General features: G+C 39.4%; 5 protein-coding genes across 7 annotated transcripts; 2 read left to right on the forward strand and 3 right to left on the reverse strand.

The window, feature by feature from the left end:
- Positions 1–7,526: 7,526 nt before the first annotated feature.
- mrpl22 (mitochondrial ribosomal protein L22) lies at positions 7,527–11,970 on the reverse strand. The gene is made up of 7 exons (XM_008428450.2): positions 11,841–11,970; positions 11,713–11,755; positions 10,454–10,589; positions 10,306–10,371; positions 9,871–9,948; positions 9,723–9,792; positions 7,527–7,828 (listed from the first exon to the last, which is right to left on the reverse strand). The coding sequence occupies exons 1-7, from the start codon at positions 11,863–11,865 to the stop codon at positions 7,620–7,622; spliced, it is 627 nt and encodes a 208-aa protein (XP_008426672.1). The 5' UTR covers positions 11,866–11,970; the 3' UTR covers positions 7,527–7,619.
- A 99-nt stretch (positions 11,971–12,069) lies between these two features.
- Positions 12,070–26,258, forward strand: gemin5 (gem (nuclear organelle) associated protein 5). 2 transcript variants are annotated; one of them, XM_008428452.2, is made up of 28 exons: positions 12,070–12,376; positions 13,550–13,704; positions 13,815–13,996; positions 14,718–14,869; positions 14,954–15,052; positions 15,263–15,395; positions 15,841–16,006; positions 16,525–16,737; positions 17,035–17,120; positions 17,353–17,435; positions 17,566–17,699; positions 17,845–17,918; positions 18,718–18,899; positions 19,667–19,806; positions 20,124–20,295; positions 20,369–20,560; positions 20,630–20,686; positions 20,835–20,954; positions 21,749–21,844; positions 21,934–22,071; positions 22,199–22,346; positions 23,148–23,267; positions 23,357–23,567; positions 23,647–23,913; positions 24,256–24,418; positions 25,120–25,534; positions 25,857–25,944; positions 26,024–26,258. In XM_008428452.2, exons 1-28 carry the CDS (start codon positions 12,235–12,237, stop codon positions 26,183–26,185), a joined length of 4,290 nt encoding a protein of 1,429 aa, XP_008426674.1. In that variant the 5' UTR covers positions 12,070–12,234; the 3' UTR covers positions 26,186–26,258. The 2 variants fall into 2 exon arrangements, with proteins under 2 accessions (XP_008426674.1, XP_008426675.1); XM_008428453.2 differs by having other exon boundaries at positions 20,633–20,686.
- A 132-nt stretch (positions 26,259–26,390) lies between these two features.
- On the reverse strand, positions 26,391–29,872 carry cnot8 (CCR4-NOT transcription complex, subunit 8). Its single transcript, XM_008428454.2, has 7 exons — positions 29,752–29,872; positions 28,639–28,849; positions 28,231–28,424; positions 27,954–28,115; positions 27,731–27,875; positions 27,537–27,647; positions 26,391–26,899 (listed from the first exon to the last, which is right to left on the reverse strand). The coding sequence occupies exons 2-7, from the start codon at positions 28,753–28,755 to the stop codon at positions 26,771–26,773; spliced, it is 858 nt and encodes a 285-aa protein (XP_008426676.1). The 5' UTR covers positions 28,756–28,849; positions 29,752–29,872; the 3' UTR covers positions 26,391–26,770.
- A 747-nt stretch (positions 29,873–30,619) lies between these two features.
- On the reverse strand, positions 30,620–37,141 carry fam114a2 (family with sequence similarity 114 member A2). Of its 2 annotated transcripts, none has more exons than XM_008428456.2 (14): positions 36,934–37,141; positions 35,855–36,106; positions 35,314–35,413; positions 34,397–34,498; positions 34,206–34,309; positions 33,989–34,123; positions 33,753–33,917; positions 33,127–33,250; positions 32,951–33,036; positions 32,447–32,533; positions 32,174–32,298; positions 32,018–32,090; positions 31,821–31,874; positions 30,620–31,082 (listed from the first exon to the last, which is right to left on the reverse strand). In XM_008428456.2, the coding sequence occupies exons 2-14, from the start codon at positions 36,089–36,091 to the stop codon at positions 30,981–30,983; spliced, it is 1,494 nt and encodes a 497-aa protein (XP_008426678.1). In that variant the 5' UTR covers positions 36,092–36,106; positions 36,934–37,141; the 3' UTR covers positions 30,620–30,980. The 2 variants fall into 2 exon arrangements, with proteins under 2 accessions (XP_008426678.1, XP_008426677.1); XM_008428455.2 differs by having other exon boundaries at positions 36,893–37,141.
- A 798-nt stretch (positions 37,142–37,939) lies between these two features.
- LOC103476251 (microfibril associated protein 3) lies at positions 37,940–41,064 on the forward strand. The gene is made up of 3 exons (XM_008428457.1): positions 37,940–38,095; positions 38,833–39,115; positions 39,627–41,064. The coding sequence occupies exons 2-3, from the start codon at positions 38,878–38,880 to the stop codon at positions 40,319–40,321; spliced, it is 933 nt and encodes a 310-aa protein (XP_008426679.1). The 5' UTR covers positions 37,940–38,095; positions 38,833–38,877; the 3' UTR covers positions 40,322–41,064.
- The last annotated feature ends 13,806 nt before the right edge of the window (positions 41,065–54,870 follow it).

Raw genomic sequence — 54,870 nt, forward strand, 5'->3', positions numbered from 1 at the left:
GGACTGGAGACTGCTCCAGCGAACGGACTGGAGACTGCTCCAGCCAAAAGGACTGGAGACTGCTCCAGCCAAAGCGAACTACAAACATGGGAGTCTATCGCTAGCGGGAGGAATTACTCAAAAATTTTCACCAAATACATAAGAGAAATCCTACAGCTACTAAAATTTGATGCTGCTCCATTTTCATTTACATTTCATGAAGAAGGAAGTTTCACTGAAGTGTCTTTGAAGATTTTCTTATCGCTTCCTTCAGTGGTTCTTGGTGCAGCGCCACCACAGGTGAGGGGGGGACAGATTGTTTGACACGGTCTGCCATGGACTAGCGACCTGTCCAGGGTGACCCGGCCTCTCGCCTTAAATGTCTCACTAGAGATGGTAACCAGCACTCCTTTTGACCCCATTAGGGACAGCAGTGGATGGATGGGTGAATGTTTGACACGGTGCAGTATGAAAGCTAACCCCACCAGCTGAAAATGCAACAAATATCAGAAATTTGGGCCCCAATACACCTGATCATCAGGTGCGAAAACAGCCTTAAACCTGTTTACCTGTTGCTGCTCCGGAACACCTAAAAACAACCAAAGGCAACTGAAGGGAAAAAAGAGTTTCAGTCACTTCTTCCTCAGAGAATGACTGACTCCTGTGTGGGAGCGGAGGTGAAGTGGAACAAGAGATGGAAAACTGTTTGCTTTATAAAGCTCCTTTCTGACTCTGCACAATGCCCTTTACTCTGATTCGGCTTAAGGTGGATTTGTGTTGAGAGGAAACCACGTGGGGTTCAAGCATCAGTGCAGATGCAGCCGTGCTTGTCGTTCAGAGCTGCACTTCTGCACATTTGATTACCTATTGTAAAGCTGTAATAAAATTCAAACCTGCAGTATAAGAATTACTGAAAGTTAATTTAACTGTTACAGTCTTTGAAGACGTGTTTTCTCTCAGTCTGCTGCCTCCCGAAGTACGCCGCTGCGTGCTGGGAGAGCTGCGGCGTGCGTGACAAATTGAAATATTGAAATTTCATCTCGAGGAATTCAAAGCCACACTGCGCTCAGACCCGGCAGGATTGTGTTAGATTTGTCTCTGGTTTCATGTAGGATGTGATCCTTCTGAGAGATCTGCGGGAAAGTAAAGTGGAGCTGGTTTCTATCCTCCACTGAAAGACGATTTCCTGCAGGATTCAGGAATGATGCAACAATGACATCCAGAGGAAGGAAACATATTTACTTCATGGTGGAAATTACATTTCTAAATCTTTTCCGGTTTAAATTCACCGTTCTTTTAATGAACATCATCAGTCAGTGAGAACTTTAGAGCCAGATGGGGAGAAAAAGATTTTATTTGGATGAATCTTCCACAAATTTCCCAGCCACATTGACTCCTGCCATCTGGCTCCAGGTTCTAAATGTTATTTGCTTCAGCTGCTTTCGCTGAAGCAACAACTACATTTCCCCAAAGTCGATCAATGATGCTTCACTGTTCTGCTCTCAAATGTTGTTTTTACACCTAATCTTACATACAAATCACTTTTATGCAGCAACATGCTGAACACAGAGGAAATAAAGAAAAGAAAAAAAAACACTTAGACACTTGGACACTGACTTGGACAAAACAGGGTGCTAATAATATCGTTTTATTAGAGTAGCTTATTCTCATTTAGAAATTTCATTCTGAGTATTATTCAATGGGGAAAAAACATTCACCATAGAAACATGATTAGGACTGTAAACTTTAAAATAAGAAAAGTTGCAATGGAAGTTCAACCAGTAGATGCGTTTCTAAAGAAGACTGTAGAACCACTGGAGGGATTCTTCATCAAATCAAGAGGATTATCTAATTCAGTTCAAAAATACTTTCATTAAAAAATATTGAATTGAATTGAGTATCTTTTTCATGACACTGTTATACAACATAATGTATTCAGTCAGAGTCAGAGATGCTTCCTGCCCACTGCCATCAGCATCAACAACAATGGTTTGAAGAACCCTTGATTATATATCAGCCACAACAATATTTAATTTCTCTTTGGGATTAAAAACATTTTTGAATTGAACTGAATTCCCACAGCACCGCAAATTATCTACTTTGAAAGGGGGAAATAGTTCTCTTCAATCTATAAAAAGTGATTTCATACACATAAATTAATTGAAAAAATGAAGGGAAAGAATAAAATGTGACATAAATGAACCATATTTAAAAATCAGTAAAGAGAAAGCATTCAGGATCACAAAACTGCTAAAATATAAACATTTTCTGTCCCTGGCTTCAGCTATCAAATAATTTTTATGAAATATTTCAGATTTATATTGCTTGGATATTATTTTAAAGCAAATCTCAAAAAGATAAAACATTGAGGTTTTCTTTAGCAGAAAATCTGGGGAGTGTATTCTCTGTGGAGGCAGTCCAAAGAACAAACAAAGTGTAGCATGTCTGGATTTGTTTCTCAAGGGCAAAGCTCCCACCGTCGGCCAACAGACAGTCAGCTCTGTGCTGTTTCTGCCAAAAGATTTCATTTGGGAGTTAAAACTCTTATTCTGCTACTGTCGTTCTTTGCACACCATCACCACCACAGAGATGGAGAGAGAAAGAGAAGGTTGGGTGGGGGGGGAACACATAAAATGGAAAAGTTAAAAGGAAATGAATAATACCCCGAGGCGCTGCTGGCACAACTGGCTTCTGATTTCTATTAGTTTCTCAGTCTGAGCCTCCATCGGGCCGAGCCGTGCGTTGACCAACAACCGACATTAAAGACAAATGAATGGAAGCATCGTGGCATCCGGGTTTTTCATCAAGGTGTGTGTGTGTGTGTGTGGGGGGGGTTGCATATAGTGTATTTTCAATGCACAATTTCACTTGTCATGAATAATATAATCCTAAAGACTATTTGACTTGTTCTTCCAGTTAATTCCCAACGCCGACAGCACATTTTCTTGTCTTATTGCTGGATGAGCTCATGCTTGGAAAGAGACGATACATAATTTACTTCATATAACCACTGAACTCCACCATGGCCTCCCTGTGGAGGTATGTTGGGGCCACAGAGATGGTTGGGAGAACAATTTCTTAATTCTTTTTAATCATTTATTTATGTAAATTCTGAAGCGTTACATTTGTCAAGAAACCAACAATTTGGCTTAAGACTTCTCATTCTGGAAACTATGAGTATATTCTCTATTGTGCAGCTCAGTTAAGGAAACTTGATGAAAACACATCACATTCAAAGATTCATTTTGAGAGCCAGGTCACACAACATGGTTTCTTCTAATTTTGTTTCTTGTTTTATTTTGTATTGTAGAAGCTGTTTGGACTTTTTAAATTTTCTTTCTTGTCCAGTGTTTTATTAAGCAATCCTCAGGATAGTGATTACAACATGGATTTCAAAATGAAGCTTCATTATAGAAAATTCCCACCTCCAATGTTCAACTTTGTCTGCTACTATCTACTTGTTTTACAGGTTGAAGAAAATCAGGCAATCTTTAGTGCATAATGAAAATGAGATTCCTCCAAAATGAGGAATCTTATTATTTATTATGGGTCAGGGTTAGTTAACTAACTAGCTAACTAGTTTTTCTTCTTAGGAAAAACTACATAAGTGTTGGTTGTGGCACTTGTTGATATCTTGACATAAAGTCTGGTGAGAACATAAAACTATTTAAAAAAAAAAAAAGACTTGAATGTCAAAGTAAAAAAAATCAACTAACGGAAAATTTGAAAAGAAAACTTAGCAGGTAGAAATTGAACCAATGAATGTTTTTCGTAACACCTGAGGGGTAAAAACCGGTTCAGTACAGTTAGTATAAGGTGGAGTATTAACCTGCACCTTATACTAACAATAACAACAACTTCTCTCATACTTCAGACCTATTGGATTAGGCCAATACAAAAATAAATGTTTCTGTCTGGTATTGAAAGTGGGCTCAGCAAAAACATCCCCAACAGATTAAATGTGCAAAGTCAGCATTTTGTAGAACAACAAATGAACAACTTTGATTTTAGGTTAGCTATTATAGAGTTTACGTTTTTAAAGATTTTATGCTTATGATACAGATATCTTTAATCTTATCATTACTACTGTATAATGTGTGTTGCTATCACTGTTGCTGTTCTAAAAATAAATTATTCTATTCTATATTTTACTGTTATATCTTTGCATTTCCATTCTAGTACATTAATTAATAATGATAAATGATAATAAGTTATTAATTTAATAGTTTTTCTAGTTGAAATAACATTTCTGTGTTCTGTAATTTTTGCATGAGAATAAATGGATGCTAAATATGTGCATTAGAGTATGTTGATGCCCCTATTTGTGGATAATCTCAGAGAAATGAAGCGGCCAGGTAGAAAAGTTGTGCTGATAAAAAGAGGATGAGGAAGAGGATGAGTGGAAGAAGATGAAGCCGCCTGCTCTTTTCAGAACTCTGCGGTGTTTTGTGCGGAGGGACCAAGGCGGCCTCCAACCTGAGATTGGGGGCACTTGTCTGCTGAAATTGGGGCCAGCAGATGGCATTTCATTTGAAAATGCACTCAAAGCTGCTCAGAGCTGACAAGAGCTTTGGATGGACGCGGTGAAAGGCGGACACACAAACCGGACCGGTCACATCAGGAGCAGGAAACTAAAGGCCAATTAGGATCAGCAGAGAGTGAAGCTCTAGGCCTGGAAAACAATGAGACACTGTGACCTTTTAGAAAACACACATTTCCAAAGAAGGCATGCTTTCAGGTCTGGAGTTTGTTCTCTGAGAGCTGTTTCCTTTTCCTTTCAATTCAATTTGTTAGCAGCATAACATCTAGTGAAGTTGAGAATGAAGCAGACAAATTCAAGGGAAAGCCTTTTAATAAACAGATAAGATCCCAAAAGGCTCCACATTTTACAGATAACTTTAGATGCAAGGGCAGTGAAATCAGAAAACGTGAAGAAATAAACAAATGTCAAAAGCATTTATTTAATCTGAGAACTGACATGAATATTAGTATACTTTAAAACCGAAAACCCAGAAAGTAAACTAGAAAAATATAAGATGCATAAAGAAATAGTGAACTGATAATAATTACAAAAAATAAAATAAGATTAAAAGAAACAGAAATCACAAAATAATCAAGATAAGCTTGTCCTTGTTTTATCTACTTCTTTTAAGTTTCTCTCTTGGACTAAATTATTAGAAAACTTGACTTTTGTGAGTTGAGATGTGAAGGGAAGTAGATTAGTTTCCTTTCTACTAGTTTTATTTTTAATTGAATTGATTTTCTTATTTTTTTTCTATGTTTTTCTTTTGTTAAAAACAAACCTGAAAACTAGGGCACTGTATTGTATTATTTGCTGCACCATTTTGTCAGTATTACATCATCAAATGTGTTAATATATATTCAGTAAGACATATTGTAATCTGATTGATTGGGTTTAATAAAAATATTTTGAAAAAAATAAACAGAAAATGAAGATGATTAATGAAACTTTTCTCTTGATGTTTGTTCTTTTTGTTTTATTCATACAATAGCGATCAGACAATAAAGGATTTGTATTAGATATAATTTTTCCTTGATAAATGTAAATTCTAATTGAATATTTGAAATATTTTTAACCTCCTGGAAAGATGAAATTCATGCCTTGTTTAAGATGCATTTTTAATGACCCGTTTAAATTGCACGGTGGAGCGATTAGTAGCATTGTTGCTATGCAACAAAAGGGTCCTCGGTTTGGCCTCAGCCTCTTTCTGCACGCAGTTTGCATGTTCTCCCCATTCCTGTGTTGGTTCTCACCAGATACTCCGTTCTGAACAATTTGTTATCAGCATAATATCTAGTGAAGTTGAGGATGAAGCAGACATTCTCAACTGCATGTACTTGATATTTGCTACAATTATGATACCCTTAAAATCTGATGTATCAGTACTGTAGGAAATATGAGACAAAACTGAAAATCAGTTCAAGTCCCATCTATAAAAAGGTACATTTTCTATTCGTTTTAGACATTACAGTAAAATCGAAAAGTGTCCGTCAACCTAAGACAGAGAATTAAAAAAAAAAAAAGTAATTTTCTGTGTTTCATGAAAAAGTCCTGGAGCTTTCTTCTTGCAGAGCTTTGGTCGAAGTGACGAGCTGACGATCAGTGATGCTGACAGGTTTTGGACTCGGAGGAGGAGGAGTGCTGACTGCTGTCACACTGACACAACCACCAAACCCATCAGGGTGAAGCAATGACAGAGCAACTGGCACACACTTACGGCTCTATTTACGCCTGTCGGATCAAAACAGGCTCCCAAACGGAGCTGCAGTGGGATGTTTGTGCGCCGTCTGCTTTCTCTGATGGCTGTAAATGTGCTGCTGTTGGGGGAGGGGCATCATAAAGACAGAGCTGTACACAATAATACTTTTTTAAATATTAAACTGCAAAATTACATAACTATTGCTGTAGCAAACTGCATTTTCCTCATTTCCTTCCATGGAAAGTGTACCTGGTCCAGGTTTTCTGTTCTGCTGAAGTTTATTTTTGTTGAAAGGAGCTGTTCCTCTCAACTGTCACCTTGTGCTTGTTCAGGATGATGGAGAGCAATGAGGGGAGGATTCAGTCAGGTGGCTTCCTTGGACAACATGTAACTACTATTACCATTAAAAAAATTGTATTCCTGGCTTACATCTCCAGAGTTTTCAGTCATTTTTAAAGTATAAAGTGTAGAAATTTGCTCAAATTTATGCGAGACATTTCTGCAATTATCACACCTGTAAAATCATGATGGGTAGATGCATCTATGATAAATAATAGGAATGGATCTAAGCAAAGAGTTGGATAGATGAACGCATATTTTAGACATTAGGTTAGGGAATAAAGTCTGAATATTATTTTTAGGATCTATTTACACTCCACCAGAAAACAGAAATTTCTCTCTCCCAGAGGTGAAAGGACAAAAGGGTTTCCTTCTGTTCATGCAGACATGTAGTCATCTGTAAAGGGGAAATATGCATCTGAAATCATGGATGATATATCTTGTTTCAATCCTGGAAGGCTGAAATGTTATCTTGAATCTGTGTTGTCTGAGTTTTTTTTTTTTTCAAAGTTACATCAGATACAAGCAGTAGCTTGTTCTTGACAAATTCTGTGCAGTATTCCTTTTCTGCTTGTTTGAACTTCTCAGATGTTCTCCACTCGTTCTTGTGAAGTATGAGATGTTCTGGTCACACGTTCCTCTAACATTGTACAGGTGCCCTTTTATACGCCATGTTTTTTTTTTTCTTTTTAACTTTTTTAGGACTTATTCAGACCTGGACACAACCTAAATTAAATCCCTTACTTTCCCAGGCTGCGTAAAAACCCTGTACTGTTAACTGAAGGCATCGCTAATGAGCATTTCAGAACGGGATACAAGAACCATTATTGCTTCATTATGTCTAATGGCTACACATTAAAGTTGCTTCCAGTACAGCTGGAACGATCAGTGAGGAAAGAATTCCTCCGATTTTTTCTAGTCTCATTTTTAGAAGAGAAACTGCAGTGCTTCATGAAAACCTCAAAGATAAAAAAAAATGACATCAAATAAAAAGCACAAAGCACATTTTATTGTATTTTAATTAATTTGTATTTATTTACAAATATAAAATGACACACAAACAGTTGAAGGCTGGGTGATCTACAGGCTGTGGATGATGGTCCGGTTCTTGAGGCCTTGGACGTACTCTTTGGCTTGATCAAAGCCCGTCCTCTCCTCCGGTTTGGGTGGCACACCCTCCACCAGCTTGACGAAGTAGTGACAGTAAACCTTGTCCATGATGCCGAACATGCCTCTGCCATGGTAACGGATCCTCTTCAGGTACTGCCCTTTGCCGGAGAATGACTCGGCTGAAGGGAAGAAGAAGAAACGACCGGAGAAAAGACATGGAATGATTTTCCATTTTCCAAAATAGCTCTCAATTAAAAACAGTCTAAAAATATTGCTGAGAAGAAATGTACAAACTCAAACAGCATTGGCTTACAAAAAGTGAGAGGGGGGCAGAGACAGGTCCTTCTCCAAAAATTAGCATATTGTGATAAAGTTCATTATTTTCCATAATGATATGATAAAAATTAAACTGTCATATATTTTAGATTCATTGCTCACCAACTGAAATATTTCAGGTCTTTTATTGTTTTAATACTGATGATTTTGGCAAACAGCTCATGAAAACCCAAAATCCCTGTCTCAAAAAATTAGCATATCATGAAAAAGTTCTCTGAACGAGCCGTTAACCTCATCATCTGAATCAACGAAGTAACTCTAAACACCGGCAAAAGATTCCTGAGGCTTTTAAAAACTCACAGCCTGGTTCATTACTCAAAACCGCAACCATGGGTCAGACTGCTGACCTGACTGCTGTCCAGACGGCCATCATTGACGCCCTCAAGCAAGAGGGTCAGACACAGAAAGAAATTTCTGAACGAATAGGCTGTTCCCAGAGTTCTGTATCAAGGCACCTCAGTGGGAAGGAAAAAGTGTGGCAGAAAACGCTGCACAATGAGAAGAGGTGACCGGACCCTGAGGAAGATTGTGGAGAAGGGCCGATTCCAGACCTTGGGGGACCTGTGGAACCAGTGGACTGAGTCTGGAGTAGAAACATCCAGAGCCACCGTGCACAGGCGTGTGCAGGAAATGGGCTACAGGTGCTACATTCCCCAGGTCAAAGGTCAAGCCACTGTTGAACCAGAAACAGCGGCAGCTACAGAGAAGCAGCACTGGACTGTTGCTCAGTGGTCCAAAGTACTTTTTTCAGATGAAAGCAAATTTTGCATGTCATTCGGAAATCAAGGTGCCAGAGTCTGGAGGAAGACTGGGGAGAAGGAAATGCCAAGATTTTTATCATACCATTATGGAAAATAAAGAACTTTATCACAATATGCTAATTTTTTGAGAAGGACCTGCATCTTAATCTCTAGAAGAGGCTGCCAGTGTTTAGAAATGTCATATGTGTGAATTTTGCAGCTTCATAACTGATAGAAATGACTTAGGCAGTTCCTCATCTGTCATCATGACAAGTATAATACTAATAAGAGAAAAATCAATCCACTTGACTATTCTCTAAATTTACTTTCCAAAATAATATCAACATTTTTAATGAATGTGTGGCAAAATATTGAGATAGGTTTTTTTTTTATTATAAAATCTGCTTTTTTTGTGCAGTTGTTCATATTGTTTATTATATGTAACTGCAATCAGCCTTCTGTGTAAAAGATTTATGACCTTAAAGTGACCAGCATGTACAGAAGAACGAGAAGTTTGTTTGGATGTGCAGTCAGAGCCAGGAGTTGTGGGACTCTGTTATGATGCGCTTCTGTTACACAGACTTCTTTCATAAGCTCACAATTGTAATTTTCAGCCATTGTTTACATCCAGATTTACTGAATCCGACTTCTTCTGGTGCAGAAGGATGATGCATATCTCACGTTATTGTCATAAAAGTCAAATAAAATGCAACATGATGGTTTAGACTGCAGACAATTTGAAAACAATCAGATGCATATACAACCTGGTTCAACATAAGGAAGTGGGAGAAATTAGATTTCTCCCCAAAATCTCAATTGGGCCGTTCAGACTGCGTGAAAAAGTGGGATATGGGTTGCATATGCCGTAACCTTTTTGATTGGCCATAAATGTGCACTGAGAATGCACAGGACGAGGCTCAAAGTACCCTGCGGCACTGAGAGGGGGCAGTACTGAGTCCTAAAGGCAGAACCCTAACAGAGGGTTGCAGATACTCACCTACGTAGAGATTGGATTTATACTCCACGTTGTGATTCTTGACTGCCATCTCTTGAGCTTCAAGAAGAACCTGAATCAAGCAAAGAGGAAGTCTTAAACTCATGCAGACATTTTTTTTGCCAAAACTCAATGAGATGCAGCCACAAACCTCTCTCATGATCTTTGCTCCCTTCTTGTCGTTGAATTCCAGCTGAGCGATAGCCTCGTCGATGTTCATCCCCCTGATCTGTAAGGTACATAACTCAGATTGAAATGAATCTTTCTATTTAGTTTGAGGTTGCAGTATCTCAGCATTAAGGCTACAAATTAAGGCTACTATTCAAAGATAAAATGAATATGGCTAAAATGTGGGCAGAGTAGTCTGGAAAACCTCAGACAATAAACAATTTGACAAAATAGACAGAAATCTCCTAAGTTTTCTGTGCTGCTGACATCAAACTCTTAATTTGTTTATGTTTACAACATTAGGTGAAATTGATTACAGTTTATTTTCTTATTAACAAATTACATTTTGATGCATTAAAAAAAATAATGTTCCAACTTTTTCTGAGGTTTTATCCCAGATTTTTGCTGTGAGTCTCACCATCTTGGCCAAATACCACATCTTGTCTTTGCTGTACTTTATTTGCCTCCTGCTGTGATAAACTTCCTGCAGACAAACATCATGTTAGAAAAATGTTACAGTAACACCAGGTGTTCTGCTCATTCAAGGTTTCAGTCGAGAGACTCACTGCAGGTCTGCGAGGCTCCTCCGGCAGCTGAGGAGGATATACTTTCCGGTTGTACCTCTCCCAGTGTTTGGCATCTAATGAAATGCTCGTGTGGAGACATGAGAGCTGCTGCGATGCGCCACCAAGAACCTGCAACCTGTAACCATGGCGATGAAAGAGGGAACAGAAAAATTTAGTGGAGGCAGAATTTACTTGGTAAATTACAAAAAGTTGTAGCATGATATGCTACAACTTTTGGAAATTGTTCATACAGTGGGAAGCTTTGAAAATATAAACAGAACAAATCATGTCCTGGCATTTTATTTTAAGTTATGACAGAACAAAATGTTAAAACTTTTAACATTTGCAATTATTCTACACTTTGAGCAATAGCTGACAAACTATTAGTTTAATTGACAAGTTGTCAGTTCAAATGGTAATTAATAGTTGTGTTAATAGCTTTCCAACAATTTGTGAACATTCCCAAAGAAAAAGTCACAGAATCTTTACTCAGCTGCATTTAAGAAACCCTAAATGAGGCACTACTTAAAAACCAAACTTCTTACAGTAGTCAGAACTATTTTAATCCATGCAATCAGAATAGTCTTAAAAGATATATACAAATGAGAACATTTAACCCAGAAAATTTCAGATCTCAACATTTATTTGGAGTAGAATAATCCACAAATCCTAAATACTTTAAATAGTTTCACCAATCCTGACATGTGAATAATATGAATAATACAAATAAAACCAATTAGAACAGCAGTTTTAATAATCATCTAAAGTGGTACTTATGTCTTAAATTGCAGTTTAGTGTGTTTTTACAAATGGAGTAAAGGTTTCACAAGTTACAATTTATGCAATAAAGATTCTGTAAACAGCATATTGTATGGTTCTGGTTTTGGCCAGCTTAAATATTTTGCATTTTAAACCAAAGGTGATCAAAGATTGCTGTTACAATCAATAGTAGAGCTATTGATTGTTACAGCTCTACAATCAATAGCTCTGGTACCCACAGTACACAGGCTGCCATAGTACACAGCCTATGTACTATGGCTGTGTGCTAATTACATAGCCATAGTACATCATGTGTGAAATAGCCATGTACTATAGCTTGTGCTTGGTTTTTAAATACGATTTAAAGAAGTGATCAAAATACAAATGTTACATGCTATAAAGGATTACCACAAAATGACAGACATGATTTAGTACTAAAGCTGTTCAGTTCGTCCTCTCAGACAGCAGCTTCATGGCTAATAGATATACAATGCCCTTACCTCAAGTGTAGCGACCCAACTATGTCCCTAACGAAGACGACGCCTGAAAAAAACATCAAGATTTGGAAAAAAAACAAACACATTAAGCAACAATTTGCTGTTTTTACAAATAAATAAGGTTTACCTACCACGACCTGACATTGCCACCGCCATATTGAATGATGTTGTCACGACGTCACAACAGCATCTTTACGGTAGCAGCGTTTATCTATTTGGTGTTTAATATCATGATTACAGAAATGGACGTATAAATGTATAATTCTGTTTTTGGTAGCTTTGTCACCTTATATGGCAATACAAACTGCTTACAACCTGCAAATCCGGGATTAAAATACGGCAAACTCCGTGCGGTTTGACCCTATTAGGATTCCGTACTCTAGACAGGGTTTTTGCGACAACACGCTGCTTTTTAACGTTGCGACTGCAACCCTCCAGGCAGCATGTGAGGAGTTTTTATTTTGGTTTATTTAAACTTAAAATTATGAAATAAATTTAACGATTATCTAAAGTGTCTGAGACGCCATGCGTGAGAGGTCTCTTCCCGCCTCTCCTAACTGGTACAGCTCGCGCTGCAGTGATGTCAGCAGCAGCGGTTTGCTGGGAGTCGGAGCCAAAAACGTAATCTACCTGATTGAGGTTTCTGCTGCTTCATGCAGGGTTACAGGTGAGTCTGTTCTCACAACTCCATAAACTACGAGCCTTAGTGATTAGTTCTGTGGGAGAATTGGTTCAAAAATCTGCTTTGAACTTTTTCCACAGTATCTTTCTCCTTGAGGTAACTTTAATGACCGTTTTTTTTCAAGTTGCTTGGAATTTTGTTATCTATTTTGGGTGCTTTTACATTGCGGCATCTTTTTGCAACTGTTATTTAGTCTAGAGCAGTCGGGTCCAAAGTCAGTTCTCGTGGTATCCGGCATGTGTTAGTTTTATACCCAAGTCATCACACCTGAATCAAATGATGGTTCATCTGCAGACCTCTCTAGAACATGTATTATTAGTAGTCATGACGTGCTGAGCAGCTGTGTTGGAGCAGAGACTCATCTAAAACTGGCCGGACACCAGGGCTGGAGAACTGCAGCGGGACTTCCTGTCCCACTGCAACCTTTTACAAAAAACAGAAAATTTTTTAATGGGGCAATTATTCCTTCCCCCCATTTTTTCTCTTCTGCAGGACATTTTTTTTCTTAGAATTCAATCTTTTATACCCACTCTTTACCTCTTTTTGGGAACCAGACTATTTGATTCTGATTTTCAATCAGATCAATCCGATTTTCATTCATTTATTTCTTTTGGACAGAAACCATTTCCTTTCTCATCAGCCTCCCAGCTTTTCTATGAGGGAGATATTTTTCATGAACTGGGGCAGTCTTCTGGAACTGTTTTCCTGGCTGTTTTCGACTGTAGCAACCTTTCCCAGGACCAGCATGTATTTTTTTCAGTGCCTCTTCTTTGAGAGGTAGCTGTCTCTACCACATAAACTTTTTACCAGGACTTTTTTGATTTCCGTCATTTTGAGTTCATGAACTTTTCTTGGGCCTTTCTACTGCCCCCTTTATTTAACTGAAGCAACCTCATTTGGACTTCAACAGAATTTATTGGAACCAGTTTTCAGAAAGCTGCTTCCAGGAGCAGTTTTAATTATTCTATTTCTCACAAAAAAGGGTCTTTTTTTCTTGTTATTTTGAAAGTAGGAACCAGTTTCATATCGGAGTTCAGGGGGAGGATTTCTGCCCAAGAGGATCCACTGGAGTGGGAGGACTCCAATCATTTCTGAATGGTTGAAAACTCAAGACCAAAGGCTCATTATTGAATTAAATGCTTTGTGTGTGTTTTGCAGGTGAGCTCGTGGGCCACAGGGACTTGGTGTCTGGCTTTTCGTTCTGCCAGCACCCCGAGCAGAGTCACATTTGTGTCAGCTCCTCCACTGATGGCAGCGTACGCTTCTGGGACTCCAATAACAAAACTTTAATCAGGAAAAATGCACCTCATCAGGTTAGTTTAGTATGATTCTACGGACCTCTACTGGCTGCTGCCTCACCTGCACCAGCCTTTAGATATTCTTGGGCATAGTTTTCTGCTAAATACTGGATTGTATATTGCAGAGCCCCATCTCAGCAGTGCACTGGTCCCCTGCGGATAAAAACCTGGTGGTGTCGGGTGACGAGAAGGGAGTGGTGGTCTGCCACTGGTTCCACACTGGTGACACGGCCATCTTCTTCCCAGAGCCGAGGACCATCTTCTGCCTCACCTGCTCTCCTCACAGCTGGAAGTCTGTGGCGGTTGGGTCGGTAGATCATTATACATCACTTCTCAGTTTAGACTTAGTAAAGGCTTTATAAAGAGTTACAGAGTTTAAAATCCAAACCAAAGTGTGAGTTTGGTTAGAAAATGAGGAGTTTCAAAAACCTCCCGAATGTTGAGTCAGAATCAACAGACACTGCAACATCACCTAGCAACCCCAGCAGAGCCCAGCCCCTCAACTAGTAACCTCAGCCCCGTTAGCCTAGCATTCAGCAAAATTTCAAGCCAAGCAGAACGTTTGGTCGGCTGGTCTTACCACTCTATGCGCTCTACAATGGATGCTGGAAAAGACAAGTGATTAGTTGTTACCATTAGAAACCACTTGCTGCATTTTTGTTGGTTGTGCAGTAGGCCCCACTTTCGCTTTTCAAAGATTCACGGTTGTTGCACATTTGTTTGTTGTTTGCAGCCATTTTCACATGTGAGTGTAAATCTTGAGTTCGGGGGGCGTCGCCAGCAGCAGCTTATTTGGATTTAAAGCTACAAGAGGCCCTAATGCAGCTCATTCTGAAAGGAGCATGAAATGGATCAAAATCTCATTATCTAAGAATGATTTTATGTGAAAAATGTCATGAAGATGTGTTTTATAGACTTGTAGTAACATGTTCAAGGAAGCATAAAGGGCCACTTTTAACAAAAATGAATGGTTCAGTGGAACTTAAGTTACAATAACGACAACTAAACTGCTGTTGATTGTGTTGCAGGTACAAAGACGGGATGATTGTGTTGATTGACATTAGTAAAAAAGGCGAGGTGATTCATCGCCTCCGGGGACATGACAACGAGATCCACTCGCTGGCGTGGTCTCCGCTGATCGGGGAGGACGCACTCTACGCCAGATCTGAGGACCATGATGGTAATTTTATCCTGCCAGCCAAAAAAACGTCAAAAGCGCTGCTGTTTTGTTTTTAATTTAAGGCTCATGTTTAATATGTTTCAGCAACAAATGGAGTTTCAGCTGAGGAAGAATCAGGCTGCTTCCTGGCTTCTGGAAGCAAAGACCAGACGGTGAGGATCTGGAGCACTGCCAAGGGAAAAGGTGAGGGATGAGGTTTGTGAAACATGAAAATGCTTCAAACTTTTCTTTAATTCAGTATTTAGTTTTGAATTTATTTTTAGTATGCCAATAATATCAATGAGGAAGTTTAGACATTTTAGGATGAAATCACATTTTCTTTCATTTCCAGCTCCCCTCTGCAGTGAATTTAAACCCTAAATCCCTTCATGTTTTCTCCCCCTCTCCTGACAGGCGTGATGACATTGAAGCTGCCGTTTCTAAAGAGAAGAGGCTCTGCTGTCGACCCCGGGGTGAAAGAGAGGATCTGGCTCAACGTCCACTGGCCAAAGGGACGAGCGACGCAGCTCGTTTCCAGCTGCTTCAGGTCCAGAGTTTTCCTATGGGGGGGTCGGGACATGCAGGAGGCATAAATGTTTAGATTAAGATGAGTGTTACTAATCCTCAGGAATAATTAGCAGAAATAAAAAATACCTTTTAGTTAAAACTATATTGAAGCATTATTTTTAAAACTGACACTTAGACTAGGAACATGAGCTCTAATCAAGAAAACTAAGAGTTGAACTTGTTAGAGGCCCATTTCTGTTCCAAATACTCTGGAAGCTCTATTAGTGGCCGGTATTATGTACCAGGATTCTTTGGCTACAAATTTTGTGCCAGAAAACTGAAATTGTACAAAGAAACAAAGTCGTAAATTTAATATTAAGGTTATTTTATTTATATTGCTGACAAACGTAAAACAGTGTTTATATTGTTGAATTATTTCCTGCTAAAACGCTCAACCTGACGTTTAACTGTTCCTATCACTCCAGCGGTGAGCTGGCAATGTGGGATTTGGCCAAGACTGGGAAGCAGAAGTGGAGTTTGTTTGGAACGTCGTCTGAGGGTCAGAACCACAGCCGGATCGTCTTCAACATGAGTTCTGTTCAGCTGCAGGACGGCCGAGAGATTCTCATCAGCACATCCATGGACAGAGAGGTGTGTGCCTGGTTTCACCCCAAAAAAATAACTAAAGTTTTACTTACCCACTTTTGTTTTGCTTGATCTTTGAGGAAAAAATGATTTGTCTCTAAGAGTATTTAAACTTTTACCAATTGTTTTAGTAATAAAAAAGTTGTACAAGACATTAAAAAGAATAAAAAATGGGGAAAGTACTTTTTAATTTAATACAGTTGAAAGGAACAAATATTAAACTTTTCCGTTCTTAGTGTGAAGATAAACAGAAAATTTTAGAAGTTGTTTTTTTCCAGCCAAAGATAAATGTTTTACCTGAAACCTGCATTTTGAGAAACTGTTGGTTAAAAATACGACTTTTGTGACAAAAATTATGTCGCATTAGAAATTTAAATGGAAATAATGCTCTTTTTTCAATCCAGCATAAAATCCATGTTTGTTTATGCTTCTGGGATTTAGTGCTTCTTTACACTGCAGCAACCCCAGACAGATTCGGTGGGTTGAAGAGGACTAAGTTGTTCTCTTTTTTGCCACTGGTTCAGATTAAATGCTGGGACCTGGACTCTCTGAGCTGCTGTTGGACCCTGCCCACGCTGGGGGGCCACGTCTACACCCTGACCTTCTCCCCGGTGGGCATCGGCTGTCTTGCGCTTGGCGTCGGGGACAACCTGATCCGAGTGTGGAATACGCTAAGCACCCAGAACCAGTACGACGTCAGATCTTTTTGGCAGGGCATCAAGTCCAAGGTCACAGCGGTAAGACTTAGCTGTGGGTATCTTACAATTTTCCAAAACTCAGTGTGATTCAAAAACACGAGACCACAGTAAAACTGTACCTTCAGTGAAACATCATCATGCATCATCATGATGCATGAGGAAGTGCTCGCCCTTGAACCTGTGCTGTGAAGGACATGGGTCACATTAGGGCTTGAAACAGTTTGAAAATATAATAAAAACGTTCCCTTTATTAGCAGACAGGTGAACTTTTTTAAACTACTTGCAGTAAATGTTCTAGAGATCAAAAACATGAATTAGTTTTTGCTTTAATTGCAGCTGGCGTGGCACTTGAAGAAAGAGGGATCCTTGGCTTTTGGAACCGACGATGGAAAAGTTGGGATCTACGACGTCTTCTCCAACAAGTAAGATCCTCTACGGCAGGATTTGTAATACTCTTTCCAAACTTCCTCCTTCTCCTGATTGCTTTTGACCGCTGGTTCAAGGAGGTAATTTCATGTGTTTTTGTATCCATTTGCCAAACTGGCAAAACACAAAACACTGAAAAAGTGTCTTTCATCTTCCAATTCTTTTGGCCTATTTTCCTAAAGTGTCACCATCCTCTCTCTCTCTGACTTTCTGCTTGTTCTCCTGCAGGCCTCCTCAGATATCAAGCTCCTATCACAGGAAGACTGTGTACACATTGGCCTGGGGGCCCCCAGTGCCCCCGCTGTCGTTTGGTGAGTTCCTGCTAGCTCTGAAATCAAAATCATGAAAACTTTAACTTGAAAATTTTGCTGCTGATTCCCAAAGTGTAGCTGGTCTGCAGGGACAGATTGCGTCTGTGAGACATGTTTGTGTGACGTTTAGGTGCAGAAGGAAAGCAGAGCTACAGTCTGTACAGCTGCGCCGGTGAGGGCGTCATCCTGCAACACGAACCAGCGAGGCTGAACGGAGAGGCATCGGACATCGACAAGCTCATCAGAGACACCAACAACATCCAGGTGGGGTGTGTGTGGAGTGTGTGTGTGTCATCAGGATGACAAAACTAAAATCTTAAGTCATTTCTGATTTTGTTTTTAGCTGAACGTTGGAAAAAAAGCCTGTTTTCGGTCTTGTTTCTACTGAACCTCTCCTGCTTTCAAACAGCACAAGTTGTCTCCACACACGGACCTCAGCTGGAAGCCGGATGGGAAGATTGTCGCCATCGGCAACGAGGATGGGTGAGTGACTCAAATCTATTTACCCACAGAATAAGGAGATTAGTTCTGTTTGAGCTGTTGAGAATTTGTATTTATTTTTGTGTTCATTTAGAGTTTAAAAGCAGGACCAGTAAATTCAGAGTCGTCGGAGGATAGTGAGGAGTCATTGAGATTTTTTCTTTTTAATATTTATGTGTTAAATTTTTTTTTTAGATTCTTTTTGTTGTATGTTTCTAAACTCAACAAAATGACTTCACTGATTTAATTTTAGTTCAGGATATTTTTGGCATCCTTAGCCAGAAAAGGTTAAAAAAAAAAAAAGAGGCATAGTTTCAGTTTCCTCAATAGTGAGTTTTCATTAAATAATTGTAAGTTGTTTTAACTAGAGAAGGGCCACGACTCCTTCTGGAGTTAGTGTTAGGATCACAAAGAATTTCTTCTAAATGAATCTGTTATAAATTAGAGGAGTAGCAATACATTGATTTATATCGGTTAAATGATTAATGATCCAATTACGTTGATGCAAAATATAAACATCAGTCTGTTTCATCAAGTTTAAGATATTTCCTTATTTTGAAATTTTTAACTTTTTACTTCAATGCCTGTAAGAGCATAGTCGTCATATTTTAGTCATTTTTTTGTGAGTTGAAATAGATGTTAAGTGGGCATATGATATATTGATTGCAGTTTTGTGAATTAAATTGTATTGTGACAGACATATCAGCAAACATTGTATCGTTGTCTAAGTAATTGATATGATATTATGGTTATTCATACCCACACACCTTCTGAACATCTGAGTGTTTTGTTTCCCCTGCAGGAGCATCGATGTGTATCAGGCTCCCAGTCTGTTGCTGCTGTGCAGCATCCAGCAGCACCACAAGATCATCAACACGCTCCGATGGCACCATGACCACGGCGCTGCGCCGGAACTCCACTGTCTGCTGGCCTCAGGCTCCAGCAACGCCGTCGTCTACGTCCACGACCTCCGCTCTGTCATTGGTTGGAAACATCTTCTTGTTGTTTTCAGATATTTTTTTCCTCCATTCATTATTGGTATTTCTTGTCGATCCTGACCTCGTGCAGTTCTAGAATTTTTAGCTATAAAAACATTATTTCAGACTTTTTTTCTAGATTTTTGTATTTAAAGAAAAGGAAAATTGAGTTGACATTTTAAACTGCCTTATTGTCGGATTAGCAGTTAGTGACTGGCAGATTCTGTGTATTCAGAGAATGTAGATCCTTACCTTTGACATTTCAAAAAATCTTCACATCTTTTCTGTAATAAGTTCAGCCTTCCTGTTATCTGTTGAAAGCCTGCATAAACAGTAGCCATCTCCCCACACATTGTTTAAAATATTGTCCACCTGAGTAGCTTCTTACAACTTCTCCCTCTGACTTCATTTTAAGAGACTTTTTGTCTTTAAACAATAACAATGTTCACACTGAAGAGTGCAACCTGGTACTGCTGAGGAAGAGGGCATTCACAAATGGCAAAATAATTGCAATCAACTGGTGTTTTGGAGCATCTTTATCTTTTGATATTGGAAATATGGCTCTCCTGTGGGAAAATTAGAGGGGAACAAAAACGTTTTGTTGCTTTTTTGAATGCCCAGTCAGTTGGAACTCTGTGTCTTGCATTTTGCACAGATGTAAATAAATCTGTTTTAATTTGTAGATTTTGTTTTCTTTCACATAGAATCAAAGTTTAGTTCATTTCTTTAATCTAGCTTTGAGCAGCATATATTTCATCATCTTGCTTTCTGCAGAGAATCCTCCGGAGAGCCCGGCGGTGCTGACCGAGCCGTACCGCCGGCTCTGTGGTCACACGGCTAAAATCACCAGCATGGCCTGGAGTCCGCACCACAGCGGCCGACTGGTCACCGCCTCGTACGACGGCACGGCTCAGGTAGGTCTGGACATGTATCTGGGTACTTCTATGCAGTCTTGAACTACACTTAGGATAGAGAGATATTTGTATTTTATTTATTTGGTTATTTTGTTCATTTGAACATGTCGCATTACAAACAGAGGTTTTGAATAAAGAGTAGTGGGAAGAAAAAAATCTTATACCATCTGCCTCTTCTCTCAAAAGTGAATTAACTATACCAACAATCAACCGTCCATATAGATTTATCTTTAGCTCTAAACATCTTCTTAAAGCTCATTTACCCAGTTGAACAGTTTGAGTTGGACGGTGATATTTATTGGTGTCCCTCCATGTAGGTGTGGGACGTCCTGGAGGAAGCGGCCGTCTCCAACTACCGCGGTCACACTGGGTATCTGCTGTGTGTTGACTGGTCTCCAGCTGATCCAGATGTGATCTGGACTGGAGGGAAAGACTTCACAGTCCAGGAGTGGAAGGTCTCCCAGCAGGAGTTCACCAAGCCCCCTAAAGGTAGACACGGACATGAAGAAGGTCTGTGTGCCGATACAGCTTTTTGTGACGCCGTGCTACCATTTAATCTCAGGGAAGAAGATGGTCATGATGCAGGAAAAGAAGCAGAAGAAGAAGAACAAGACGGCATCAGGATCTGTTGGACCGGCAGAGCCAAAGATCAACGGCGAGCCGGCGACTGAAGGAAAGCAGGCAGAGCAGGTTCTGTCTGAGGAAGACGAAGAGGAAGAAGTCCGATCAACAAACAGTCTGGAATCTCCAGCTGGTAGGTGAACAGTACAGTAAAAGGAGCTTGTAATTATTATTTTATATGAAACATTTTTTTTATTCTTAGCAGTTAATGAGGTACCAAGGAAATCAATTCCTCCTGCAAAACCTAAAGACAAACCAGGTGGGTGGATTTATCTTTTCTGAAAAACTGAACAGCATGGTTGTGAAAATGAGAGTAAACTTCTGATGTTTGTTTTGCATGTATTAATCCAGTCCTCCATTGTAAATAACTGGTCAATATCTCATAATGTTTCGTGACGCCTCTCCAGACCTGATGAAGAAGAAGAAGCCTCGCTCCATGCTGCCTCTCAGCACATCCATGGACCACCGGCCCAAAGAGGAGCTGCTGCAGGACTGCCTGACTCTGGCTTCAGTCAAACACTCCAGAGGTGAGAAGCTTAAAGTCAGAGGGTTCATGTCTTATGTCCATCTAGAGAACTATTCACTAGTTCTTAAACTAAACCAAAACGGATCTACTCAGCTGTCGATCTGTCTCCATAACTGAAGGCATCTGATTGGTTGGTGTCATGTTTTTAAACGATGAATACCAATTGGAAAGCTGCTGGATTGAATGACATTGAAAATCCATTTCAGTAGAGGTGCAGCAGTAGATCAGACATGATTTCCTTAATTTTGAGAGAGCTGCAGTCGCCCAGTACTTAAATGAGAAACTGAGCTTGTTTCCCTCCACAGAGGTCTGAAAATCAGCAGTTAACAATAATCACCACACTGTTTCCAACTTTGTCGCTGCATTTTGTGACTTTTCAGACATTTACCAAAATCAAAATCTGGACCTGAATCGGCTATCTTTTATAAAGATAGGTGATTGGCCAGAAAACTGTAGTCGTTACACCTCTATATATCAGCAAACTTCACAAATAGAAATATCTGTGAATTGCACACAGCTTGATTCTGTTTAATAATTTGGTGACGTTGGAAAGCAATTGGTTGCACAGTTCTGCACTACTTTGTGCTTCTGTCACATAAAGACACATTTGTGGCTGCAACTTGACATGTGGAAAGGTTCAAGGGGTGTGAATATTTATTGCAGGGTGCTGTATTTGAGGTTCTAAATTTTAACGTATGCACTAAACTTTTGTTGTTTTATCTTGCAAAAACTGGTTAAGTTTCTACATACAAAATGGTCAAAGACCTGTTGATAAAAGCGTTTTTGTGTTTCTAGCGCCACCTGCAGCCTGTGTCCCAGGCCAAGGAGATTATATCCACCTGGGTCTGTTTCATGACAGAGAGGCTCTGCACCGCATGTTTGAGGCTGAAGGTTTGTGGGATTTTTCTTCATCAGCTGCTGGAGGTTAAGAAGCTCAGAGTCAAAGGCTAAACTAATTTTCTTCTTCTCTTGTTGTTTAGAGGAGAGCCACGTGGAGGCGGGCCACTACGACTCTGTGGTGTATTTGCGGCTGTGGAGCGGAGACCTACAGGGGGCGCTGCAGCTCGCCACTGAGAGAGGAGAGCTCAGTGATCACCTGCTCTCCATCGCTCCCATGGGTAACAGCTTCACCTAGCAGGCTGCACTTTTATTGCTGTGCACAAGGGTTCCCTCTAGTGGTGAACAGGAGAATTTTAGATTCATTCTAGTATAAAACGGTTTGGTTTTATTTTTCTTCTCGCGCAGCTGGCTTCGAGGTGTGGAGCCGTACGGTGGAGGCCTTCGTCAAGCAGCTGTGTATGCAGGAGCAGTTCCTAAAGGCAGCATCCCACCTGCTGTCCATCAACAAGCTGTACGAGGCCGTGGACCTGCTGAGGTCCAACAAGCTCTACAGGTTCATGTCTCCCGCCGTTCATACAAACGAGCATATCTGTGTAACTTACTGTTGCTCTCTGCTTAATTTATGTTTACATCCACTCGTCATGGGCATTAGGTTCCATTTTTAGTAATTTTTCGAGATTAGGGTAATTGCACAACATATGGCTTCAAAGACTGTATAAAACAAGAAATGGGTGTACAAGATTGAGTTTATTGTGGACATTCACGTTCCTTTCTTTAACTGATGTCCTGAAGAAGCCCATCTAAGAGGCGTTGTGAATGGTGATGTTGTGGGCAGGAAGAATCTGCAGTAACAGTCAGTCTCAGAACAAGTCTGAAGTGGCTTCTGACTGAAGACAGTTGCTTTAGGTGGGACAGTTTCCAGATTGTCATGATATGTCAACAGCTCAACATCTGGGCAGAACAGACTATTTCACAGTAAATAGTCCATGAAATAGAATATTTACTGTGATAGTAAATATTCTATCACAGTAAATAGACTATGTCCTGGATGATTCAGTCAGTTGTTAGCAAGCGCTGCTAATCCACCTCAGTTTCTTTTGCTAAAGATGTTTGAACTGAATTAATGGAGGTGGTGAGACTATACTGTAATTTAGTAACTGGATTTAAGGAGATCTAAGGAGTGGTTCCAAACACATCCAAATCAAAAGGATTCAAAAATATCAATAAAAGTTTTGAAATAAGTGACATATATGCCCTTCTAAAAGCACAGTGAGAAGCAGAGTATTTATGGCAGACTTTAGTTTTAATGCCGTTGATTTTTGTGCTGTTCCTGCATCTGGTCTGGTGTTTTCAGGGAGGCCATTGCTCTGGTGAAAGCCCGGCTCCCTGCAGACCAGCCTCTGCTGAAGGATCTCTACACATGCTGGGCTGCTGTGCTGGAGAAAGACGGACATTTATCTGCTGCTGCTAAATGGTCAGAAGCAGAACCACAGAACTACACCCAGAATTCAGATTGTGATTCTGAACTGTTTATATTTTCTCTCCTCCTACGTTTGCGCTCAGTTACCTCGGTGCTGGCTGCAGTTTTGACGCAGCCAAAGTCATCGCCAGGAAGAACGACGCCCCGTCTCTGAGGACGGCGGCTGATCTGGCGAGAATCTCCGGAGAGGAGGTTCTGGGCCAAACGCTGGCTCTGAGATGCGCTAAAGACCTGGCAGCTGCTCAGGACTGGGTCGGAGCGCAAGAGGTTCTGAGCTCACAGACCCCCCTGCTGGTCAGAATCTGTCATATCAAGAAACCACTCCTTTCTGCAAGTATTCAGAGGATTTAATGTTGGACTTTGTGTCCTGCAGGCCCACAGGCTCCATCTTTGTGTCGCTGAGCTGCTGGCTGTGGCCCTGGCGGACTCCGGCATCCTCGCCCCGGCTTCCTGCGTCGCCACTCATCCGTGGGCGACCCTGAACGGTTCCAACACCTTACAGGACAGAGCGAGAGACATCTGGGGGGAAGAGTTTAACGTTTGCCTGAATTCAGCTGGAGATCGGAGCATCAGCGCGCTTCTGGAAGAGCTGAAGTCTGTGGAGACTCCAGCACGGAGCGCCAGCATTCCTCTCAGACAGGTTCGCTCTGAAGACCACCCACAGAGAACATTCACATGTATTGCAAAACGGGAACCTCTTGGGTTGCTGAATTAAAAAATTAAAAGAATACAAAGATTTGAAACGGAGAGATGCATACTACCATCTGTGGTTTCCAAATGCTAAAACTTCTTTTCTGTTCTGGTTTGGCTCTGCCATCTTTTTTCCTGCATCAACCAGCTCTGCTTCTGGGTGGAGGCCAAACTATTAACACTGAAATCATGTCTAAGAAGACGTTAATTGATTAGAGCTCATTTTAACCTATTAAACCTTTAATCGTAAGTTAATTATTTGTTTCAATTCATTACACGAACCCATGTTCAGGTCCTGCTGTACTCCTCGGTCCATCTGACTCGCTCGCTGCTCAGCTGGCTGCTGAGCGACGACGGGCGGCTGCTGACGGAGCTGTGGCAGGCTGCGGCTTGGATCGGAGACTCTGGACACTTTGAGGTCTCTGCGGCGTTCTGCCGGCTGCTGTTCCCTGAAGGTATCGGTACTACCTCAAGCTTTTATTTAAGCTGGTTTGAAATCATTCTAGAGCTTGTAGTTAATATTAATTAGTGTTGGGTGATGCAGCTTAAAAGTAAAATTAGATTTTTTTTTTTTCAGAGCAGATGTGATTTTAATTTTTATTAAAATGACAGAAACCATTTTCAAAAGTGACTTATTTCAGTCATCCCTCCTGAGAATTGTACGATGAAGTATTGGGGACCAGCTGCAAGAGTCTTTAATTATGAAAATATAGTCATTAGCAGAATAAATGCATCTTTACTAGAAGAACTTCTTAAATATGAGAAGTCATTTTAAAAAAAAGCCTGAATTTTTTTTTTTTTTTGGTTGGGAATTTTCGTGAAATGATTTAATTCTATTATTTCAACATTAATGTCATTCTACTTTATCCTTGTAATATGACCCTATTATTGTAATGAAAAAAGACAAAAATAATATTAGCGTGACCATTATATTTCTGAGTATACCTGAATTTATAGTGCAAATATATGGCAGCTTCCCAAGCAAGATGGCGGCTCTGGCCGTGGTGACATCACTCTGAAGTCTGAACTAAGAAAAGCTTTGGTGGAAAAGAAATCCAGATGTTCCAAAAATTAAATCTTCAAGAATTAGATTAATGAATAAAATCAATTTATCTCCCAGCCCTGATATTAACTAATTGATCGGTTTGTCAAACAGGTGACGTCAGGATATTTTCCAGGAAACATTCCAAAACACTCCACCTCTCTGAAGCTGAAGCCGAAGCCGGCAGCCTGCAGGCGGTCGTCTGTTACCACCGTCTGTATGAGTGTTGGTGGAGGGACTCTGTGGTCCAAAACGGACCCAGCTTCTGCATCGATGACGAGCCGAACGGCCAGGCAGCAACGGCGGAGTTGAAAGAGCTGTGCTCTCGAGGACTGGACTTTGAGCCATCGGCGCTTCTGTCAGAGCCTCACGCCGCCTGTCAGGCCACTCAGAGGTCAGTGAGAGAGACCCAGGAGCGACTGTCCACCATGATTCTGCAGCACAGCCGGGTCCAGGATGGACGGACGGACTCTGGGAACCAACAGGAAGGCAGTCCGTCTCAGACAGCAACCTCAGACGTTGAGCAAGGGTCAGGATTGTTCTCGCTTATTTCCATTTTCTTTTATCTGGAGAAGTGGCTCTTAAAATGTCATAAAAAGGTCAAAATTTCCTCATCAGGTTTCACATTTCATTAAGCTTTGCCTCATATTTGTACATTTCAGCAGCTGGGTTAAGTCTGCTGTTAAGCTTACTGTGTCTTTAAAAGTCCCAACCCTAGATGTAATAACACTTGTATGACGGAGCTGGTTTTAGTTTTACTTAATGTTTGTCTTTAAGTCAAATTCTTTGGAGCATTTCAGAGCAAAGTGACTGTTGCTCTTCTTCCTGATGTTTCCTTTCTATTTGTGCAGGTCTGGGGAGGAGGAAACTTTCCTCTCTTTGTCCTCAAAGATGTCCAAACTCCAACAGACCCTAGAAAACATTCCCAGCACAATCAAGGTAATTAAAGTTGGTTGGCAAGTCTGGATACAAACAATTCCAAGAAATGGACAATGCCTATGGATTTTTTGTCTTGCAGATGTTTCCTCGTCCAGATGTGGTGGAATGTTGCCTTGTTCTCTTGCATCTCGACAAGTCGTCTTCCGTCTCAGACGTCCTTCGGCAACAGGCCAAAGATTTGCTCCGAAAATACGGAACCAGTCTGCCTGTCCTGAACGCGTCCCGAGGATTCCTGACGTGATGTGGTTTTCCTTTAGACTGAAACGCCTCACTCACACGGCTTTTTTGGAAGTGAAATAAATCTTTGAAACAGATCCTGAGTCGAGTGAAACTACATCACAACGTCCTCTACCTGGTCGGAAGATGAAATGTTATGTTCTCAACAAACCTGGAAGCAGAAAACGGAACGACTGAACCCACAGAGCATTTACCTCATTCAGAATGAGCTAAAACAGTTTTAATTTTTGTTGAAATTATACATTTTAATTTACAGGCCCTTCCAGCATCAACTTAAAAAAATAAATCCCTGTAGGGGGGGTGGAGGGGAAGAAAGGGGTTGAAGGAATCTGTCTGAGAAGTCTTTAAAATCCCAGGATGTCAGGCGCTGGTCCCACGCTGTAAAAACAAACACGTTTAAAAAAAATTGATCCGACTTGTTTGGTCTGAGACTCGGCTAAAAAGTGACATGGAAAGAAACGAGTCGGCCGCTAAAGGATCTGTTCCCACTGCGAGTCCACTGAAAAAGTCGCTCGGATATGTTCACACAAGTTCTTTGTTGGAGAGCAGAATTATTATTTTTTTTAAACGAGTGAAGCTGAGCGGCTGCTCAGTGTTTGTTGTTGGTCTCCTCCTGTCCCGACCCAGAGATCCCGTTCTGTGGCTGGCTGGATCCAGATCCCAGACCGTACAGCCGACCGCAGTACTTGGCGTCGTCGATGTGGTCTTCAAAGAAAAGCTGCAAAGACAAGAACAGCTTAAATTAAAAACGGAGCTGTGATAAAGTTTTCCACTACCCTGAATTCCTTTTTTTCCCTTTCAAAAAGTTCTGAAACAGATTCTGAAGGTTTTTCTTTATGGACTTCAGATACTTTTCAACACTGTCCTTGAAAAATTAAGTTTTGCCAGGCATAACCAAAACTGAACATGTTGCAAGTTTAATAGGCAGGTAAATAAAAAATCAGAAAAACAAATGGAGAAGCAGCAAAAGAGACCGGAGACAAACTGAATATTATTGGAAATAAACAAAAATATTTTATACAAAACTGATTGTGTCATTAAACACAAAACAATTCAGAATCCCAGGGCAAATCATTCTATATTTGACCCTTTTAATCACTGCTTAGCATTTTTAGCCAAAAAAAAAAATCAAATTTGAATGTCTGGTTTTGGTGAAACATCAAATGTCATTAAAAGGAAAAAATAACTTGTTAAATGAACTTTAAAGATAGAAAAAGTTTGACTCACTTTTTTACCACATCTGATCCAAGCTTATCAACCTCATTAATACTCATTGTACAGAACAATTTCTAAAATGTATAAAATATAGAGGACTACTTTAGTTGCATAACTTCCAAGGTTGAGGCTCAGTTTACCTCTTTCATCCTGAAGAAAGCCATCCCTGTGAGCAGCGAGTCGGATCCGGCCTGATGCTGCCGTCCGATCCTCTTCAGCTCCAGCTGATCGGCTACTTCTTGCAGGCCTCCCTGCAGCACAAACACAGCAGGCGGGTGAATCCTGGCTCCTCCAAACTGGATCAAATATAAGAAGTGGTTACATTTCAGCAAACCTTGAGACTTTTGCAGCTCTTCATCAGGTACTTGACATCGTAGATTGCAGGAAAAAACAAGTTGAGGATCTGAAAGAAGTCGTGCTCCTCCTCAGGAAGCCGAGCGTCAGTCAGAAGCTTCACCAGATAGCCAAAGTCGTAACCACTGAAAAATCAAAGATGAGAATGTAAAAATACTTATGAATCACAGGGGCTACATCTGCTAGGTTTTAAAACAGCCAACCTGTGGAAGGAGAGCCACTTGACGTTTTCACAAAGCACCAGGCCGGACGTCATGAGGAGCTCTGCAAAGTACAGCGTGTCGATTCCTTCTTCTTCATGTTTTTTGAACTGGAGGCCGGAGTTCTGCAGCAGGTCGATGGAGTCCTGCGAATACATGTCTTCTCTGAGGAGAAGATCAATGTCACATTACATTCTTAGTATGGTACAAACAAAACTAAACGTTCATCTAAAGATATTTTGTTCACCCTGAATCACCAGGGAAACGGTATTCCACCTACGTGAGGTTGAATTTGAAGTTGAACTGCCACGTCGTCGTGCCCGGAGGATAAGTGCCGTCCTCGTTCATGAACGTGAGTCCGAGCTGGATGATCTTCAGGAGGTCCACGTTGCACCTCAGCAGCTGGTACTGGTAGTCCACCGTGCTGCGAAACTCTCCGATTGGCCGCACAACGACCCCAGGGAACTCTGTGTCCTGATGAGCAACAGATGTAAACATCACTGATCTGTTAAAGTGACGAGTCAGACACTTCATCTAATCTCTCAAAAGGAAGTATACAGGAGTAGTTCAGGTATAGTTTAGGTTTGGATTTGGATTTGTGAGTATAGAGTGGATCAATTGATTATCAACAGCTCAGGATACATGTACGTAAAATTTGTTTCGGTGAACAAACAGTCAAAACTCTCACCATGGCGACGTAGTTGTAGCTTTGGATAATCTGTCTGATCTTTCTCATCTCTTCTTCCACATTGCTCGCCCAGACTTCACAGATGATCTGACTGGAATCTGCAAGTGCAGCTGGCATGTTGGTAGGTTGGATGAAAAGCTAAAATCCCAGCAGTCCTGCGGCACTCAGTGGGAGGCAAAGAGCGAATCCGATAAAGAAAAGAGGGACAATCCTGGAAGAATAAGGAAAATGTCAGCCAGTTTACCCCTTGATTAGCAGGGAAATTTGAACTAGGAGTAGGACAGAGACAGAAAAACTAAAACCTATCACATTCCAGTCTGTAAAAACACACATAAAACTCCTCTTCTCTGATGCACTTGTATCAAGATTATAAACATCTTCAATGCATAAACGTGGAGATATAAAATAACTCTGTTTTATAACTAATTGTTTCTATATTTTAAACAAACAATGTGCTGGCATGCCTGATCTGGGCAAAAAATGAGCAAAACATCAGACAAAGCACACAACAAAACCGCCAGAAAGCCTGTAGAACTGTGGTTTGAGCTTCTTTAAGAAAAATCTAGCTCCTGTAGGGAATAATAACTTATTATTAATGCACAATAACTTTTTCCTTTAGAACCTTTTATACTTTGGCCCTATTTGTTATACGTCATCATTTTCTTTTTTTCATGTTTAATCATCTCCAAAATGTAATGCCCAACATTTAGATTAAACAGGCAAACTGGATGAGATAGAATATTAAGAATTTTTTACATCATGTTGCCATGACAGCAGAAGGAGCAACCGTTAGCTTAGATAGTTCAAATTCAACTAGAAAGCACCAAATACAAAGAAAAATGTTAACTACAAGCTAGTCGAAGGAGTATGCTTACACGAAATTCATTAAATTCACTGTCAGCGATCTGTTTGAAACAAAAACAAACGACGCAACGACGGGGACGCTAGCATTTAGCTTAGCATCGAAGCTAACCTTCGACTGGAAGCGGCACAAAAACAAAGCGGAAATAAGAAGCGCTTCCCTGTTCCACTCCTCCGCGTGCTGTACTCGAGCTTTATCTGCCGTAAGGATGACGCACTGACGTTGGAAAAATTATTAAAATATCATTTTACCTGCTGTTTTCTTCAATCGAAGCCTGTCAGCCTGGTTGATGAAGATGTTTTCTTATTCGTTTTCTTTTCGCCTCTTCGTCTTCAAAACGCACAGCAGCACCACCTGCTGTCAGGTGGTGTTGACGTCATTGCGTGATGACGTGATATCTACTAGCCCTACACGTACTCAATAGTTAAAATATGAGAACAAATTCAATCCTTAGTTTACAGTAGCATACTGTTTTTTTTCTGATTTATTGTGATTGATTAATATGGATTGATATAAATAGTTGCTACAATTTCTCATTTTTCCCAGTTGCTACTGATATGTTTGTTCTTTTAAAAAAAAATGTTAACATTACAAATAAAACTATAAAACACATACTGCTCCTGCATTTAACTTTTTTAGTGAGAAACAGGGTTGTTTGGATGAAGATGTTTTAATATTTTTAAACCTGCATGTTTCCTTCATATACAATTGAAATCAAAATTTACATACAGTGTAAAACATTGTTTCTGTTTTACATTTAACATCTTCAAATTCAGAAATGCACCAATATTTATTTAGTATTTTAGTATAATTTCCCTTTTAAACTGCAAAGCCTAGATCAAATGTTTTGGAAATTCATCTTCTTCATGTATTTACGTTAATGATTTCTACTGGACTGTACTTTAAACCGATAATGCCATTATGTTGTTTTATATTGTTTTCTGACATAACAGTCTCATTTCCTATTAGGAGCAAATATCTAAGTTGAAAGAAAATCATTGAAAATTTGAATCTGTCAGGGGTTTGAATAATTTTGGGCTTTAATGTATGTTGGGATTATCTCTCACTTCATTTATTCCATATTGACAATATATCTGTTCAGTAAAGGAAAAGAATCAATTGTCATTCCATTTACCTTTTTATTTAGATGAGACTGAAGCAGGATAACACTTCTGATCTATTTCCACGTGATATTTTTGAAAATAAAGAGATCTTTGAGACCGTTTTGATCCATTAGCTGTTAAAGTAGAAAGCACAAGGATGTTGCCGCTTCACGTTTATATTTTCTTTTCGTTTTCTCAGATCAGAGTTGGCAGATACAAATATTCCGGGTCAGGACCTCAGTAAGTCAATTTACTGTACAGAACATGTAAAACAACAAAAAAATAACACTGTGCGACAGAGAGCTGTTTATAAAAGTGTTGAGGCTTTGTGTCCGTCTTCTGATGCTGTCAGTTACAGAAGCAGCAGAGGTCAGAAGTCACTGCTCCGCCCGTCCAGATCTCCTCTGGATGTGGGAAATCTCCAGAATCGGCATGAGGAGCTGGAAGGCATCCTGGATATAAGATGCACTGTTGGAAGCCTGAGTAAGAGGAAAATTTATTTAATTTTGTAAATGTCATAGAGTTAAAAAAAATTTTAACATGAAATGTAGTGCACAAAATTATAAATGGAATGATGGACCAAGAACACAATCCTGCTGGACTGCAAAACAAAGCAATTTACAAGATGGCAGCAGTTCTTTCCCACCTTCCATCTCTTATTTAAATAACTCAAAAGTGTGGACCGACTCACACCTTTCCAGTAAAAGACCACCGTCTCATGCTTTGTGGTGCTAATCCCTATGGAATCTTTCAAGTCAACCTTTTTGCCACACAAACACAAATGCTGCTCTTAAAAAACATTTACATGTGTAAAATGCCTCTTTAGGACACCGGTCACATAATAAGGTGTAATTATGTGACCCTTCTCTTTAAACTGTATCACTAAACTGCACACCGTGACTGTGTTTATTCATATTTTCAAATTTATTGATATTTATTGATATTCTTATAAAAATAAAAACAATGGAGAAAGATAGTAAAAATAACAATGCTGACAATACAGACAGTTTTAGTTGTTTTTTTTAACACATCATTAATTGTAATTTATCATCACAATAAATCCAAATTTTATCACAAGAAATTTATCACAATACATGATACAATAAATGCCTAACCTTAGATGCAAGTTGCTTTAATTCGATTTCTGTTCTTGATTCAATTAAACATTATTGGTTAAAGCTTATTGTAAAGTTATAAAACATAAAATGAGCACAAACCTCGAGAAAGACTCCTGTAATCAGCGGGTTCAGGACATCTCCCTTCTCTTTAAACTGTAAAAAACACAGCTATCAGAACTCTGACTATTACCTAAAAACTTTTTTATTTATTCAGACTAAAAATATTAACTGCTGCGGCTCTGAGTGAAAAATTAAAATGAAACATGAATACTTTGACAAAGCATCAGTTCACTTACCCCTGCTGTGGTCAGGCAGGAGGTGAACTTCTTGGAAAGCAGAGAGATTTCTTTACACAGGACGACAGTTAGTCTGAAAACAGACAGATTTAATGCAATTGGCTTCCCTCACCATGTCTGTGCGTGTGGAAACTAGAAAACGTAACGTGGCATTACTGTGACAAGACGTTGGCGTCTGTGCTGCCTTTGGAGAACAGGATCATCTCGGCCAGTTTGTGGAAAAGCTCAATGGAGCGAGCAGTCAGCTCTGCGAGACTCCGGATGGCCGTAGCATGTACATCCTAAAGAATTTTCCAAAATCTGTTTATACTTTCTAGGAATTACAAATTTCAAGCGCACCATACTCTAAAACTATAGTTCTGTTTTCCTCTTTACAACTTTAGTGAAGTCACTCAACTTTGTGACTTCACAAACTGACGATGGACTCACCTCTGCAGAGTGCGTCCTCTCAGTCACTTCGCCGTCTTCCTGTGGTCTGCTCATGTCGCTGATCGTGCTGCGGGCGTTCTGACAGGCCTGTTAGATTACAAATAGAATGTCGTTACCACTAACATTTAAAGGACAATCATTGGACATCAGAAATGGAGCAACTGACAGACTGGAATCCTCTAATCTGACAGCTGAGTTGAAAAGTTATTCCATTCCAAATGTAATGGTAGCATGATGTATTTACATTTGTTACATTTGGATTGCTTTCATTAAATTAGACTAAATATTACCCTTTATGACTGTGGCTGTTAGCAGTTTGGACACTAATTGTTTGGATGTCGACCACATCTTGACAGCTCTTGATATTTAACAATGCACATTAATCCTCCAGCACATTTAGATCTGTCATAGCATAATTATTCTAAGTAGCTAGTTACTTCAGAACCCTGAATCTAACGCCATAAAATCCAGAAGGAATCGGTCACAGACATAATAAAGTCATACCTTAATGAGTTTGTCAGCTGTGGCAGAAACACTGAGACCATCAACGGCTGACGTTAAATCCTTCTCAAACTCTGTGCCATCTTCGTCTGGGATCAGATGAACAAACCCAGTTTCATCCTGGTGACTTTCATGCTGGTGCAGACATGCTAACCCCCCCCAAAAAAACTAAGTCTTACCTTTCTTGTCGTCAACCTCCTCATCATCAAACTCCACCATGGAGAAAGATTCCTTGATTTGGTCCAGCTCCTCTCTGAGCTGGATCAGCTCGTCTCCAGACAGAGTGGTCAGCACAGACTTCACCTAAGTGAAACACACAGAACTAAGAATAAAACCCGAGGGCACCTTGGTCCTACCCTTCGTAATTTGATGAGCAGAAACATTAGCTTCTCTGAGGTCGTTGCCAGTGTTGGACACTCTTCTGCTCATAACAAATATCATTTTTGGTGTAAGCACCTAAACATTTTTGATAACTTTGAAAACGTCTAGCTTCCCTTAAATTACATTTCCAGAGAAATTCTAAAGCGCTAAATTTACTTGGTTGTTTTGTAAACTTTCAGTTGAGTAAAGTTCAACATCTGAGTTGAAGTTTTGATAATCAACTAAAGAATTCTTAAAACTGAGATCCAGTAAGAGGAGTGCGTAATGTGCATCTGCCACAGGATGATTTCCTTTTAAAACTTTTAGTAATAATACAATTTCAAGACTTGATCAAATTGGACATAAAAGTAAAATCTCTTGCATAATATGTTTAATTTCTATACAACCTTTTTTTTTTTATAAAAAGAAATTAGGGAAGCTGTACCTTAGATTCGCTCTCTCTGGACAGGATCTCCAGGGCTTCAAGGTGCGACAAACCCTGGAATTCATCAAAGAGCATCCCGTAGTGCGCCACCACCTTCTTCTCTGTGTCTGATGACTCTTTCTCTGCTGTCTGCAGCTCCTCTCGCTCTTTCGCCTCCCGCAAAACCTGACAAAGAAGCAGAAGAAGAAATAAATAGGATTTTACTTCCCCTATCAACTCATTTAGACTTTACCCACCTGAGACAGAGAGGCATTCCTGTTCATCAGTCCTTTGGTCTTCTTAAAGCCAGGATCTCCTTCAGCTATCACATCCATCGTCTTCTTCCCAATGAACTCCAGAGCGTCCAGACCTCCCGTGATCACAGTCTTCCCCTATGGAGATGTTTACTTTATTTGAGATCCTTTTGCTGGATAAAAAGTGACCAGCAACATATGCAGTAAAACATCTTCTCACTGTGGTCTGAACAACGCTGGTCAGAGACGAGAACATTCCCATCGCACTTCCTACTGGTGAGGATCCATCAGTTGCAGATTTTTCTGTCTCGCTGCTGCCTTCGCCTGCAGGAGAAGAATCCAAAATTTGATGGTAAACGTAAAATGTTTTGATTTATTCCATCTTCTCTTCAACTGATAAATACATCTCACCCTGCTGTTTTTCCTCTTCCTCCACCTTAGCTGACAGTTCAGTTGGACTGGGAATTCCTAGAGATGTTTCTGCCTTTTCGATGACTTGAGTGAGCCCCTGGCCTGGACAAGCAGAAAATAACAAGTGATGAAGAGTAAACACAAACAGGGTGTGGACTGTGGACATAGGAACGGACATGGTAAGGAATGGAGTTGCTGTCTCCATTCCTAACCATAGAAAAAAATAAACTAGAACCTTTCTCATTGCAAACATTTCATATATTTGGTCATATCTAAAAATTATCTGGCTCTTACTTGGTCATCAAATTTGGCAACTATACCACAGATGAGAGACAATATACATATATATATTTTAAGTAAAGACATACTAAGTTGTTCTCCTTTTTACTATTCATAGGCTTTTTTTTTTATATTTCTGCTATTTTTAGTCAAAGTCTTAAAAAGTCGCTTTTGTCTCATAAGTTTGACAAAACAATTATCAAAAACTTTCTAGGCTTATACCTAGAAAATATATAGTTAGTTTTAACATGCATTCTCCCCTTTCCTTTTATTGCTAATTAGCTCAGGGTTAGGAAAATTGGGGGCTCGTCCGGGATCACAGATTGAAGACTAAACCAAACTAACAGAACTTAACGAAGTTGGCAAGTTTTTCCAGACTTCTTTTCCTCTTCGTAGCCTCACTTTCAATTTCTCTTTTTAAGGAGGGTACAGCGGCTTACCTAAAATTGCAGGACATCATGTTGACAAGAAAGCATTTTATAAAATTATTTCTAGTAAACAGTTATCACAGACATTTTCTTCAGTAACTGTTGCAATTTGCAAAACTGTAAATTTTGAAAGAGAGCAGCCAAAGAAAAACAACAGCAAAAAATCCAGACTGGTCTTAAAAGAGACAGCTTGGTGTTCTGGAGACTCACCCACAGTGGCGACAGTAGCTGTTGCTGTGGACAGGATGGATTTACCCCAGCTACCCCAGTATCCCCATCCACCTTGAGAGACAGTTGATTCACTTGGCGTCTGTGAGAGAAAACGGAGGAAAATAAAATATGAAACACGAAGACTTCAAATTGATGCAACAATAAATAATTATTTGGCAATTCAAATAACCACAAAATTTTACAATTAGTTTAGTCCTATTATGTGGTTAAAACTTGAACTTAGCTTCTGTGAAACATTTTGACTTTATTAAACCTCTTAAAAGATGCAATAGATTTATTGGATGCAACTATGTGGTATGCCATTACATGCATTCAAACTTGGCTTGCCAATAACATATTTGGCCACCTATTATATTAGCCCAATTCACAGCTAATATAATAGGCTATTTAATAAAAAAGAAGAAATCAGTACTATGTTTAATCACCATTAATAATAATTCTACAATGAAACAATTGGAGACTTATTTTATTTGTGACTAAATAAAATAGTCACAAATATGGTGGCATGATTAAGAGCTACCTTTGCCGGCTGCTGTTCCTCCTCTGCTTTTGGTGTTGGCTCGGTTTCCTCTGCAGGTTTGGTCTCTGGTCTCCTCCTGGCTTTCCTCGTTGGGGCTACATCAGTAGAGCTGTCTGGTGTAGACGCTGAGGAGCTGCCTGGTGTTTCAGCTGGAGAGGGGTCTTGGATCCCAGGCGCTCCCCCTGTCCCATCGCCTTCTGGATGACGTCCTTCGCTGTCTGACATCTTCTCAGACATCTCAGCACAACATGTCTGCAGAAAATAACAGACAGCATTAAGTATGAAGGATTTTTTTTAATGTGCCCTTTAGGGCTATGAACATTATTCAGTCAGTCTAAAAACAAAACTAAAGACGCCTTTGACTGAAGGTTGTTGCTGTATGACAGTCTCATGACAGTTATGACATGCTAACAGCTCAATTTCTGAGCAGCAGAGATGACACAATGACTTGCTGGGAATGGGAAGGACTGTTAGTCTGAATAATTTGCGTTTGCCCTCTTTAAATCTTTTTTCCTGGTCTTATGGTTAGACAGCCATAAGGCACAGACAAAGACGTTGGAGATGGAACAGATTGTTTGAACTTTAAACTTCCTCCTTCTCTTTCAGCTCTTTGGTCCTGATCTACAGGTATTATTAGAGCTTTCGAGATGCTACTTAGTTGCTTCCAGTTGTATAAACCATACTTTGTTGCCACAGTTACGCGTCGTGCACATGTATCTTTCATTTATATGATCCAGCTGTGTAGGACCAGAGACCAGACTAAAAGTTGCCGGACACCAGCATTTTTTGATATTCTTGCTTTAGGATATTATGGACTTGAACTTCTGGTTTCCCCACAGACTCTTACAATTAGCACTGGGTGTTAATGTGTTTCAAATCTGTTATTGCTTTTGATGTTTTAAAAGATTTATAACGTAGAAGGTTTCTGCTAAAACAGTCAATTGAACTAAACATTAACGTTGTCCTCAGCCAATTTAACAAGAGTCATGAAACCAACCAGAAATAAGACAAATCAGAGAGTTTTTACAACAAACGAACCTTTTCTGATCTCAGTCTTGATGCTAGCAGTTAACGTTTACCTCCAATCTGCTTGTTGTTTCCTTCCCAGAAATAATTAGAAGAATTTTCCGTTTTAATTAGAGCTTGTAATTCCTAATCCAGGCCTTAAATTTATGTTAATTTTCCAGATTACAGAAATAATTCAAGTTTCTTGTTGTTGTCCAGAAAGATTAGCCACGTCACATTTTGTTTTCAAAGGTTAGGTCTGTCAGCTGCTGCAGGAGGAGGGACTTCCGTCTGATGTCTTCATAATAAAAGCAGGCCTGAAAAACGAACAATCAAATATGTATAAATTGACGCGACAGATCTATAAACGCAGTTTTTCCTCATGATTTTGCTATATTATTTCTTCACCTTTGTTTCAGACAAATTTAGTCCATATTATTAACGAAAAGAAAATAGATAATGTTAATAGAAGCATATGTGGCCTTTGTGCCATCATGTGTTACAACCATCAAGGCATTTGGGTTTGGTGGTGTTAGGTGTGGACAGGTGTGTCAATACAGAGCTGCCCTACACTTTGTGGCAAACCCATACTGGTGGAATAACATCATTAACCTGCATGAACAGCACAGGGAGAATTTCATCTTCACGGACAACAAAGCTCCAGCTCATTGAGGTTAGATCATTTTATTGCAGTATTGCTCATCACTGCTTTATTTTGAAAGATGTTCTGTTACGTTGTGTTGTGTCCTGTTTGGAAAACTTGATGTATAAAAGGAAACGGAAGTAAAATGTTGAATATTTCGAAGTAAAATCATGAAAACGAGTTTGTCGGGGGAAAACCTGTTTATCTGCTTTTTTCCTCTTTTCTCTATAGTAAATAATCTATCAAGTTATTAATTGTAAAATAAAAATACAAAAATCCAACAATGTGCTATTAATAAACTCCAATCAAATATTTTCACTTAACCAAATAATATATCACAATGTGCATTTTTTAAACAGTAAAAATTTTATTTTATTTATTTATTTTCTATCTTTTGTTCCGTTCTAAAGGGTTTCACAGGTAATTATTAGGCCACGCCCACTTAAGCACCTGTTCCAGGAAGTTGTTGGAGCGTACAGTATGTGCTCGATTTCAGCACTGGAAGGGATATATCTATGATTTAAGTTTCTGTCTTTTGGTCTTAAACAAGCTTAAATCTGTTGAAGACTCCGGGTGTTGTGACTTAGCAGCAGGTGAGTTGGCATACATGGCATAATCACTGTTTGAAATCCCTTCATAGTCTGAGTCGAATCAGTGCTAATCTAATCTGAGGAATAGTGACCTTTTTTTCCCCGCAGGGTGTCTGTTTCATGAACTGTAAAAAACAAGATTTATTCATATATAATTTTTAAATATGTCTTTAAAAAGATTTTACATAGTTTTGTGAGTTTAAACCTCTTTTAATTTTCTGACATATTGCCATCTGTCATCAACAAACTTTTCTGAGGTATTCAATGTGCTAATATTTTCATAAAGGGTCAGTTTAATATCCTTTAGTTACAAGTAATTAGTGTAAATGTAATAGAAAACCAATATCTTCCTAGAGACAATATAATAATTAATGTCATTATACTTGAATTAGAAACATTGCTCAAAATGTAAATATCTTTTAATAAATATATATAGTACAACATTCAAGTTAGATTAAATAAAATATGAATGTTAAAAATCGCCGTATTCATCAGAATATTATGTACTGTAATGTATTTAATGAAGAGGATAAGAAAAAAAGGAATCAGGTACATCTCAGTCATCCTGTAAAGACTAAAACTGTGCATATTTGGTTTTAGTTTAAATTCAACATAATGCTATGATACCTAGAGATTGTAATGTTAAAATTTTATGAACAAAAAAAGATACTGAAAAATGAGAAATGGGTCAGTAGCCGTGTGCTGTTGTGTCACAGCCACCAACTCTACCTGTTTTGCAGGATTTTCTGGTCTAGATGTGATGTCAGCCTGAAACTTCACTCAACATGTTATCTAAGAAGCACTGCCTGTCACACGCGCTCCTCCTGCTGATTGGTTGCTGGAGAGCAAATGGTTCTCACAATGACTCGGAAGCAGGGTCCTTCACAGAGCTGGCCCCAGTCGCCTCTAGCAGGTACATCTTGGCAAAGGAAGGGTCCAGCATGCTAATCGAGTGCAACGCGACTGATGTTCAAGAGGACGTCCGGTGGTACAACTCTAAAGGACTTCTTCTTGGAGAAGAAGGTAACAGGATTTTATTATGAGCAGTTTTTATTTGATAATTTACCCTTTAAATTGTCAAGAACCGTCTAAGTAACAGTTCATGGCTACTCATTTCCCTCTCATAATATCATGGCACAATGTAAAGACTCATTTCTTTTAGCCACTCCAAAATGAGAAAGACAAAGGAGCAAAAAGGGAAGATTTGTTCATTTATTCATGTGGAGCACAACAATGGGATTCACTTGTAGATTTGGTTTCCAAATTCCCCCACATCTCAATCCAAATGATAATCTTTGGGTTCAGATGTACAAAAAAAAAGTCATCTATGGAGGCCCCACCTTGCAACTAACAGAACTTACAGATCACTGGTGCCAGGTACCAAAGCTCTCCAGACGAAGTTTGAATATTCATGTGGAAATACAGCTCCTAAATTCCATTAATAATGGTCTTAAAAAGTCTTAAATTTGAGATGGCAAATTGTGCAAAAACTCTGTACAGATTGCAGGTGCTTAATTGTCTTTTCTAATTTTAGGCGGGAAGTGGCAGATCCAGGAGAAGGGTGCCCTAAACATCAGTGTGGTGTCCTTTGAGGACCGCGGCCGCTACACCTGCGTAGTCTCAACAGGCATCGGCCTCACCAGAAACTATACGGTCATTCTGCGTGTGGCGTACACCAACAGTGGCCTGGGGCTGTACTTTGTCATTGTGTGCTTGGTGGCTTTCGCCATCACGATGATCCTCAACGTGGCACGCTTGTGCATGGTCAGCAGCCACCTCAAAGAGACAGAGAAGACCATCAACGAGTTCTTCCGCACTGAGGGCACCGAGAAGCTGCAGAAGGCATTTGACATTGCCAAAAGCATTCCCATAGTCACCTCGGCAAAGACGGTGGAGTTCGCCAAGGTCACGCAGTTTAAGACCATGGAGTTCGCCCGTCACATCGAGGAGTTGGCACGCAGTATTCCTCTTCCGCCGCTCATTCTGAACTGCAGATCGTTTTCAGAGGAGAACATGAACCCAGAGAATGATCCTGGAAAGATGCCTGCATCAGCATCCAGGAACAGGCAGGCTTTAGGCCCGCCGTGCCCTGACCAAATCGAAGAGGAAAATGTCTGTGAGGCAATGCTGTCGAGTGGAAGACAAAGGAATGATTGGATCGGTGAAAACTTCAATGTGTCTCTGCATAAAGCAAAGGTTGACATTGAGGATGATGAGAGCAGTGCATGAACTGAGTGGGAATTCCAGCAAAGAACATTTTTACAGCCAGATAAGTTAGGTTTTTGTCTTTATCTTGAATGTAGCAATTTACGGTTTATTTTAACCTCTTTCTTCCTCCTGCAGCTCAAGTTCTCAAACATAAGCAAAAATTAACTTTAGGCTTTTTCCTTTGCTTTCAGATATTCTTTAACTCACCATCAGATTTCCAATTTTTGTTTTATGTTTCTGCAATTTTAGATCATGTCACTCATTCAAGGTTCCTTTATTTCTTTGTTTTCTTCTTTGTTCCCTTTGACAGGCAGGTCGGCCTTCACTGAGGAAATATTGCCTGGTAAAATCATTATCTCTCCACTTCCATTGTTGTCACATCACTCATAGGTAATTGGTTTTGAAGAACTTGACTGATATCACACATGTATGTTTACACAGGTCTTTGTTTGCCTGAAAAACATTTAATTGCAGAGCTTGAAATGAGGATTTTAAATAAAGTGGCAAACGTTTAAATGTAAAAGGAAGATACACAGTAGTATGGGATATTTACCATGGAAAATGTCATATTTGATCTGCAAATTAAATTCTGATTATATGAGAAGACTTTAATTTTCTAACGAGGTTTTTTTGTATGCACATGGTGATGTGTGAAAGGCAAATTAATTACTCATTTGAATGCTATCCCTGCATGTTTATCTCAACAGAAGTCAAAAACAAAGATTTGTAAAATGTATAAAAGTGATCATGTTGATCAAACTCAGTCCTGTCGCTTCTTCTTTGCGTCTCTGAAGGATATAAAAATTAAGCAAAGCAATGTGATCAATCTGTGAACTGGGATTGAGCTAAAAAGGTTTGAGTCGTTCTGAAACTGGTTTGCTTTTTCCTTTTTCTGCTTCACGTTGATGGAGAAGAGCTGGGTGTGAAAGAAGCTGAAATCAGTCTAATTTAACAATAACAATCTTTAATGTCATTACAGAACCATGCAGTAAGTTACATGGATTTTAACGAAATAGGTTAAAATAGTACTACAAGGTATTTAATGCCCTTATGGCTATCGGGTATAAACTGTTCTTCAGTCTGTTTGTCTTTGCTTTAATGCTCCTGTATCTGTAGCCAGATGGCAGCAGTTGGAACAAATACACTTTTACAGACTGATTACTGTAAAAGTGAGGCAGATATACTTAAAACTCCTATTTATTCTGTGTTAGCTGTGGTTACATGGAAGGAAAACCATGCAGCTGTTATCAATTTGAATCATAACGGCTTCCAAGGGTCTGGTAAGTAAATGAAAGAAGAGTTTGATTCATAATTAAAAACTTCAAGCTTAGAAGTTATCTGCTACAAACAAAGGCTTTAGAATGTCCAATACATAATGTGGCAAAGTAACAAAGATGTCCTGCAAAAGAAGATGCTTTCCAAAATCTAGCAAAGGCTTATTGATGACCTTGTGAATTTTCTTGCATTTTAGAGCAGCGTGCCACCAGGATGAAGTGAAAGTGACTCAAAGATTAAAACTTTACTGGACCTTAGAAAACTCTTCCGATCTTAACCCCGCTGATAAGCTGATCAGTTCTCCGAGGGAGGTGCAAAATTAGAAGCCAAATAACTTGTGATTTACTCCATTGATGCCATTAATGAGATCTTGATGGCTGGAGATCAGTCAGGAGTCAGGATACAGAAGTAGATATCCTGACTGAGGGATAATGATTGATTCTTTGTATGAATTTCATGTGTTATTCACTTATCTTCACAGTAATAATGATGCTAAATATTTTTAAACCAATAGCAATAGTGATAAGGGTTGATTGGATGTGCAGTAGTATACAGAAACCACATGATGGCGCTGTTGGATAGCACAATTTCATGTGATCTGCGGCGCTCTAACAGTCTGAGACGTTTGTGAGTCACATTTCAGTTCAGTAGTCGGTTAAAGTATCAACTACTGTTCAAATCCTGGGTGGTGCATTTGAGTTCTTCAATTTTAAATATTGAAACATTACAAAATGAGAGATGCATTTACCAGTAAGAAAAATTCATAAAGCAATACATTTGAAATTTTATAAGAAATATAAGATTAGGAAATTAGGAAATGACATGCAGGTTTTAACTTTCAACTTTACATGCAATAAAGTTGAAATGTCCAAAAAATAGTGTGAAAAACACGTCTTATGCCTGGGGCTTAAAAATACACTAAACCAGTGGTTCCCAAACTTTTCCTGCCCCACCATGGCTGGATGAACAATGTGTGTGAGCGAAGGGGGCTGGGGGTGGATTCTTAGAGATTCCTTGTTTTACTCAACCCCGGCTCCAGACAAACAAGGGGGGGAATCAACTTTTTTGGGGGGCAAAATGAATCGTAGCTGAACATAGAGAACAACACCAGTAGCCTACAAGCTACTTGTGATGTATTGATATTAGCTAGCTAGTCATCTTTTAGCTAACTTTACCTGCATCCAACAGCTTTGCTCAACAGTCTGTTAGTTTGGGGGAAAAACTGAAAAGTTCTTTGCGTTTTGCTGGTTTGCTGCCATGATTCTAACACAAACCTGCGCAGCAGCAGCAGCAGCAGCAGCAGCAGCAGGTCTCCTTCACTGCCACACAGGTGTAAACCCAGCGCGAGCGTCGTAGCGCTCATGTTGCGTTTAAAGGCGGCTCGGAAAACAGGTTACCACATATTAACAACATATTAAACAGTTTTAACTGCTGATAAAAGTGACAGAGGACACAGATATGGAAAGTGTGGAAGCCCCTACTGTATCAAATTGACAGAGGAATAACAGAGAGTTGGCCATTCTAAGGTAAAAACCGAGCGCATACAGTGTTCATGTTTTTTTAGTTTTTTTATTTCATCCAGACGGCTTCCGGCGCTCCCCCTAGGGGCCGCGCCCCACAGTTTGGGAACCTCTACCCTAAACTATCCTATTGGTTGCACGTTTTCAAGATCTAATTAACACAATCAGAGGGATTTTGTACATCAAGTAAAATTAACGTTGGCTTCATAGTAATGATTAAAAACATGTTTTGTGGGGAAAACGTGAAAGAAAATAAACAAAACAAAGCAGAATATTTATGGGGTATGACTCCCTTCAGGAAAGGTAAGGTAAGTTTAGAGGAGTATTTTGATATTCCTTTGTATTTATTAGTGGAATGATGTTAGTCGTTTTCCTGAGTTGATGGGTTTGTGTATTTGTTCAGCTTCTTCTGTGCTTATTAGTCACCTTCCCTCAGTGTCCCTGGTCTGGTTCTATTTTTCTCCTTATTAGTCACACCTGGTTCTCATGCCACTCATCAATTCTCCAAGTAGTTATAAGCTTGTCAGTATCCTCGCCAGATTCCCCTATTTTTAACTGTCAAGTATCCTCTGTGTTAGCTTCTCTGTGCTCCAGTGCTATCAGATTCCAGTCAGTTGTTTTTTCCAAGTCTCCTGTGCCAGAGCTTCAGTTTTCCTGTAAAGCTCGGGACGAACGACACAGCTTTCATAGTCATCACAGACGGAAGGACTACGTCCTGGGTGTTTAGCTCCCATCCTCAAGGGCTGGTGTAGATATGTCTCTGCTCCAAAACAGCTCACTGAAATGGTCCAAATATCCTCAGTGTGTCAAAGTCTGCAGAGGTTCTGCTGATCAACCATCATCTGATTGATCTGAAATGACAAAAACATGCAGGATATCAACCCTTGAAAACTGACACTAACAGACTGCTAACTTAGGCCTCTTAGTTTGCTGAATATATAATATTTGCTAAAATACCAGCTATGCTACTAGAGAAAGTGGCTCCTGCGTTGGTTCATTTTGACCAAGAAATGTTTGTAAAAGCTCTCCATGCTGCAAATTTTATGAGAAGATGATTTGAAATAATCCGTGGAACCACATCTCTGCAACATCCAGTGATTTTATTGTCTTTTGATGCAAAAAAAAAGCATTTGACAGGGTTGAACAGACATATTTATTTTAAACACTACAAAGACATGGCTTTATGTATGTATGCAGTGGTTTAGAGCACGTTATTAACCACTAGCCTTTGTTAAAATTGACAAAATCAGAGAGCTCAGCGGAAAATTTTATTTGAACCTATAAATGCTTATTTCCTTTTTCACCCTCCTGAGTATGTATTGTAATTTAGTTTTTTGTGTTAAAGATAGTGTAAATAAAAAAACTGAATGTAAGATAAATATGTGAAAATATGTCATTTAGAAATGTCTATTTATTAAAGTCCATTTACCTTAATATTTCTTTTTTACTGTTTTCTCTTTAATGTTATATACAGATTTTTAAAAAGTCAGCTCCCAGCCTCTATTTTTTGTTAGTTGTCGGCAAATGTGAGGTCAGGTCAGTGACTGGCTCCAGATTTGACTCAAAAATTGTTTGACTGCGACTCAGGTTGCAGTCCCTCAAAATTCCAGTTTTCATTTCTTCTCACACCAACAGGTCTTTGTGCTGACAGACCACGGATACTCCAAATTGATACAAACTTTCCCTGATTGGGAATATGGTCTGAAATTGTGGAGCAAAAAGTGTAGTTTGTCCCCAGCTTAAGTCTTTTTCTTCAGTAAACTCATTAACAACATAAGGTTAACACTATCTTGTCTGCGCTTGGATCCAACACCTCAGAAAAAGATGAAAACCGTTCACCCATGGGACAATTCACAAAGAAAAACAAGGGACTAGAGATATATTTCATTAGCAATAGATTGAACTGGAGATGCAACAGAGAAACTATGAACAAAAAGGGACTGATTGCAGTAATATGTTACTTTATCTAAGTCTGTTGTGGAGAATTCCATCTCTGCTATTTGTCACATTTAATCCACTTTTAAGAAAATATAATTTGTAATAATTTTGATTGAATAAACAACTAAGGAACAAAATTAGCTGAACTTTATTTCTAACAACCGTCAAGAATGATCAAATGTTTATCCTGGGCCAAGAATAAAGTGGTAATGCAGGGGAAAAAATGTTTTATCAGCCATTGTAATTAGATTTGGCAGAATTATAATTAGATTGACATAAACTGTATTTATTTGGTGCTGTATTGAACTCATCTTCCCTGTAAAGTGCTCTGAGATTACTTTTGTTGTACAGGGAGACTAAATAAATAGAAGCGAATAAGGTTGCAGGCACTTTATCGAGCTCTCCTTGCGCTGGGCCTTTTCTGTATCCAGTGGTATTTTTCCCAGAGGTTAATCTCCAGTAATACAGTTACTCAGTCTGCCCTACCTGTGAAAATATCAGGTTGGCCGGCATCCCAAATAACAATAACCTTGGGCCTCTGTGTTGAATAACTCTAAAAATCCATCCGTCTTCGTTTTTTTTGTCCTCTCCAGAAGCGAGCATATCTAAACAGAATTGATTGGTGCGGGCGATCATTCATCATAGCGAGCCTGAGCAGGCGTTTAGAGAGAAGGGGAAGGAAGATTTTAGGGGAGGAATATTTCCGACGGGCTTCAGTGTCATTGAGGTAAACCGAATGAATCGATTGGGCTAAAAAGGATTGGCGCGGAGCGTGCAAGTCAGGGGAAAGTTTTGGGAGAGAAAAATCTTCCCCTGCCTTGCTAAGGGCGTGTGACTGATTAAGGATGCTTGTAAAAACGAAGGAAGCCTACATGCTGCAAATTTGGGCCTCTTCAAATTAAATTGCTTATAAAATTAGGTTAGAATAAGACTGCTGCTAATTTGATTTCATTTGCAATCAGCTGGAAGAAACAAGACAAGGGGAGAAGATGATGAGACATGAGACAATGAGAGAAGAGCGCGTCGTTGAGGTCTGTACGACTCCATGCAGATGATTGAATCTGCTGTTCAGCCTGTTTGTGTTAATGGCTCTTCTGTTCGTGGGCCTGATCTCAAACAAAGTTTTGTCCTTATAGCTCAGATACTTGACCAGGAAATGAAGAACATTTTTTTTCTTTTTTTCTTACAATTAGTTGTTTATCACAGCAACTTCAAAAGGTTTTTCCTTCCATAACTCACTAATGCATGTTGTAAACACTAAGAAATCGTGTTCATGTTGTACATAGATGTGAGTGTGCAGGCGGGTTTCACAGCAGACTGTTGAAGCTAGGAGAGAGCAGAAAGCTGCACTGCTTCCAAGAATAACTCCATGGATCATTGGTTCGTTCAGAGAACAATGACCTGTAATTAAATCTGAGGAAAGTGGTAATTCCAGCAGGAAGTTTTGAAATTACTTTCATTTAGAAAAAAATACAGTAGAGCTCCAACCAAGGAGTTTTGATATTTGTCCCAAACTGACATATTTTATTCAGTTGTTTTCAGCAAATCCTAAGGTTAAGCTGCTGAACTAATACTGTTACTACATTGAAAACAAGTTAGTGTGACCATCAGAAACTTTAGCCTTGGGTGTTTGCTAATGCTTTCTTTTACTGTTGGGAAAAAGTTTAGTTTCATATTGGAAATACATTTGCGACTTTTGCCCTTTGAAGCGACGAACAGGTTTCACAGTTTAATCCAATGTGATAATTAAGCAGTTGGAAGTGTCAGCTGAACGGTTTAGGTCAAATCTTTGTTAAATGCTCTTATGGAGCTCATACAAAACAAAATCAGGTTAAAGTTCTAGAGTTCTTCCTAAAACATATCTGTTGACTGTTATTTTGAATTTTTGAAAACAGCTTCGGTTTTAAAAATGTGTGACGCCATTTAATCTCCAAGGAAACAGAAATATAACATGATTTCAGTGGTTGAAGTTTAAAACCTTTAAGTGAAGTTTAAGTTCAGAGAGTTCACTTCAAGAAGCGTCTAAATTGGAACAGGAAATTGCCTCTATTAAGCTCTCCAGGTTTGTTCTTTATGCTCAGAGCAGTTTGATGTCCTGGAACTGCAAACAGAGCATGTTAGAAGCTGTAATTTCCTCCATTATACAAGCCTTACCTAGACCATACTTAAGTGCCTTAAATTAGTGGCTCTAGGTTGGGAGAAATTGCCAAAGAGGCCCCTTACGTTCCACTCTGATTCTTCAAATGAGTCAAGTCAATTGTGAGGTTTTCTGTTTTGCCCTTTTATTCACTTTCTTCCACAGCTTCAGTGGAGGATGGCTGCAGTACTCGCCTCTCTCGCCTGTTTTGCCATTCATTATTCATCCAATCTTAAAATCCACAGGCTTCACATCCGGCTTATTTCCAGGCAGCCAGCATCACAAGCTGCTCGCTTGTCAGAATTATTCATATTTCAAGCTCATTTGACTTTCAGCTCTTTTTGAATATGAAGAGAAGTGGAAAGTCAAAAAATGGGGACTCCATCTGTGATGTAAAAAAAAAAAAAAAAAACATCCCAAAGGAAACGTTGTCAAAGTACATGGTGTGTCACCAGCAGTGCTCTTTTTAAAGCGTTGAAATGAACAGGTTGCCAAATGTTTTCACTCAGGAATGTCCAATTCTATGCATCAAGGCTGGTGTCCTTCATGTTTTTGATGTTTTCATAGTTCAACAAACCTGAATCGAATGAGTCATAATCAAACTTCTGCAGAATTTTATTGAATGGTGAGGGTTACTCTCTCATTTGAATGGGCTGTGTTGGAGCAGGACACATCAAAAACGTGCAACATACCAACCACTTCAGGACTGTAAGTGGGTCCTGTGTCAGGGAGGAGGTTCAACTTACCCTGGCTTACTAACAGATATCTAGCTAAACTAAACCTGACATCTGCATCATCAATTTTTTATGTCAACCCAAGTTTACTGACCCTGCATGTGGTCCTTGATGGAAAAACAGTGGAGCATATAATGGAACAAGTTAAGTGAAGAGTGAAAAAGCTGCTTATGAAGAAAGAAAGACCTGAGTAGTTTTTGACAGGGATGATGTGGCTCCATCTCCAGGGTGCCACAGACTAAACCCTTTCTTTTTCTGTTTCTTATTTACCAGATCAGACAACTGGAAATGAGAACCCTTGGTGAACACTGCAAGGAAATATGCTATTTTATGTGATATAATTCTTTTCTAATATCACTGAATTCTAGTTAATTAGCCAAGAAAACTTGTTAGACATCTCAAAAGGAATCCTGCAGGAATGCTCTGACTTTGGAAGGAGGCTGAATGCAAGTTTATGTCTCATATTTCATTTTTTTTTTACATAAAGTCTTAATGAAGTAACTTCAAAGGTTTGCCGTTGCAGTGCGACAAAATGGAAATAAATTTAAACTGGAGTGTGTAAGTTTTATAAAAAGTATGTTTTCTGCATATTTGTTAAAACTGTCTCTTTGTCGTGACAGAATGACTTAAGACATGTAATATGTAAAAAGATTGAGCTGCTTTACTTTTTTCCAGTACTCAAAGTGCTAACTGTAGAAATACACAGTTCTGTCAGAAACAACCAATCAGAGCTAGGAGGAGGGTCTTACTGCTGTCAATTATGCTCCTGTACAGACTGCTCACACTCTCTCCCTTGCTCTCTGCTATGCTACAGATTGTTCACCACAACAGATTACCTGTCTCATAACAAACTGCCACAATATAGGGTCGGTTTTAACAAATATGTTAAAAACTGAATTAAAAAAAAATTAACTTATACACTAGGAGAGATATGTCTTTCCTCTGAGTTCTTCTGACCTGAACCACAATTTTTGAATCCCTCTGTAGGGAAATAAATGGATGGATGGATGGATGGATGGATGGATGGATGGATGGATGGATGGATGGATGGATGGATGGATGGATGGATGGATGGATGGATGGATGGATGNATGGATGGATGGATGGATGGATGGATGGATGGATGGATGGATGGATGGATGGATGGATGGATGGATGGATGGATGGATCAAAATAATTTGGTATGGGTTAAAAATAGTTGAGGATTGAATCCATGGAAACACAATTTGATTAATTTGATTTAATTAACTGTGATAAAAGTGACATTCACCTTTCACAGTGTTTCACTTCTTTTTCAACCTGATTTACCTGGAATATCAAAGCAGCCTTTCGGTCGGCACTCTTCCCCTTTAACAGCATGTTATTTTCAAATAACAGTCTGTAATTCACCACATTGTTTGCTTTTAAACTGGTTGCACCTTTTTTACTTATTTCCTTCCCATCATGCTGGATGAGCTGATAGAGGCACTCCAAATAAATAAAAAACCCCGGCTCTCTGTCAGATATGAGCTTCCTCACTTTAAATTGTGTCCCGACGCTTTCTAAGACAAACTTTGCAGCTAACTACATTAAACCGGTGCAGTCAGTCCTCGGAGAGTAACGACTGTGAGGACTTAAGTTGACAGGACAGTTAAATTAGATGACTCAGCCGTTCTCTCTGCTACGCAGCGCGACTTTGTGGGCCAGAGACTCTTTCTCCAGCATAGACTTAGGTAATTTACTGAGTGGCAGACTCACTATAAATATGCAATAATGAAGCTTATGAAATATTTATTGACCATCTTCTCCTTTTATCTTTATTCAGGCAGGTGGGATGTGCTCCTCTGTGAGCGTCCCGGATGACATTACTTTAATGGTTACAAGTTCCCATTCAAGCCTCTTGTTCATTTTCGAGGTTTCAGCTCAGGTTGCATTTGCATAAGTCAGCCAAAGCAAGCCCTCAGTCCTGGTAGTCCTAGGCTGCGCAGCATTAATTTACTGGCTCGCCATACGAGCTGCATGGCAATACCATTCTGTCACATTCAGGTCATGGCAACCGACAAGTCGGTTATCCGGTCTGTGTTCAATCTTCTAAATGCGACACATGGCCAACATGTTTACTATTCATGAGTGTTTGCATTGGCATGACAGAAAAAGACCAAATTCTACACATATGCTCCATAGCTCCTCAGTTTGGGTGGAAAGCTACTACATCTTTCCTAATATCCTGCTTCTCTACATGCTGTAATTAATTGTGAAATATATTAATGTCATGTAGGGCTGGACAATGCAGCTGAAAAATATCATGATACAAAAACTCTACATCCTACCAAGTATTTTATGTCTAGCTTCTAGTGCAAATATCTTACTATACTTGAAATGAGATGAAACTAACTTATAAGGAAGTTTTCAGTAAGATATACCAGCTTGTTTTAAGCCAATAATTCCTTAATATTGATGAAAAAAAATTAGCTCCACTGGCAGAATATGGGAAAAATGTTTTGCTGTTAACGGTATTATCTGTTGTTTTTTAATGCACACATACACATTTTTTAACATTTTTAAAAATGGTTTGCACATCAGAGTATGCTGTTTTGAAAACCTACACCATATTTTTGGTTGAAATTTTGCCCAAATAATGGAGCTGAACAGTGGACCTCTTGCCTATTCATGGCTCAGTAAATTCTTTTTAAACAGAACTCTAAATTATTTGTGGAAAATGTGCATATTAACAGATGTTTTCATAGAATATCTTAAATATTCAAAGCTTGGGAAGCTGAGATAAATACACACTATGCTACTTGACAAGCTACTGGCTAGCGTTTGCAATGCAGCCAATCAAGAAGCCCCATTTATTTTCCTTTGTGCTCATTGGCTGTACTCCACAAGGGAAACCATTGATATGTTAGCATATTTAGTAGAGCTAATACGATTTTAACTCTGCATATTAATGAGTAATAGGGCAAACTTGGTGTTTTAACCATTACAATAGACAGTTTTGAGTGCAGTCCCACCCTCCAGGGGGTCTATTGTATATCTTTCAGCAGGAACCAATGGTGCCGAGACTTTAACAAACTTAGAATCTCAGGCAGAATATTTAAACATTTAGCAGCTTTGTCTGGCCACATGAAGCTGTATAAAAAGCTACATCTGTCCTGTTTTGTTACCTAAGATGACTGTAAAAATCCTTTCAATTAAAGTCAGGCTAATGATGATTAGCATGCACTTTAAACTCATTCCCATATAACACACAGGTAGAGTTCTCTAACAATCAAGAACTTGCTCCAAAGGAATTCTTTAAACTTTTAATGCAAGCTGGCTGCTTTTTCAACTCGGCAGGCCTGTTTGAGTGGACCCACGCGGGGAAAATGGCAGCAGATGAGAAGGATATGGAGGGTGATTTTTAGGATTAAAGCAGAGTGTCCTTGTGCTACTCGCAGAGCTGAAAGAGAGCGCTCTTTTCCCCCCCTGTGCCCACGAGACGTCCTATCGTTTTAATGCCTCATTTCTCCTCCATCTACAGCCTTGGGTTCATTTCTCTGATCTTCTCATTAAGCTGTCCTGTGTGACTGCTCTTGTATGACATTGAAAATTTATGTAAATGTCTCATTTTACGTCATGTATTTCAAACTGCAGTCAGGACCTGGAAAGCCTCTTTGGGTCGGAGTCAGTTGATTTACATGCTGGGATCCGGACATTATTCACACAAATCATGATGAAAGAGCAAAAAAGCCTTTTTTTTGTCCTCTGTGGACTGCTGGATCTTTGGCTGATAAGATAGTATTGTTACTAAGAGCTCCGGCTTGTCACTGAATGAGAAAATTGGGGTCCTCAGAAGTGAAATGGGTCTTGGAGAGGATGGAGTGATCCTCCTAAAGGCTTTGTTTTTATCAGTTTCAGTCCCACGGCTGAGCGGTGTCGCAGACAAACGATGGCGCCGTGTGTTTGCTCATTTCGCATCGCTCGTAGCACTTCTTGAGTTTTTCCAGGAAGTTTTTTATGCAAGAAGAAACCCCACATGGGAGCAACGACTTGTGTAAACAAAAATCTGAAGCGAAGCCACCCACCCGTAAAGAGCCGACGGCCCCGAGTGCACGCGGAAACATTTCTGTTGTCCCAGTACTACACAGAAAAGCACTTTTTTCATTAAAGAGAATCAGCCAGAAGCTTTCTCATGTCTTCATGTGAAAGCTTTAGACATTATTAACAGAGGACTGAGCAGCTGAGATAGTAAAACCAATTAGGAGTCTGAATATGCTTGCTTAATGGAGAGATGACACTGGGGGGCTCAGACTGTGGAGACCTGTCAACTGGCAATGGAGGAGCTCCACAACTTAAACTCTGACACCAGACAGTATGCATGAAAGGAGCATGTAGTATTTAACTTTTTACACCACCGGTGTCCAAACTTTCTGCAGTCTAAATTCACCAAACTGTAAGTACTCTGGGCCTGCAAAGATTTATTTTTCCCCATTCAGAAATGCAAACTAACTTTATAGTAAATTATTTCCTTTCTTCTTGCCCAGTAATTAATAAAACATACAATGTATTATTGAAACCAAAAATAGAAAAGAAAAGTTGGAAAAGGAACAGAAAGAAAGGAAGAGAGCTAACTTAATCCATTCTAACTTAATGGATTGAATTGTTTTCTATTTTGTTGGTCTAAACTTCATTTTTGCTATATAAAACAATGTGGAAGATCCAAAGGGCCAGTAGTGGCTCCGGAGCCGCAGGTTGTAGACCCCTGTTTTATCCTATGTCAGTTATGCAACATGTTAAGAGGCGAATCACATTTTCATCCTTTGGTGTACACACAAAACACACCTGCTGTGAAAAGAATTTAGTTTGGTCTGGTTTTGGTTTGTTAAACTATTTGAAAATAAATTGTAGCTATGAAATTCCAATTACCTGTTCAGAGGATTAATGGCGGTGCACACCGTGAGCAAAAGGTATTCATCACTTGCAGTGCAGTTATCTTTGCATGTTGTGTCATCTGGCACAGTAAAGCCCATCTACCACAGCTACGTACAACACCTTCCCTGTTGCTCCACGAGTTTTAAAGCGATCCTGTTCTGGCAAACACTTCCTCTGCTTGACACGCTGAAGCGCTCAACATATTGATTTCCGGAGCAGCCGGGTTTCCTTCTCCTCCCAGAGTGTTTGCATCCCGAGGAGTCAGTTAATGGTGTGTTACTGACTCCGGCCCAGTGATCCTTTACATGCTGCGCTCACACGGCCCTCCCTTCGCCCTGAATATCCATCACCGCCGGAGTGGCCAGCCCTGCTCATAACGTATTTATGAATGCAGCCTGGGGGGGAGGCTTCTGCTCTATGTACTGATACACATTTTAGAGGTTGCATTTTTATCACTCTCCTGCTCCTTTCTGTCCTCTTTTTCAGCCACAATGGTGATACTGTTGGGATGAAACATTTGCATTAAATTGTTAACATGCTGCAACCCCTGCTGATCACAGGAAACAGGGAAGTGGGCAGTGATTGTTCAACACAGCTGAAATGGCTTGAAATAGTTTAACGGAATGACTCTCATGGACAAACTGGTTTCATTTCAAGTGTGTTTATACTTGAATGCAACTTGTGCATCTTTACTCAGAGGATTCTTCCTTTAAACACACTGCAGGTGTGTGATATTGCATATTTTCTCAGACACCATCAACAATACTGATACCAATACTTAACCTTAAGTTTGATACATCAAACTTCTGACTGTTAGGTTTTTGTTTTACTGCACGGATGTTTTCTGTTTTCAGATGGTTTTCTTGAGGTTAGCTCAAGAAAACGGGATGACTGGTGCAAAGTTTGCTTTCTTGAGATTAACTCGTTATCTTGAGAAAATCATCGGGAAGAAATATAAGCAAACATCCTCAAAAACATCCCCTCTTGGCTACCATAGGACAGAATTTGGACTAAGATTATAGGAGTCTCTAAAAAATACTTTAATAACATATTAACATGACAACCACTAAAAATAGAAAAACTAAAATAGCAACATTTTAGCATTTGAGAGCAAATTAAAACAACGTCTTTTTGAGGTGGCACTGAGAAACTATATAAAAGTTGAAATGAAATTTCAGTCTGAAACTAACGTACCGTTCTCACCATGGTAGCATTGATCCGATACGGATAGGCTGTAAAAAACAACTGAAGGAAAATAAAGCTCTGCTCCATAAAGATGACGCAACTTAATAGTTACCATAAATAGTTTATGGAACTGCAGGAGGCATGGGCTAATCTAATTTATTTAAGAAGACTTGGTGTTTGAACCAAATTACACAGATTATAAATGGGCATGGAGCTATAAATGTGTTTTTAGTGTATAATGAGGTCAGAAAATGTAGAACACCATCTCTTATTTTATGCACATATGTTGTTGAAAGAAACTACAGGAATATAAAAGCTGCTTGTTAGTGTTGGTTTTATAGTTATTGAAGAATGTGCAAGAAACATTTGCAGACTCTACTAATTTAGAAGGAAAAGATACATTTTCATGATCTATTTTGGACCAAATGTCTGACTGAGCGCTCCAGTCACTTGCAGTTTAGGGTCAGATGCCTAAATGCACTTATCATAGACATCATAACAAATTAATTTTTTGCCTTTAATCATTTATATGAATCACACTTTTTACTGGGTGGAGTGATTATACAGCAGCCAAATGATTTTTAAAAACAAGAACTGGATGCAAAAGTTTGAACTCATTGTGGAATTTTTCTAATTTGTCCTCATTATTTTTGGGTTAAATGACTCTTTTTAGCGTCTGAAACAATTACAGCAGAATATTTGACTTCTCTCCTTGTCAGAAGTGATGAAGCTCATTTCAACTTTGTAACTATATTTATTCTCACTAAATAAACTGTTTTAATTCACAAAAGGTGAATTAAAACACAGAGTTACATTTACATTTTTAGAAAAAAAAAGAAACTTTTGCAAAATGGGAACGAGCAAGAAGACTCGATATATATATATATA

Source organism: Poecilia reticulata, linkage group LG14 (assembly GCF_000633615.1).
Source record: "Poecilia reticulata strain Guanapo linkage group LG14, Guppy_female_1.0+MT, whole genome shotgun sequence".
Classification (NCBI taxonomy): domain Eukaryota; kingdom Metazoa; phylum Chordata; class Actinopteri; order Cyprinodontiformes; family Poeciliidae; genus Poecilia; species Poecilia reticulata.

Coding starts and splice junctions, on each gene's coding strand:
- cnot8 (XM_008428454.2), bottom strand. CDS start 28,755: ATGCCAGCTGCACTTGCAGATTCCAGTCAGATCATCTGTGAAGTCTGG. Junction 28,116..28,230: donor AACTTCAAATTCAACCTCAC/GTAGGTGGAATA, acceptor TCTTCTCCTCAG/AGAAGACATGTATTCGCAGG. Junction 27,648..27,730: donor AGAGCTGCAAAAGTCTCAAG/GTTTGCTGAAAT, acceptor TTTGTGCTGCAG/GGAGGCCTGCAAGAAGTAGC.
- LOC103476251 (XM_008428457.1), top strand. CDS start 38,878: ATGTTATCTAAGAAGCACTGCCTGTCACACGCGCTCCTCCTGCTGATT. Junction 39,116..39,626: donor ACTTCTTCTTGGAGAAGAAG/GTAACAGGATTT, acceptor TTCTAATTTTAG/GCGGGAAGTGGCAGATCCAG.
- mrpl22 (XM_008428450.2), bottom strand. CDS start 11,865: ATGGCGGTGGCAATGTCAGGTCGTG. Junction 11,756..11,840: donor GGTGGCAATGTCAGGTCGTG/GTAGGTAAACCT, acceptor TGTTTTTTTCAG/GCGTCGTCTTCGTTAGGGAC. Junction 9,949..10,305: donor TGTGGTATTTGGCCAAGATG/GTGAGACTCACA, acceptor TGTACCTTACAG/ATCAGGGGGATGAACATCGA.
- gemin5 (XM_008428452.2), top strand. CDS start 12,235: ATGCGTGAGAGGTCTCTTCCCGCCTCTCCTAACTGGTACAGCTCGCGC. Junction 12,377..13,549: donor TGCTTCATGCAGGGTTACAG/GTGAGTCTGTTC, acceptor TGTGTTTTGCAG/GTGAGCTCGTGGGCCACAGG. Junction 25,535..25,856: donor ACCTCAGACGTTGAGCAAGG/GTCAGGATTGTT, acceptor CTATTTGTGCAG/GTCTGGGGAGGAGGAAACTT.
- fam114a2 (XM_008428456.2), bottom strand. CDS start 36,091: ATGTCTGAGAAGATGTCAGACAGCGAAGGACGTCATCCAGAAGGCGAT. Junction 32,299..32,446: donor AGAGGACGCACTCTGCAGAG/GTGAGTCCATCG, acceptor AAAATTCTTTAG/GATGTACATGCTACGGCCAT. Junction 31,083..31,820: donor TTACAGGAGTCTTTCTCGAG/GTTTGTGCTCAT, acceptor CCTCTTACTCAG/GCTTCCAACAGTGCATCTTA.